The 72089-nt window shown below is 37.2% G+C and overlaps 1 protein-coding gene across 1 annotated transcript; it reads right to left on the bottom strand.

Annotated features, from left to right (window-relative positions):
- Positions 1 to 40125: 40125 nt before the first annotated feature.
- LOC127083979 (zinc finger CCCH domain-containing protein 29) lies at positions 40126 to 42041 on the bottom strand. Its single transcript, XM_051024343.1, has one exon. The coding sequence runs from the start codon at positions 41940 to 41942 to the stop codon at positions 40395 to 40397; it is 1548 nt and encodes a 515-aa protein (XP_050880300.1). The 5' UTR covers positions 41943 to 42041; the 3' UTR covers positions 40126 to 40394.
- Positions 42042 to 72089: the final 30048 nt, after the last annotated feature.

Raw genomic sequence — 72089 nt, 5'->3', positions numbered from 1 at the left:
TTCTTTTTCTTCACCTGGCTCCTAGCTCTCGGTGCCTTCTGTTGAGGTGGTGGTTGTTGCGGGGGTACGGGTGAGTTACCAACAAGAGTGGTTACAGCAACAGCATAAGGATGATAATGATCCTTACTGCGTTCTCTCTTTGCTGGCACACCACTTGACTCAACCTCCTTTTTGAGCGGACCACTGTCAGAGAGTTTCTTTGCTACCGAGCCAGAGGGATTTGTTACATCGGATGATGGAGCCTTTCCCTGAACTTTCTCCTTGATCATCCAGCTCTCAATCCTTTCTAATCTCTCAGACATGGCTTTCTGCCCCAAGGCAAGCCCTTGCACAATACTGAACAATCCCCTCATCATCTCTTTCAGTTCAAGGATGTCGGCGTTGGGAAGATCCATCAGCTTGGATTTGTTGAGTCTGACTGTATGTCTGAATGGAAGAGCTATGCGCACCGGTTGACACCTACAAAACAGCAAATGGGTTAGTATGACTCACGCATGCAATGTCTATCCGTACCAGGAATATTCCTTTGATTTTGGTTTCACAGAGACAGATAATTTTTCATCAATAACATTCTGACATCTGGATATCTCTCAACCAGAATCTTAATCAAAAAGTGGACCCTGAGTACGGATAGACACGAGTTAAATGCAGATGAATGCGATGCAAATGCATGAATGCAAGTCACTGCGCCACCAAGTCATCTGAAGACCCATTCTCTGAACTAGTCACAGTCATCGGGACTAAGTCACCATAAATCCGACTTGGGGAGTTCCGAAATAAACGGAACTGGAGATTACATCACTATCATCACAGGAACATCCACTGAACGGATGACAATCAGATCCTCTGAACAGGTACTTTCAAATTCAACCCGGGGATCCGAAATAAATGGAACCCATTGATAAACCACGGACAGAACTCCGGCGTCCCAGAAATAAATGTCCATATTGGCTGAACCAAAGTCACCATCACAGCACCACTGGCAGAAACCGTATCTGTAGAGATCAAACCCTCCCCTCACTGGTAGGTTCTAAGAACAGAAGTTTGTCAACTTCAGCCCTTTAGTCGAGAATAATACGTTTACCACTGAAGGTTTGGCATTATTACGGGATAAAAGACCTCTGCTGACTCCCCTCAACAGGATATCCTAAAGCAAGTTCCCAGTCTCGGGGTCCTCGGATTGAGCAGTGAGAATGCGCCCACCAGAGCTAACATAATCACGTCTCGGAGGAGAGGCCTCGACTGAGTTCTCGGGAAATGGTCACCAGAGTCGACGATTTCTAAAGGAATATCTGTCGTTATGGAACACCCATAGGACAAAATATATCCAACAGAAACCTCGTCTGGAATGTGGGTCTCATGAACGACTTATCATAGCAACATGCCACGCAAGCCTCATGACTATCCACTCTAACACCTATGTGTACACTCGAGCCTGGGTAGTGGGCTTATCTCTCATAAAATATCCCATCCCAACAAATAGACAACCCACAGAACCCACAGATACAACAAACACATGTACATGAATGCAATAAGGTAAAGCAGGTAAATGCTAAAAATAAATAACTGTACAAAAGAATAAACACCCAACAAACAAGAAACCTACAAAAGCTAGGAGGGACTCGCTTAGGGAAACCATAGTCCCCAGCAGAGTCGCCAGCTGTCGCAGCCTGAAAAATACAGTGTGCGAAAAAACAACCGGCGAGAAAGAAATGACAGAAGAGTCGCCACCGTGCATTATTTATCCCAAAGGAGGGAAAGGAAACGCTCGAAGTAAACCTGAAGAGAAAGGAGAGGAAAAGACAAGGTCTCGCAACCAAATCTTGGGTTCGGGAATCGATTATGCGAAGGGAAGGTATTAGCACCCCTACGCATCCGTAGTACTCTACGGGATCCACTCTTGTTTGTTTCTTGTCTAAAGGGTGTGTGTTTATCTAATGTACTATTTACTAAAAGGGTCAAAAGAAAAATGACTCGCACAGATATCGCATCCATTGCATACGTATCTCATCTGAATATGAGAATCAGAGTCTTCGTAGCTCGGGTACCTATGGGTGAAAGAGATGTGTGCTCGCTAAGACGTCGCGTCTTATGCCTACGTATCTCATCGGGAATGAGAATCAGAGCAAAACGTAGTTCAGCTAACTACGGGAACAAAGGTCTCGATTGCAACTAGGGCAAGAGAAAGGGAAGGTTTCGATCGCAACGAGGGCGAGAGAAAGGATCGCAACAAGGGCGAAAGCAAACAAGGATTAGTTGTTAGTTGTTAGTCAAACTCGGCAAGACATCGCATCTTGTGCCTACGTATCTCATCGGGAATGAGAATCAGAGTTGCCGTAGTTCGGCCACACGCACGCCAAACAAACAACACACAAGCAGGCAAACATGGAGCCTGAATGCCAATCACTGGACTTACATCAGCATCCGAACCAAAACACACACAAAAAGGCAAACGTGGAGCCCGAACGCCAATCGCTGGACTTACATCGGCATCCGAACCAAAACACACGCACACTGGAACCCGAATGCCACTCGATGGACTTACATCAGCTTCCAAGCACACAACAAGCAAACAAGTTAATAGGGAGTCGGGAACTCGAGCCTATAACTGTCAAGCACACACACAAAAAGAAAGAAAAGGGTGAAAAAAGAAAAAGGGTGCCCGGAGAGATCTCGCACGATCTCCTGCCTACGTACCTCATCTGGTATAAGGATCAGAGCAACGTAGTTCCCCTTTTCATAGGGATTGCCATCTGAACATGGACTTACAAAGGAGGACACCAGTTGTGTCAAAGGAGAGTGGGCAATGTGTTCACGTCCTAGCAGTAGGTGTCGCAGCTCGCTGAATCGAGTCTTAGGCGGTTACCTCTTTGCAATAGAACGGACTACATGCCGCAAGATCGGAGACGCTTGGAAAGGTCTAGAAGTGGGGAAGCTCTGCCCTAGAGTTGTCATGCAATGTGTACTTAAGTGTTAGGATTTACAAATGGGAATATCTACCTAATGTTAGCATGCAAAGAATATGGGAATCCTACCTATGTTATCATGCAAAAGGATATGGGAATCCTACCTATGTTATCATACAAAGGGTTCTATCTAATGGGTGCTACCTAATCAGAACAAGCATCGACGAATGGGGCAAGGAGAAGTGTTAGGGATAAAGGTAGATGGCGATGCATGAAGCAATCGACTTACAAGGTTGATGGCGATGCATAAAGCAATCGGCTTACAAGGTTGATGGCGATGCATAAAGCAATCGACTTACAAAAGGGTGGATGAATACGTGTTGGTTCTGTTAGGTTTTAAAAAAATGATTACTCGACGTTGGATCGAGGTTTTGGTCTTGTTTTGAAATGGTTATGGGGTATTCATTTTATTTCTTGTATTAACAGATGAATAGAGAATGAAAAAATATTATACATTTCATGGGAGAGGGATACATTTGTTATGAATGGGGGTTGACATGGTAATCAAACAATATAAATATATGCCTCATACACCATACAAGTAGGCAACAGCTAATCAACAATAAGATATTTAAGCAAGTATATAATCGAATCAAATAATCAAAGAATGAAATAATGAAGCATTAAACAATGTATGAGTGTAAGTGTAAGGGAACCGGCTCATTGTAAGAAAGCCCAAGAGTAAGCTATGTGAGGTTGATGGCGATGCTTAAAAAGCAATCGACTTACAAGGGTACGAAAGATGGGCTCGATATTAAATCGAGAAAAATATTATTTTTATAGTTTTTAAAGAATGGTCTTGAATTAAATTAAAATACAACAACTTTACATTATTAACAAAATGAACATATGAGTGTAATAAAGGCATAAACATAAAAAGAAATGAAAATGCTAAAAGAAAAATAATATAGCTAAAAGAAATAAAATGCCAAAAACAACCACACATGAGTATTGAACCCTCCCCACCTAATATTATGCAACTACCATCTCTCCACTAGGCCACTCAACACTATCTACTATTGAGGTACTACCATAAATATATGAACTGGGCTGACAAATTTATAACAAAATAAAAAAAACAAAATAAACATTTTTATGGTTTTTTATTATCTCTGTTAAAAACAAATTAAGCTAAATAAAAAATAAATAATAATAATAAAAGAAAATAAGAACATATACATTTTTCTGATTTTTGTGTTAAAAATGAAATAAATTAAATAATAAAAGAATTAATTAAAAAAAAGAAAAAAAGAAAATGGAAACAGCAGAAGCTCGTCTCCACCGCTATCGTCTCCCTCACTCTCTCTCACCTTACGAGCTCAAACCTTCATCTCTCAATCTCCATCATTCAAACATTCCTCACCTCACGCTTCTTTCAATTTCTCAACGAATCTCTCTCGCACTCGACCTTAAGCTCAGCGAATCAATCCCTCCCAACTCTCACAACATTTCATCAATAAGCACATGAGATGGATAAAAGGAAAGAAGGAGAAGTACTTACAAAGTGTCGTGGTGGTGGCGGTGAAGGGCGTATAGACGCCGGCCTCCAGGTAAACGGTTCTGGGGTTTTAGGTTTTTTTTCTTCCTCAGATTTTCGCCTCTAGGTCTCTGTTGCTTTCCTCTTCTTGGATTAGGGTTTTCTTTGGTCTCTTTTTCGCCTCTAGGTCCCTGTTGTTTACTGATTCATTCTCCTTTTATATTCTGTGAATTAGGGTTTCCAATGGGGTCTTTGCTGTTCAAAAGGAGTGTTTCTGCAAAGCACTTTGGATGCTCAGACACAGAATTACCCTATCCATGTTAGATTCAAGAAAAGGTATCCTTTCTTCTCTGCTTTGACCTCATATCAATTTGGGATGTTTTTTTGGACTTTGCCCTCTGACTGTTGGTTAATGGTTTTACACTTTAGGTTTTGCAAATTGACTGATTAATGTGTTCCCCCCTTATTTATTTTTTACCGCAGTAAAAGAATGGTGAGCATGGTTTGCTGCAACCTTGTTGAATTGGCCTTGCATTGCCCTGTTGGATCCCTTCGTTCAGTTCATCAGGTGGTAAGTGGCTAAGCATGGTTTTTCTTATGTGAGGCTCATGTTGGTTTTGGCCACTGCAGGATACAGGACCAATGCATTTGCTTCCAAATTCATGCCTCAAGGATAGCCATTACAATGGGATAGCAAGTCCTGTAAATCCAATGTGTTGGTAGCTTCATTTGGATTGTTGTAGCCTGAAATGGTGCTGCACAGGGCCAAGACTTTGATGGATTGCAAGGCATGGGTTTAGTTTATGGGTATGCAGTAGGATGTTGGCTTGTCTACAGGTATTGGTTGTGATTGAGTTTCAAGGTAATCACCTTGGTTCAGCTTGGCCTGCTACAAGGTATGTCTTGATCAGTTGTGTGGTGAAATCTCCATGACCTTGCACTTGTTTGTTTCATCTTGGGGCAGTACAACACAAAGAGTGGAATTACAAATCGTGATTAAATCCATGTTGATGTGCACCTCATGGTGTGGACCGATAGGATATGGGCTTGCACTTGGCCTGCATCATTTATTCACTGATTTGTTCTTGCTTCTGGTTGAGCTTGTGCAGGTTTGGCATTGCAGCAGGGTATAGCAGGGCAAATGGCTTTGAGTTAGAAATATGTTATGTGTACTGCAGGTTTCATTGATCCATTATTATGCTGCTTTGATTCTTCTTGAACAGGGTGCAGTATTAGGCTACTTGGACTTGGCATGATATTGTTTGAGTCTTCTTGCCTTGCTGTTAAACTATCTAATCTTCCTAACTTCACTTCCCAATCAGGTCCTCCTGTCAGTGCTACAGCATCTCTAGAAGCCATGATTATGATATTAGCACAAGAAACAACTCCAGGACAAGCTTTCTCAAGAGCCTCTTTAACCCTGTCAACAACCTCAAATGATCTCAGAGAATTTATATTAGAAAGGGTCAATTTCTCTCCAAGCATCGTTGGTGTATCATCAAGCAACATAGAAGCATCACACCCATTAGTTCATCTTCCTGGGGAACTATTTCTGCAGTTTGCATCTGCATTGAGAATTGAAATTAACCGAGGATTTTCTGCCTTAAGGTTCAATTGGAAAAAACAACATTGGCGAGAAGTAAGAACAGCATCAACCAACACAAGAATTCAATGTTGGATCTCCTTGTTGAATTCTGCTGGAAAGATTACTAAAAATGCTTCAGATGTTTCAGACGCACAATTAAGCACAACATCATCCTGTTTCATAGCAACCTCAACATTAATTTCAATTGACACAAACACCAGTGATATTGACTGTTCACCATTTTGAGGTAACTCATTCAATTTACTGTCAGAGCCTTCTGCAATTATCTGATTTGGCTTGGGATTTTCTCACTTGTATGTTATAATCATCTTCTGTTTTCTGCAGCAGTGAACTCAGTTCCTCTAACTGTCCATGGTTTTTTTTTGTCTGTTGTAGGTTCAGGTCGTATGGTTCATGGTTGTATGGCCTAGCTCAAACCATTGTTCCAACTTCAGTCATCATATCATGACCTTATGGAGTTCATGTTTTGATTTGGCTGCTGCAGTACCATGATGGCAAGATGTGTCAAGGTGAGTGCAAAACCATAATTCATGTGCATTGCTTTGTTAAATTAACCATGTATGTGCCATGTTTGATCATGTGATTAAGGTGTCTGGTTTTGATTTCTCTTGCCTTGGTTTGCAGTATTGCTGCAGGATGGTGTTTAGCAATGGTTTTGCAGATTTTGTGCAAAGTTGTTATGGTTTGGTTAGCATGACTCGGGTGGCAGTGTGCTTAGGAGTTGTTGATTGGTACAGGTCAAGCAGGACCACTGCAGACTCCTGGTTTTGTTGCCTTGCAAATCATAGTTTTACTTGCTTCATCATTTGGCCAGTTTTTTTTTTGGGCTGTGAGTTGGCTTTCCTACAGGATTTACACAAGTTGGACTCAGTTGTGCATGCTAACTCAGTTTATGGACTGCTGCAAGCAAGTTTCCTCCTGGCTTGGATAAGTACCAACTATGCTGCCAACTGGTTTTGCAGGCTTGGTTGTAGTTGCTGCAGATGGTATGCTCGATTTTGCATGGTTGGATCATGGTTCTGATGAAGTAGGTTAGGTTGTTTCATGATATATCAACAACATTTCATGGCTTGTTCATTGATGGAGTTTCTTGTTGGTTATGACTTGGTGATGTAGCAGGTCCGAGATTTTGGAAATTCCCTGGTTTGTTGTAAGTTGCTCCTTACACTTCCAGTGTTGTTGCTCACTGCATGTAGCAGGTCTGGTTTGTATTGTATGAACTGGAACATAATGCCTTGTACCTTACTGTCACCTATTGTTAACTGTGGCTCAAGTTTGGTGCAGGATGGCTTGAGTCAGCAAATAAATGTTCCCAGTGGAGAAGGGTGTTGGTGACTGCAAGTTCAACTCCAGTTGGATTGATCGAAATCAAAGGCTATGTGGTGATGATCAAGGTAACTTAACCATTATCTCAAGCTGTGCATCATTGTCCTGTTTCTGTTGGGAGTTCATGGCCATGTGCTATTTGGTTTTGCCTGCTGCTGATGCTTCATGGCTGCTGCAGGAATCTTAATGACAACATGTTATTCGTGTGAAACCAAAACCAAACTCGAGCATCATCTTTGGCCAATGTAAATGTGATGTCTAGTGCAACTGTGATATTTGGTTGTAATGACTGTCAGCCCATTTAAGTCGTGCAGAAGCAAGGTTTGGCCAAACCAAAGGGACAAGTCCAACCAAGATGCACATGAGGTTAACAAAGAGAAGTTTCTTGGCCAAGAAGATACAAAGTCAAATTCATCACACAAGACTCATGGATGGTGAACAAAGGCTAAAGTGGATTAGATTAGGTTTAAGAGAGTAAAAAGAAAGAAGATTGACTTTGGTCAAAGTTGACCAAAAAGTCAACTGTTGACTAAAGTCAACAAATGGTCAAAATTCTCCTTTCTTTGTATTTTTCTTGTAAAGGGACATTGAATTTATAATTATGGGGAAACTTTTGGGTTTAGGGAATTTGGGTTGACTTTGGTCAAAGTTAACCAAAAAGTCAACTGTTGACCAAAGTCAACAATTGGTCAAAGTGTCAATTTTTTGTATTTTTCTTGTATGGAATCATATGTACTGGTTTAAACAATGACATGAAATAAATTGAAATGGATTAACAAATGGTTGAAATTGGTTTCACAATTGGCTTGAATGTTTGACTTTTGCAAAGAAAAAAAAAACTTGACTGATAATGTATATGAACAAGACCATGAAATGAGACCATAAGGTTAGGGTTTTGGCATAGTATCCATGAACCAATAACAAGACTGGCAAGTGGCTAGAAACACAAGAAACTTGGTTGTTCAGATGACCCAGACCATAGATGTATCCACAATCACAACACCATGACTCTGGATCAAAACCACAATCCTCATACAAAACCAAAGTAAAGTTAGGCCAAGCATGCCAAACAAACATAAAAGATTTAGGACCAAAATCGGGGTATGACAGCTGCCCCTATTTAAGCGTCTTCAACTAGAGAATATGAAGCAGGGTATTCTTCATATGATCAAAGTGGGAGATGGTTAAATACTAAGAAGACCCGGATTTTGATCCTGAATCCGTATGAAATAATTAACAATGTCTGTCAGAATCGGCAAAGAAGCAATCTCGAAAGAAGAGTCCGTCTGGTACGGTGAAAATCGGCCTGAGTACCGAAACAGAAAGTTGACCTGGATACCAAAATAAATGGTAACACAGGAATACCCATGGCCTGAATGCCACACATTAGTCTGAACACTAAGCATTGGAATATGAGAGTATCAATGTTGGTCTGATCACCGGAAATCTGGCCTGAACGCCACTTCGGTCTGGATACCAGAAACTGGCCTGAATGCCACAAGTTGCATCGACCTGAATGTCGGAAACTTCTTCGATCTGAAAATCGGCGATTGGCCTGAACGCCACTTCGGTCTGGATACCGCCTCGGTCTGAACACCGGAAAATCGGCTTGAATGCCATAAGTACATCGACCTGATCGTCGGAAACTTCTTCGATCTGAAAATCGGAAATTGGCCTGAACGCCACTTCGGTCTGAATACCGCCTCGGTCTGAACACCGGAAAATTGGCCTGAATGCCATAAGTACATCGACCTGATCGTTGGAAACTTCTTCGATCTGAAAATCGGAAATTGGCCTGAACGCCACTTCGGTCTGAATACCGCCTAATTACTGGCCTGAATGCCACTTCGGTCTGGATACCGGGAGCTACTGGCCTGAATGCCACTTCGGTCTGGATACCGGGAACTACTGGCCTGAATGCCACTTCGGTCTGGATACCGGGAACTACTGGCCTGAATGCCACTTCGGTCTGGATACCGGGAACTACTGGCCTGAAGGCCACTTCGGTCTGGATACCGGGAACTGGCCTGAATGCCACTTCGATCTGGATACCGGAAAAAACTGGCCTGAATGCCACTTCGGTCTGAATACCGGAAACTGGCCTGAATGCCACAAGTACTTCGACCTGATCGTCGGAAACTTCTTCGATCTGAAAATCGGAAATTGGCCTGAATGCCACTTCGGTCTGAATACCGCCTCGGTCTGAACACCGGAAAATTGGCCTGAATGCCATAAGTACATCGACCTGATCGTCGGAAACTTCTTCGATCTGAAAATCGGAAATTGGCCTGAACGCCACTTCGGTCTGGATACCGGAAAAAACTTCATGTCTATCAGCATTGGCGAAGATAACAAAACAGTGATACGTGAGCCGGCACGCATGCCAAAGACCCAAGCTGGGGATAACAATCGAAAGATTGACCAAAGAGTGCATGAGATATATTATCTGTAGCCGTCAAAATGTAGATAATACACTCGCATGGAAGATTATCCATAACCGGGTTGTAGGTTGTTAAATGAATAATCGACCGAAAAGAAAGGCATTAGGGTACCAGGACCAGGCATGCAAAAGATGACCAATCAAAAGAGGATAAAGTTGCTAACTCGGAGCAAATACCCAAAAGAAAGGGGAAGACCCACTGGGGACAATACTGCTTGATCAGGGTAAGTATCCAAAGGGGACAAGACTATCAATACCACAAAGAGGGGATTACATCTACCGGTTTGTAGGCAGAAAACCACAGAAAAGTAACCAGTCATCGACCAGGATGAGCACAAAGGGTTAACTCTGCTAGGGGATGAAAGTGGGATTTTACAACTACCAGTTAGTAGGTAGAAAACCACAAAGATAGGACTTACAACTACCGGTTCGTTGGTAGAAGCCAAAAATTCCGCTGAGGATGAGATGAATGAGTGCCGGTTAGTGAGCAACCATTCATTTATGCCCCAGAGAAGTACAAGAGACAGCGAACAAGAAGCCAATTTAGGATCGATCCAAAAAGGCAAACTGAATCAAGACTCATCCTAATGAGGAAAGAACTCAATAGGGAAAACCCATCCCATTATGAAGGGAACGGAAGCAACCGTCATCCACGAGGATGTATCTCGGTGGGGAGCGCAGAAGGAATGGTGGACATTTTCTGCTTAAGGGGTCGACTCTATATGGAGAGATCAGACACGCCCACATATGCTAGGGGAATTGAACCAAGCTTGCAAAATGATGCCAACTTCGGGGAGTAACACTGCTGGGGATACCCACTCAACTAAGGAGTCACTCGTTGGGAAAACACCAACTTCTCAACCATGCTGATGAACCCAATTCTGAAGCCGATCCAATGGCGCGATGCTAAACTCTTTCCAACAACCCAATCTCGGCTGGTCACCACGGCCTAGGGCTAATGGACATGTTTGCAATGTTGATGCATGAGTTTTTTTTTTGTTTTTTTTTGTTTTACACAATGCCCCATGATCATGGAAATGCTATGCACTAATGATGCAATATGCTATGCTTATCTAAATGATGAATGCATAAACACACGTCTCCTCCAGAGACAACACCGGGGAACTCCAGGAACTGTGCTGAGGATCTTATAATCACGTCAACTTCCACCCTGCTGGGGAAAGACAAACCTTGCTGAGGATGCACTCCATCGAACCCGAACTGCTTGGAGATTACCCTGCTAGGGGAGGCAACCCATTCTTATCTCTACTGGGGATGATTTTCTCCGAACCCGATCCGCTTGGGGACCTCGCTGAGGGAAAACCATCAACACAAACCCTACTGGGAAGGCAGTAACCTTCAGGCTCGCTGAGGAGACACTGATCTCAAATCTGTTAGGGAGGTAACCCTCTCACACCGACTGGGGAAATACAGCTTATTGGACACGGAACACCTGTCGAGTCGCCGAACAACGGCATCCATCGTCCACCCACAGTGTCGGCTTTCCTCTTTTGAGAACACCCAGACTCGCCTAGACTCCTCTGACTCATCCCACGAAGATCGAATTCCTGGGATTCATACAAACTTTCCAGTCCTTAGACTTTGAAGATGATTAATCCTCCAGGGTCGCCGTCACAACTCTGTCACGGGCTTTTCACCGTTTGTCTATCCATTGCCCCTGGTCGGGCTCTGCAGGGATCTCTTTTGTCAAAAGGTTTCATACCACTACATGCCATCGAATGAAGATATCAAACAGCACCCGCACAAGAGATTGTTAGATAAAAGCGTGCCCCAGGCGTGCCCCATATTTCAACACCTAGGTCACTCAAACTTCCGAATAAGATTTCCGGATTTCAATCTTATAAGCACGCATCGGAAGAGACCTCTATGTTTCAAAATGCAACTATTCTTATCAAAACGAATGGATGTTTTCGTGATCAAAACGGGAATGAAAACGAAAACAAAATTATTTGACTGAACACGCATTTATTGACTGAAACAAAAAGGTGGCTCAGAACTGAGCGACGCACAGGAGGCAAACCCTGGAAAGAGGTGATTGCGCACAAAAGGAAAAATCTATCCTAATGGCAATGTGAAACCGTGATCTCATCGGGTTCCAACTCAGTTACACCTCATATGTCCATAAGACTTTCCGCACTTTCGGCCTTCTGAACAAGATGCTTCCGATTCGATCTCTGTCGGAGATTATCCAAGTCATTCAAAGCCCAAACGATCATGCTAGACGCAGTTGTTCGTTTCATTCCCTCTTTTTCCTGGACCGCCCTTTCAGGTTTCAGTCCACCGGGATACCCTTTTTTGCCCAAGTCGCCTTTGTGAGGTTTTCGACTTGCCGGGTGTACGGTTCTTTTCTTTTATTATCCCTAACTTTTGCCCGAACCTTTCTTATTTTTTCTTGGTTCGCCGGGATGCCCCTTTTTTGCCTGGACTCTTTTATTCTTTTTGTCCAGCGGGCCTCTTTTTCACGAAGTATCTTTTAACTGCGTCCGCATTCACAGGGGATGGAAAATCCTCATCATCCGTGGTCGTCAGCAACAAGGCTCTGTCAGAGAAAACCCTTTTTGATCACGAACGGACATTCATAATTGTTTATCCACTTGCCCCACGATCGTCTTGAGGAGGAAGGATCCTTTTCAACACCACATCTCTTCCATGCTACCCACGAGGTCGCACTTCTCGGTCAACAACACGCTTCATTTACTGGGTACAACTGCCCCATGACAAGTAACTGTCAGCCTCTTTTCTCAACCAGGCTCAACGCGTTATACCGAGTTCTCATCCACTCGCCTTTTTCTAACTTCTCATCCATCCGGACTCTTTACAATGAAATCTAGCCTCCAGCGGGCAAGATCACTTCCATCCCATACCGCATGAGGAAGGCGTTGCCCCAGTAGATGCACGTACCAAAGTACGACACTCAGGATACCAACTTCGTATTCAGCCACTATCATTGGTGCGTTCACATGTTATCGGGGAAGCACTAGCTTACTCTCTTTAAACTCTCCCCATCAGACATCAAAACCCGTTCGGATTCGGGGTCAGGCCCCTCCTCCGGGATCGGTCATTCTCAATCTTTCGATTCGAGTACCTCGAGATGTCCTCATCAGGGACTTCAGACTTCCTTGGTTGACAATCATCAGTGGGCTGTTGGGCGAGATAACCATACAATACCCTCCTCTTGGTTGCTTTCTAGGAGGTATACTGAATATCGTATTCAGTCGACATCACTTGCCCTCTCGCAACCCGTCCGTTCGATGCTAGCTCCTCAAGCACATACTTGATCAGATCCATTTTGGACATCCACAAGGTGGTATGAACCAACATACACTGTCTCAATCGACGAGCAGCCTATGCCAAAGTACATCAAGTTTTCTCGAGCAGTGAGTGTATTGTTTCACAGTCGATAAACTTTTTGCTTAGGTAAATTGCGTGCTCTTTTCGACAAGACTAGTCATACTGACTCAATACGCACCTCATAGACCCCTTAAGGGCTGTCAGGTACCAGATTAGCATGTCGTTTCTTCCCCGGAAGGTATCAGAATCAAAGTTTCCTGCTACTCCTTTTTTTTTTCTTTCCATGCCCCTTGGCAGTCCTCATTCCACCTGACCATTTGATTTCTCTCTTTTTTTGTTTATTTTTGGTTCAGGCGTTTCTAGTACTTTTTTTTTTTTTTTTGCAGGATCAACCTTGATTCCTCTTTCGTTCGCAACATGCCTCAGCAGCTTGCTGGACAGCACTCCATAAGTGTGCTAATTCGAACTCAACAGTATGAGTTATCTCTACCTGTCAAACAACTTGATCCATCGGATGCCCCTCTTCTGCTTGGGACTTTGCCATCATGTCATCAACATGGCATTTGCTTTCACGATGAATCATATCATGAAACAAAGTCACCGTAGCCCTTTGATCCGTGGCACCGACCTTCTTCTTCACCTTATAACAAGAAGGTACTCTTTGGTGTGATGGACATTGTTTACTCCATATCATCTGGCGACAATTCCACTTGATTTTGGCCAGAAAGCCATCCATGAAGGTAAACACCGAGAATTGAGCTGTACTATCAAACAATGCATCAATGTGAAGTACCGGGAATTCATCTCTAGAACTAGCTCTATTCACGTCTTGACAGTCCACACACATTCTCATCTTATCATCCTTTCTCGGCGCCAGCCGTTTCTCTGGAGGACAGTCTTCTCTCCATGGTAGCTCGTGCCCCACAACATGGGTATCCCACCCTGGTGTATCTTGATGCAACCAGGTGAAGATATCAACCCGCTCTTTCAACAGGGCTACCATTCTGTTCTCGACTCGCCTCTAAAGCGGCCTCAACTTTCATTTCCCTTCTGACCTCGGCGGTACTTGGGATGACAATCTTGACTCGCTCCTCGTGTGGTTGAATCACCTTCTCCTCTTGTTTCAACAACCTGGCTAATTCCAGCAGATCACAATCTTCTTCGCCTTCTTCTTCGGCATGATAGATCGGATTGTCGAAGTCATACAAAGGTGTAACCAAATTGTTATCGATGAGATCAGGAGGGTAATCACTTTTGAGGTTGGAACGAGACAAGTTCAAAAGAAAAACGAAAAACATTGCCATTTTTATTTTTTTTTAAACTGTAAAAAAAAATGAAAAACAGGGAACACCGCTTTTAATCACAAAAACATCCATTTATTACTGATGCAAAACGTTGCAAAATGAAACACATGAGATGGCCCTTACAATGGACCAGTACGTTTCGGGCAAAACGTATGGCTTTCATGCAAACAAAATTAAAACAGAAATACTACACTTCCGGATGAGCGACAGTGATGCTTTTGGAGACCTTCCAGTTGCCTAGTACGCACGACTTTATCCACAACTCGAGCTTGCGGTCACGGTCAATCTCTTCACTCACTGAGCAAGCATGATCAGGATCCAACATTCCTGCACTGACAAAGGGGTACGGTGGGCAATATCCTCTGTTTGGTCTAGACGACTCTTGATCTGGCTGATAACCGACCCCAAACATGTCTGCTTTTACCACTATGTCAATGATCCTTCCCCAGCCTTGGGCCTCTTTGTTCTTCACCACTTCCAGAGCTTGTTTATAAGAAGAAATGGGCAGCTTCTTCTCTTTCTCAGCAACAAAGGCATTCTCCACCGGGACGGTCTCAACGGCCAGACTGGGCGCTTTACATCTTACATCGTCCATTTCTACTTCTTTCATCTTCTGGGTCGTGTCTCCCATCAATACACACCCCTCTGTGGCAACGGCTGCACAGCAATTATCAACCACAGGGAAGACTCCATCCTGCACCAGAGGTTTTGGAACCAACGCCAGGAGAACCTTTAGCTGATCTTCCTCAGTCATCTCCATTCGTTTCTTGACCTTTTTCACCATCTTCACTTTTACAGGACCCTGCCTGGGTACCGGGTTGACATCCCCATTCATTATCTGGGCCAAGCTGATGGTCTTGGAGTCCACCATGTCCTGGACGACATGCTTGAAAGCTCTACAACCCTCAACACTGTGCCCGGGTGCCTCAGAATGGAATTCACAACTGGCATTCTCATCATAGTGTGCAGGCCTCTTCTGTTGTGCTATGGGAATCAAAATCCTTGGCCGGACTAACCCCAAATCTCTCAATCTCCTGAACAAATGAGTATAAGTCACAGGTGGTTCCTCAAACTGACGATCCTCCTTCTTTTTCTTCACCTGGCTCCTAGCTCTCGGTGCCTTCTGTTGAGGTGGTGGTTGTTGCGGGGGTACGGGTGAGTTACCAACAAGAGTGGTTACAACAACAGCATAAGGATGATAACGATCCTTACTGCGTTCTCTCTTTGCTGGCACACCACTTGACTCAACCTCCTTTTTGAGCGGACCACTGTCAGAGAGTTTCTTTGCTACCGAGCCAGAGGGATTTGTTACATCGGATGATGGAGCCTTTCCCTGAACTTTCTCCTTGATCATCCAGCTCTCAATCCTTTCCAATCTCTCAGACATGGCTTTCTGCCCCAAGGCAAGCCCTTGCACAATACTGAACAATCCCCTCATCATCTCTTTCAGTTCAAGGATGTCGGCGTTGGGAAGATCCATCAGCTTGGATTTGTTGAGTCTGACTGTATGTCTGAATGGAAGAGCTATGCGCACCGGTTGACACCTACAAAACAGCAAATGGGTTAGTATGACTCACGCATGCAATGTCTATCCGTACCAGGAATATTCCTTTGATTTTGGTTTCACAGAGACAAATAATTTTTCATCAATAACATTCTGACATCTGGATATCTCTCAACCAGAATCTTAATCAAAAAGTGGACCCTGAGTACGGATAGACACGAGTTAAATGCAGATGAATGCGATGCAAATGCATGAATGCAAGTCACTGCGCCACCAAGTCATCTGAAGACCCATTCTCTGAACTAGTCACAGTCATCGGGACTAAGTCACCATAAATCCGACTTGGGGAGTTCCGAAATAAACGGAACTGGAGATTACATCACTATCATCACAGGAACATCCACTGAACGGATGACAATCAGATCCTCTGAACAGGTACTTTCAAATTCAACCCGGGGATCCGAAATAAATGGAACCCATTGATAAACCACGGACAGAACTCCGGCGTCCCAGAAATAAATGTCCATATTGGCTGAACCAAAGTCACCATCACAGCACCACTGGCAGAAACCGTATCTGTAGAGATCAAACCCTCCCCTCACTGGTAGGTTCTAAGAACAGAAGTTTGTCAACTTCAGCCCTTTAGTCGAGAATAATACGTTTACCACTGAAGGTTTGGCATTATTACGGGATAAAAGACCTCTGCTGACTCCCCTCAACAGGATATCCTAAAGCAAGTTCCCAGTCTCGGGGTCCTCGGATTGAGCAGCGAGAATGCGCCCACCAGAGCTAACATAATCACGTCTCGGAGGAGAGGCCTCGACTGAGTTCTCGGGAAATGGTCACCAGAGTCAACGATTTCTAAAGGAATATCTGTCGTCATGGAACACCCATAGGACAAAATATATCCAACAGAAACCTCGTCTGGAATGTGGGTCTCATGAACGACTTATCATAGCAACATGCCACGCAAGCCTCATGACTATCCACTCTAACACCTATGTGTACACTCGAGCCTGGGTAGTAGGCTTATCTCTCATAAAATATCCCATCCCAACAAATAGACAACCCACAGAACCCACAGATACAACAAACACATGTACATGAATGCAATAAGGTAAAGCAGGTAAATGCTGAAAATAAATAACTGTACAAAAGAATAAACACCCAACAAACAAGAAACCTACAAAAGCTAGGAGGGACTCGCTTAGGGAAACCATAGTCCCCAGCAGAGTCGCCAGCTGTCGCAGCCTGAAAAATACAGTGTGCGAAAAAACAACCGGCGAGAAAGAAATGACAGAAGAGTCGCCACCACGCGTTATTTATCCCAAAGGAGGGAAAGGAAACGCTCGAAGTAAACTTGAAGAGAAAGGAGAGGAAAAGACAAGGTCTCGCAACCAAATCTTGGGTTCGGGAGTCGATTATGCGAAGGGAAGGTATTAGCACCCCTACGCATCCGTAGTACTCTACGGGATCCACTCTTGTTTGTTTCTTGTCTAAAGGGTGTGTGTTTATCTAATGTACTATTTACTAAAAGGGTCAAAAGAAAAATGACTCGCACAGATATCGCATTCATTGCATACGTATCTCATCTGAATATGAGAATCAGAGTCTTCGTAGCTCGGGTACCTATGGGTGAAAGAGATGTGTGCTCGCTAAGACGTCGCGTCTTATGCCTACGTATCTCATCGGGAATGAGAATCAGAGCAAAACGTAGTTCAGCTAACTACGGGAACAAAGGTCTCGATTGCAACTAGGGCAAGAGAAAGGGAAGGTTTCGATCGCAACGAGGGCGAGAGAAAGGATCGCAACAAGGGCGAAAGAAAACAAGGATTAGTTGTTAGTTGTTAGTCAAACTCGGCAAGACATCGCATCTTGTGCCTACGTATCTCATCGGGAATGAGAATCAGAGTTGCCGTAGTTCAGCCACACGCACGCCAAACAAACAACACACAAGCAGGCAAACATGGAGCCTGAATGCCAATCACTGGACTTACATCAGCATCCGAACCAAAACACACACAAAAAGGCAAACGTGGAGCCCGAACGCCAATCGCTGGACTTACATCGGCATCCGAACCAAAACACACGCACACTGGAACCCGAATGCCACTCGATGGACTTACATCAGCTTCCAAGCACACAACAAGCAAACAAGTTAATAGGGAGTCAGGAACTCGAGCCTATAACTGTCAAGCACACACACAAAAAGAAAGAAAAGGGTGAAAAAAGAAAAAGGGTGCCCGGAGAGATCTCGCACGATCTCCTGCCTACGTACCTCATCTGGTATGAGGATCAGAGCAACGTAGTTCCCCTTTTCATAGGGATTGCCATCTGAACATGGACTTACAAAGGAGGACACCAGTTGTGTCAAAGGAGAGTGGGCAATGTGTTCACGTCCTAGCAGTAGGTGTCGCAGCTCGCTGAATCGAGTCTTAGGCGGTTACCTCTTTGCAATAGAACGGACTACATGCCGCAAGATCGGAGACGCTTGGAAAGGTCTAGAAGTGGAGAAGCTCTGCCCTAGAGTTGTCATGCAATGTGTACTTAAGTGTTAGGATTTACAAATGGGAATATCTACCTAATGTTAGCATGCAAAGAATATGGGAATCCTACCTATGTTATCATGCAAAAGGATATGGGAATCCTACCTATGTTATCATACAAAGGGTTCTATCTAATGGGTGCTACCTAATCGGAATAAGCATCGACGAATGGGGCAAGGAGAAGTGTTAGGGATAAAGGTAGATGGCGATGCATGAAGCAATCGACTTACAAGGTTGATGGCGATGCATAAAGCAATCGGCTTACAAGGTTGATGGCGATGCATAAAGCAATCGACTTACAAAAGGGTGGATGAATACGTGTTGGTTCTGTTAGGTTTTAAAAAAATGATTACTCGACATTGGATCGAGGTTTTGGTCTTGTTTTGAAATGGTTATCGGGTATTCATTTTATTTCTTGTATTAACAGATGAATAGAGAATGAAAAAATATTATACATTTCATGGGAGAGGGATACATTTGTTATGAATGGGGGTTGACATGGTAATCAAACAATATAAATATATGCCTCATACACCATACAAGTAGGCAACAGCTAATCAACAATAAGATATTTAAGCAAGTATATAATCGAATCAAATAATCAAAGAATGAAATAATGAAGCATTAAACAATGTATGAGTGTAAGTGTAAGGGAACCGGCTCATTGTAAGAAAGCCCAAGAGTAAGCTATGTGAGGTTGATGGCGATGCTTAAAAAGCAATCGACTTACAAGGGTACGAAAGATGGGCTCGATATTAAATCGAGAAAAATATTATTTTTATAGTTTTTAAAGAATGGTCTTGAATTAAATTAAAATACAACAACTTTACATTATTAACAAAATGAACATATGAGTGTAATAAAGGCATAAACATAAAAAGAAATGAAAATGCTAAAAGAAAAATAATATAGCTAAAAGAAATAAAATGCCAAAAACAGCCACACATGAGTATTGAACCCTCCCCACCTAATATTATGCAACTACCATCTCTCCACTAGGCCACTCAACACTATCTACTATTGAGGTACTACCATAAATATATGAACTGGGCTGACAAATTTATAACAAAATAAAAAAAACAAAATAAACATTTTTATGGTTTTTTATTATCTCTGTTAAAAACAAATTAAGCTAAATAAAAAATAAATAATAATAATAAAAGAAAATAAGAACATATACATTTTTCTGATTTTTGTGTTAAAAATGAAATAAATTAAATAATAAAAGAATTAATTAAAAAAAGAAAAAAAGAAAATGGAAACAGCAGAAGCTCGTCTCCACCGCTATCGTCTCCCTCACTCTCTCTCACCTTACGAGCTCAAACCTTCATCTCTCAATCTCCATCATTCAAACATTCCTCACCTCACGCTTCTTTCAATTTCTCAACGAATCTCTCTCGCACTCGACCTTAAGCTCATCGAATCAATCCCTCCCAACTCTCACAACATTTCATCAATAAGCACATGAGATGGATAAAAGGAAAGAAGGAGAAGTACTTACAAAGTGTCGTGGTGGTGGCGGTGAAGGGCGTATAGACGCCGGCCTCCAGGTAAACGGTTCTGGGGTTTTAGGTTTTTTTTCTTCCTCAGATTTTCGCCTCTAGGTCTCTGTTGCTTTCCTCTTCTTGGATTAGGGTTTTCTTTGGTCTCTTTTTCGCCTCTAGGTCCCTGTTGTTTACTGATTCATTCTCCTTTTATATTCTGTGAATTAGGGTTTCCAATGGGGTCTTTGTTGTTCAAAAGGAGTGTTTCTGCAAAGCACTTTGGATGCTCAGACACAGAATTACCCTATCCATGTTAGATTCAAGAAAAGGTATCCTTTCTTCTCTGCTTTGACCTCATATCAATTTGGGATGTTTTTTTGGACTTTGCCCTCTGACTGTTGGTTAATGGTTTTGCACTTTAGGTTTTGCAAATTGACTGATTAATGTGTTCCCCCCTTATTTATTTTTTACCGCAGTAAAAGAATGGTGAGCATGGTTTGCTGCAACCTTGTTGAATTGGCCTTGCATTGCCCTGTTGGATCCCTTCGTTCAGTTCATCAGGTGGTAAGTGGCTAAGCATGGTTTTTCTTATGTGAGGCTCATGTTGGTTTTGGCCACTGCAGGATACAGGACCAATGCATTTGCTTCCAAATTCATGCCTCAAGGATAGCCATTACAATGGGATAGCAAGTCCTGTAAATCCAATGTGTTGGTAGCTTCATTTGGATTGTTGTAGCCTGAAATGGTGCTGCACAGGGCCAAGACTTTGATGGATTGCAAGGCATGGGTTTAGTTTATGGGTATGCAGTAGGATGTTGGCTTGTCTACAGGTATTGGTTGTGATTGAGTTTCAAGGTAATCACCTTGGTTCAGCTTGGCCTGCTACAAGGTATGTCTTGATCAGTTGTGTGGTGAAATCTCCATGACCTTGCACTTGTTTGTTTCATCTTGGGGCAGTACAACACAAAGAGTGGAATTACAAATCGTGATTAAATCCATGTTGATGTGCACCTCATGGTGTGGACCGATAGGATATGTGCTTGCACTTGGCCTGCATCATTTATTCACTGATTTGTTCTTGCTTCTGGTTGAGCTTGTGCAGGTTTGGCATTGCAGCAGGGTATAGCAGGGCAAATGGCTTTGAGTTAGAAATATGTTATGTGTACTGCAGGTTTCATTGATCCATTATTATGCAGCTTTGATTCTTCTTGAACAGGGTGCAGTATTAGGCTACTTGGACTTGGCATGATATTGTTTGAGTCTTCTTGCCTTGCTGTTAAACTGTCTAATCTTCCTAACTTCACTTCCCAATCAGGTCCTCCTGTCAGTGCTACAGCATCTCTAGAAGCCATGATTATGATATTAGCACAAGAAACAACTCCAGGACAAGCTTTCTCAAGAGCCTCTTTAACCCTGTCAACAACCTCAAATGATCTCAGAGAATTTATATTAGAAAGGGTCAATTTCTCTCCAAGCATCGTTGGTGTATCATCAAGCAACATAGAAGCATCACACCCATTAGTTCATCTTCCTGGGGAACTATTTCTGCAGTTTGCATCTGCATTGAGAATTGAAATTAACCGAGGATTTTCTGCCTTAAGGTTCAATTGGAAAAAACAACATTGGCGAGAAGTAAGAACAGCATCAACCAACACAAGAATTCAATGTTGGATCTCCTTGTTGAATTCTGCTGGAAAGATTACTAAAAATGCTTCAGATGTTTCAGACGCACAATTAAGCACAACATCATCCTGTTTCATAGCAACCTCAACATTAATTTCAATTGACACAAACACCAGTGATATTGACTGTTCACCATTTTGAGGTAACTCATTCAATTTACTGTCAGAGCCTTCTGCAATTATCTGATTTGGCTTGGGATTTTCTCACTTGTCTGTTATAATCATCTTCTGTTTTCTGCAGCAGTGAACTCAGTTCCTCTAACTGTCCATGGTTTTTTTTTTGTCTGTTGTAGGTTCAGGTCGTATGGTTCATGGTTGTATGGCCTAGCTCAAACCATTGTTCCAACTTCAGTCATCATATCATGACCTTATGGAGTTCATGTTTTGATTTGGCTGCTGCAGTACCATGATGGCAAGATGTGTCAAGGTGAGTGCAAAACCATAATTCATGTGCATTGCTTTGTTAAATTAACCATGTATGTGCCATGTTTGATCATGTGATTAAGGTGTCTGGTTTTGATTTCTCTTGCCTTGGTTTGCAGTATTGCTGCAGGATGGTGTTTAGCAATGGTTTTGCAGATTTTGTGCAAAGTTGTTATGGTTTGGTTAGCATGACTCGGGTGGCAGTGTGCTTAGGAGTTGTTGATTGGTACAGGTCAAGCAGGACCACTGCAGACTCCTGGTTTTGTTGCCTTGCAAATCATAGTTTTACTTGCTTCATCATTTGGCCAGTTTTTTTTTGGGCTGTGAGTTGGCTTTCCTACAGGATTTACACAAGTTGGACTCAGTTGTGCATGCTAACTCAGTTTATGGACTGCTGCAAGCAAGTTTCCTCCTGGCTTGGATAAGTACCAACTATGCTGCCAACTGGTTTTGCAGGCTTGGTTGTAGTTGCTGCAGATGGTATGCTCGATTTTGCATGGTTGGATCATGGTTCTGATGAAGTAGGTTAGGTTGTTTCATGATATATCAACAACATTTCATGGCTTGTTCATTGATGGAGTTTCTTGTTGGTTATGACTTGGTGATGTAGCAGGTCCGAGATTTTGGAAATTCCCTGGTTTGTTGTAAGTTGCTCCTTACACTTCCAGTGTTGTTGCTCACTGCATGTAGCAGGTCTGGTTTGTATTGTATGAACTGGAACATAATGCCTTGTACCTTACTGTCACCTATTGTTAACTGTGGCTCAAGTTTGGTGCAGGATGGCTTGAGTCAGCAAATAAATGTTCCCAGTGGAGAAGGGTGTTGGTGACTGCAAGTTCAACTCCAGTTGGATTGATCGAAATCAAAGGCTATGTGGTGATGATCAAGGTAACTTAACCATTATCTCAAGCTGTGCATCATTGTCCTGTTTCTGTTGGGAGTTCATGGCCATGTGCTATTTGGTTTTGCCTGCTGCTGATGCTTCATGGCTGCTGCAGGAATCTTAATGACAACATGTTATTCGTGTGAAACCAAAACCAAACTCGAGCATCATCTTTGGCCAATGTAAATGTGATGTCTAGTGCAACTGTGATATTTGGTTGTAATGACTGTCAGCCCATTTAAGTCGTGCAGAAGCAAGGTTTGGCCAAACCAAAGGGACAAGTCCAACCAAGATGCACATGAGGTTAACAAAGAGAAGTTTCTTGGCCAAGAAGATACAAAGTCAAATTCATCACACAAGACTCATGGATGGTGAACAAAGGCTAAAGTGGATTAGATTAGGTTTAAGAGAGTAAAAAGAAAGAAGATTGACTTTGGTCAAAGTTGACCAAAAAGTCAACTGTTGACTAAAGTCAACAAATGGTCAAAATTCTCCTTTCTTTGTATTTTTCTTGTAAAGGGACATTGAATTTATAATTATGGGGAAACTTTTGGGTTTAGGGAATTTGGGTTGACTTTGATCAAAGTTAACCAAAAAGTCAACTGTTGACCAAAGTCAACAATTGGTCAAAGTGTCAATTTTTTGTATTTTTCTTGTATGGAATCATATGTACTGGTTTAAACAATGACATGAAATAAATTGAAATGGATTAACAAATGGTTGAAATTGGTTTCACAATTGGCTTGAATGTTTGACTTTTGCAAAGAAAAAAAAAACTTGACTGATAATGTATATGAACAAGACCATGAAATGAGACCATAAGGTTAGGGTTTTGGCATAGTATCCACGAACCAATAACAAGACTGGCAAGTGGCTAGAAACACAAGAAACTTGGTTGTTCAGATGACCCAGACCATAGATGTATCCACAATCACAACACCATGACTCTGGATCAAAACCACAATCCTCATACAAAACCAAAGTAAAGTTAGGCCAAGCATGCCAAACAAACATAAAAGATTTAGGACCAAAATCGGGGTATGACACATAGTCCATTGCATAACATTGCATTGTCCTTTGCCCAAGTGCAAGTCATTCAGACAGATTAGGTCAACTGATCAGGAGAATCAGTCAATCAATCAAGCAAGTGCAATTCCCATTGAGACAAGGCCCTAGGGTTGGTTTATCAAGTTCATATGATTATGTGATCATTTTGAAGTGATTTGGCCAAAGATTGGATGCTCAGAAGTCATCAGTCAGGCTGAATTTCATCTGAAACCCTAGAAGGTCAACTGTGGTCAACTGTGCCTGATTTTATGGATTTAAAGGTGGGAGATGGTTTGAAAGGCTTCATTCATGTCCACACAAGTCTCATTTGACATATCAAAGATCAAGGTTGAAGAAAATAAAGTCAGATCAAAATTTTCCTAAAATAGCAGGTGACCTGTGATTGGAAACTACCAAAAATGGAAAGTTCTTCCCCTCAAATTTACATCATCATACAAGCTTCAAATGGAACTTTGTCCAACATGAAAGTTGAAGATCTTGTTCTCACCTTTCCAAAAAGTCCAAGAACACTCATTTCTCATGTGTGGTTGGCAAGTTATGATCCAATCATTTTCAGAAAATGTTGAAATTCAAAAGGCCATAACTCATGAACCATTTGGCCAAATTGGGTGATTCTTTTTTGAGAAAACCACATTTGATGTGTACTATCCAAATCCATTACCACATTTCATTGAAAACCTTCACATAAAAAAGTCCATTTTTCAAGTGTTCATTTTGCATTTTGGTGTGAAAAATAGTGATTTTGAGAAATACATGGTATTTGCACTTCAAACCTTTTCCAACACATTCTAAATGTCAAATATGACTTGTTTGCATTGCATTTCTACTGTTACATTGGTTGCATCTTGAAAAGGGCATTTTGGCCAAAACTCATGAAAGTGCATTTTGCTAATTCACTTGGATTTGCCTAAGCATGATTAAGGAGTGTGATTAACAGGAACTAGTTAAGCCTAATCATAACAGAAAGTTCAGGGGGGAACAATCATTTTTTCAGATCAAACTCCAAAATTCACAAATTCTCTCAATTTTCTCACAATTTCACTCACACTTTTTTTACTCATTCATCAAGAATTCTTCATTCTTTCTGCTTTCTTTTGCATTGTTCATCATTTACAGGTGATTTTGAAGAACTGTTTGAGGCAATTGGTGGAAGAATCGTGCAGAATTGGCACTGTTGCAACATTGAGCTTCCATGGCAGTTTGAAGATTCTCCATCATCCAATCATTTCTGAGCTGAGCAATCACCTTCATTCATCTTCTACATCACTCTAGGCGATCTGTTTTGATAATTCCAGGCCAAACTCACACGGATTCAACAGCAACTTCATCAAGAGGTAAAAATCCAAATCCTCTAATTGCTAGAATTAACATGTGGCTTAGGTAGAGCGTGCGACATAGAGTAGAATGAAACTTGAATCGTGCTAATTCGTTGAGTAATCATGGAGAAATCTGGATCTAAAGTTTGGATAGCAAAACATTTCTTGATCGAATCTTTTTGTATACTGAATTCTGGATAAAATCGTGATGATATTTGTAATCCTTGTTGAAAGACGAATCCAACCATATATGGTTTGTGCATTTCCATGAGAATTTGTTCATGAGCTTGATGAACAGTGTGAAAACGCGAAGAACACTTCAATTTCCTCTCCCAAAACGCGCATTTGATCTTGCTTTGCCTGGCTTCATATTCAAATTGTGTTTCCCGCGGTCATCCACCAATAACACAAGGCCACATCCGTTAATGAAACGGGGCGTTTCGCCCCTGGCTTCGCTGATTTACAAAAATGCCACTGCGCGCCACTTAATTCATTTAAATCATTAAATCTTTATTTCATTTTTTCACCAATCTTCAAAAATTCATAATTAATTCATTTTTGATCCAAATTGAGTGAGGATTTTTGCATTCATCTCCAATTTCTCTCTAGTTTTTTTTAGGTATGATAGAAAAAGTTGTGCTTGATTGATTTTTAATTTTGTCTAGAGACTTTGATCATGTATGCTTTGTGTGTATGTTTTGCCATTTCATGCATAAAATAATGATGCTTGCTCTAAAATGCCTGAAATTTTGTATGCATATTCTTGAATCTTTCCTGGTGATTTTGGTATATAGTTTGCTAATTTTGAGTTTCTGGATAGAGAGATATGATGTGATCTTCATGAGTGTGACAATGTGTGTCACACTAGGTTATGTCTACTTCTTGAATTTTGTTTCCATGCTTATTGAATGTCATTTGCTCTGGATTTTTGCATGTGATTACATCTGTATGTCTAGTTTGAGAATCATTTTTTGTAGGATTTGTTGATGCATTTCCTATTTGATTGATAATTTTCTTTGCTGTTTAGTCATTTTTGGGATGTTCTTGAGTGATCGACTTACATGCCTTGTAAAATTCTCATTCCTTATCATATGAAGATGAAATTTGGTGGAGTGGTTATTAACATGTTTAACTTCACTTTGGATTTGGTCCCATCCATTTATCATTTGTTTCCACTGTTTTACATTTGCTTGAAGTTGATGCACCTTTTGTGACCTAGTTTGGGTTTGTTTTTGCATACCATGACTTCATGAATTTAATTTCCCTACTTCCTCTTGTCCAAATGGCATGAAATTTGATGTGATGCTCATTGGATGTGTTCTTTTTAGACTTGAATTTTTGTGGAATTTATTGAGCTGTTTTGGTATTGGTTTGATTGTGATCATTCTGGTTGCTCTAATGTGTTTCAATCTTGCCTAGTTTGACATGTTTTGTATATGAAATGGATTTGGTGCATAGTTTTGATGTGAGGCCAATTGGATTCTATTCTTACTTGATTTATCTTGGTTTTGATCATTTTTCACTTGCTGTTTTAATTTTTTACCTCCTTTTGACCCTAGGTTTGCCCTAGTGGTCTTGTTTCTCATGTTTGAATGTGATTTTCAGGTTGAAGAAGCATTTGCTTTAAGGAGATTAATTCAAGTTGATTGAGTTTGGTTTATGTACTTGTTATGGACTAACTTGGTTTATTTTGTAGGATGCCTTGGCTCACTTAAGTTGATTGTGCTTTGCACATTGCATTGTTTGATTGTACATTGTTGATTCTTATCTTGTTGGTTTTGACTTTGTGATTGGGATGCTGATTATATTTGATTGATTTCAGGTACCCTTAGTTGCTCAGTTCTTTTAAGAACTTTCATTGCTTTGCTTGCTAAGCATTAGCATTGAGGTAGAATCTCTTGTCTCCATGTAGTCTGGAAGACCTGGCCTGTTACTTGGCCAGGCACCTGTCTGAAGTCCTCCTTAAGAGGCAATGTTTGTGCTTGTTTATTTTTGTCCCCAAGCAGGTAAAGACCTTTTGATAAGGCAATTGGCAGAACCCAAGGGATGTGCAATCCATCCCCTGCTATTCTTGTTGAGTCGTCCCTCTGCTCACACCACTGTGTTGACGCATTGAGGACAGTAACCCAAGATCTTGTACAGTTGTACAGTTGAGTCCGTGTCTTGAGTGTAGAAGGGTTCCCACATTCTGAACCCACGCTCCTTTGTCTGAAGCTCTCCCTGGCCAGGGATAAGAGCTGTGAAGTCTTATCTTCACCCACCTTTCCTCAGCTTCACCTTGGCTCTCAATGTCAAGGTTAAGAGCAAAACTCACCCTGTACAGTTGGCTTGCTCTTGCAGCCCCACCCTTGTTTGAGCCTCACTTGTGTGCATATAGTGTGTGCTGTTTGTGATTGTTTGCTATTGCTTGTGCTTTAGGATAGGCTTGCTTCTTGTGCAAGTTAGCTAGAAACCTTAACTTAGGGATGATTTTGCATGATAACATCTAGGCTCGAGTCGTAGTCTCCCTAGTTGTGTCTCCCTCTGTTATCTGGTTAGGCTAGTCTTGTGTCCCTCCGTAGGGGAACTACGTCGCCCTGATCCTCATACCAGATGAGGTACGTAGGCAGGAGATGAGTTGATCTCTCCGGGCGCCCTTTTTGTTTTGTTTGTGTGAGTTGTTTCTCCTTTTCTGGTTGGAGTCCGATGTAAGTCCAGCGATTGGCATTCGGTTTCCCGTTTCTTTGTTGGAGTCTGACATAAGTCCAGCGATTGGCAGTTGGTTTCCAGTGTGTGTGTGTGTTTGGTTCGGAGTCTGATGTAAGTCCAGCGATTGGTATTCGGTTTCCATGTTTGCCTGTTTTTGTGTGGAGTTTGACGTAAGTCCAGCGATTGGCAGTCAATTTCCTGTGTCGTTTTGTCTTGCGTGCGTTAGCCGAGCTACAAGTGCTCTGATTCTTCTTCGTCCAAGAAGATACGTATGCATAGGATGCGACATCCTAGCGAGCATGTTTTTTCCCCGGTCCGAACTACTTTGACTCTGATGTCTATGCCTGATAGACTAAGTAGGCCCAGGATGCGATATCCTGCCGAGTCAGTCTTGTTTGTTTTCTTGTGTCTCTTTCAGCCAGTGTGTGTGTGTTTGAGCAGTGTTTAGCAACCATTTTCCTTCCCAGTGTGCGTGGATCCCGTCGAGTACGACGGATGCGTAGGGGTGCTAATACCTTCCCTTCGCATAACCGACTCCCGATCCCATTCTCTTTGGTCGGGAGACCATGCTTTTTTCCAGGTTTACTCTGAGCGTTTCCTTTCCCTCTCTTGGGATAAATAACGCACGGTGGCGGCTCTTTTGTTCTTGTTTTCCCGCCGGTTTTTCGCGTAATGCGACAATTATTATGTACATTAATGGTCAAAGACCACACAAACAAATAAAGTATACACAAACAAAATATATCACACAATATGGTCCAAGTGGACAAAGTGAAAATTGCATTAACATAAACAACTAGAATGATATGAACAATGACAAATGAAATAGAGTGCTAAAAGTAAATTGCATTAAAGTAAAAGCTTGAAATTAAAAGTTAGTAGTTAATTGGTTAGGAGTTAGTATTGTTTTGCTTTTGCTTTTTCTTTTCAAGACATTCTTTGGAGAACACTCAACCCACTTATCACAAGCATAGATCCTTAAACCAAAACATCTTCCAAAGGAAGGAAAGAAGGCCAAGTTTCCACACAATACCATGAAAGAGGGGAGACTTACAATCTCACTAACTAGAATGCTTATACCTTTTGTGTCACAAATTTAGCGCTATGTTAAGCAATCGTAATTGGACTTATGTAGAAGTCACAACTATTTGAGGCTGGGCAATAGAATTTTGGTGTTAATGCATGTTAGAGATATAGTATAATGGACTATGCTCATGAAACATACCACACACAAAAAAAGAATAGGCAAAAGGTGTGGTCTAATCTCATCCATACTCATGTCAATTTTTCAATCAACTAGCATTAGGACTTTGAGATGTCATAGGCCAAATGAAATGAATGAATTAAGAAGAGGAATGAGATGAAGTGGGAAGGGGATGAATGAGATCACAAATTGGTCAAAGGAGGACTTTTATTAAATTAATATCATTCATTCATTTTGGGAGATGGAATGTCCATTCCACCAATCCCCTAAATCCAATGATATTAACTTTACAAAGTCAAATCAACCTTGACCAAGGCCCAACAACAAATAAGCAAACTCAATTAAGTCAATACAAATGGTCAACAAAATTTAATTGGCATTTATTCAATTAAAAATAATAGAATAATACATTTAAATCAAATATGTTTTGTCCAATTCCTAAAATCTCATCAAAACACCAAAAAAAATGGCCATGAGATTTATCATAGGTCAAACAAGGTCAAAGGACCTTGGAGAAAAAATTTCATAATTTTTGGACACTTAAAAATATTTTTAAGCAATTAAAAACAAATGCAAAATCAATTAATTCATGAAAAATATTAATAATGATCCAAAAAATAATTTTAATTCAGAATATGAAAGAGAAAAATATTTGAATTTTTTTGGTGAAAGTCCCATATTTTTTGGATCAATATTGAATTTAATATGAATTATTGAAGAAAAGGCAATTAAAACAAAAATTCAGAAATTCTAAATTACGTGGACCATCAGATCTCCCTCATTAATTGAGGTGGCAGATCTGATGATCCAAAACACGCATTCCACATAGACGTGAGTCAACTGCGTGGCAAATGTGGTAATCAACACCAACACTCAGCATTAAAACGTGAGAGGAGGATCATGTGGTTCAGAGGTTGGTCAAGTCATCGCCGGAGTCAGAGCTCCGGTCATCTTCTCCGGTAGACCTCACCGGACTAGTCAACATGAACCATCACCAAAAAGAAAAACAAGGACATGATCTTGAAGAAAAAATGGCACTGAGCTCGAATCTGACCTCCATTCATTCCAATTCCAAATATATTGAGAGATATGTGGAATTGAAATTTGAGGTACATGAACTGAGTTGCTTCGATTTGATCTCAAAGCAATTCAATCTTCTTGCCTATATTGGTAGGACTTCAGACAACCAAAGAATCAATAGAATTGAGCAAGAATTTGAGAGAATCGAAGAGTTTAAAATTTATGAAAATCACCTTCAATGTAGGTCTGGATTCGATGGATCTTGATCTTGCTTATGCTTGGACTCACTTTACTTGCTTGCAGGAGAAGGATTGAGTGGTTTAGAAGCAATGAATTTCTAGAGAATTGAATTCCAAAACAGTAGAGATTCAAGCTCAAATTCAAAAGAATTTATCAGGTTTATCCTTTGAGAATTGAGGGTTTGCAATGGGGGATCAAAGCTGGCGCAATGGTGTGTGAATTTCTGAGCAATTGAAGCTCTATTTATAGCTGAATCATGTGATATTTGCACACACACTTTCACTTTCCAATTTTGGCAAATATGATGTAATGTTGCATGGGCGCGCATAGGCCCATGAAATGATGGCTTGAAGTCCATAATTAAAGATCAGATGTGTTGAAGTAGGCTTGGATTGCAAGGCACATGTACATTGATGCTTGAAGTTTGATCCATGCCAAATGATATCAACCTGTTTAAGCCATACGCAGCCTATGCATTTCTCATCCAAAATGAATGAATTTGAGCTCTTTGGAAAGGTGAGATCAAGAGGAACAACTTTAATGTTTAACACTTTTTCATTTGGAGCTTGGAACTTGGATAAATTTGAGGTGGAAGTTTGGAAATTTTTGACATATCAAATTTTTTCTAAGTGTCAAGCCATATGTCTCAATATTCCCCCTTGCTTAACGTTTTGTATGAGCTTCAAATGAGAAAAGTGTCTTCATAAAAGTTGTATATATCTCAAATACCTTCAAAATGGTCACCAATTTAATGTCATTTGGATTTGAAATGATAGAGTTATGCATTTTTGAAGTTTGGAAAAATCACTTGATCAATGGTATATGTCAAAAGTGACCTATAATGTAGCCTCATATCACATGCTCAAAAAAGTTGAATCAGCTCCCACTCCAAACATCAAAGTTTAATTAGACACATTGAATTTGATTTTTCAACTTGGAAATCTTTCATCTCATAAAAATTGAGCAAGTTATGGCCTTGGGAAGTTGACTTTCAAATTAGGGTTTAGACAAAATGACCTATAATGTTTCAACATAGAAAATGATTTTCAAAGAAAAACTAGCTCTAGGTCTCAACATGAAAGTTGTTTATAATGTAATTTATAGTAAGTTTTATCTTGGAATAATTTTCATATGGTGAAAATTGTAGGAGATAGGGTCTAGGGAGACCCAGTTTTGATCAGATGAATTCATCTGGCCAACCACCATCAACCAACTTGCTAATTTCCAATTCTCTTGACTTTATTGGCTCATGGTAGATCATATATGCATAACATGATGGTATTTGAAGTATCCCTTGATAAATTTGATCAATTGGTGAGATAGCTTGTTGGAGAAGTTACTCAAGATACCCAGTCAAAATAGGGTTTCCAAGGCAAATCACCCTCAAACTCTTGAAGAAAACTTGATCAATATAACATGTAGAGATCATTGGGACTCATATATGATGATCATAACCATTCTTGAATCAATTCTTGGTTGTGCTCTTTGTTCATGAGGGTCTCAAACCCTAGATGTAAACTTGATGAATCAATAAGATCATGCCCTTCCTACAAAAGACTTAGGCAAATGCAAGGACATATTTTGGTATTTTAGTTAGTAAAATGATAAAATACAAGTATGGTATAATCACAAAGTGCTTGGTGACCTCTCCCAAAACAAACCCAGTGAAAGAGGGGTAAGGAGAATGCCAAGACATGATCCCAATGCTAATGCTTATGATGGAATTGCATGAGGGATCTTAGGGTCAAAATTGGGGTCTTACACCTAGTTGTAATAGATGTTATGGAAAGAAAATATAATTTTTTTTATTTTATATTGATGAAGGAACAAGAATACACTCATTCACTATGACACATAAAGCAACACTTCAATTTCTTTCTCACACACCAAGAGCTCGTCGGAGACTCTCTATTTTTTCTCCCAAACTTTGTTTCACACTTCTACAAAATTTATTGATTAAAGTGAAGTACAATATCCCTATTTATACTACATCAAAGGTGGTTTTACATTGCACCACCTTCATTCAAGATTGTTCTACACAACTAATGGTGTATTCATGATAAGCTAAAGCGATGGTGATGTGCATACATGTACAACTTAAAACCACTTGATAATTATCAATTTTGCTAAGTCTTTGACTATTTCAAACCTTATCCATGAAGATTTCAATTCACTAAATTACCATAAGCTTTTAGGAGTTTCTAGCTAGCCAAGTTTAATATCTAACAAAGTCATCTAAATAATTTTAATATATATATATATATATATATATATATATATATATATATATATATATATATATATATATATATATATATATATATATATATATATATATATATATATATATAATTTGATGAAATACAGATCAATGAAAAATTGTGGATGTAAAATTATTTTACCTTTATAGTGTATATTCTATTTTATTATAATTTTTTTTAAAGTTTTCATATATATCATCAACCTTTTTTCTGTCAAATTATATACAATTAATTTTTAAATAAATTCATTTGATGTATTTATTATTAACTCTAACTAATTGGAATATCTGAAATTGTATTTAACTATTGATATCTCACCCTTGCACTTGTTGTTCATTATAAAACTACCATATGAGTTGTCTTAACGGGAATGTCACATGACAATTTTTAATGAAAAAGAATGCATGTTAAAATACCACAATAACCATTTTTTTCACAATATACTAAACTATTCATGTTTCAAACAAAAAAATATACAACAAATGAGGCGCTACAGCCATTAGCGCATGCATTAAACAAACGCATAGACTCACTGGTGTATGTACCATCAATGTGCTAATAGGCCCGTCACATGGGTTGTAGGCCAAAAAGGAGACATCAATAGATCTGACGGCTACGTGTATTTTCATTTTTTATAAATAGGTCCTTCATTCCCCCCCGCCATTTTCCATACATCTTATTTCAATTTTAAGTTTTTCTTTAATTTTTCTAACATGATTATTAAAAGATATGGGTATGTTTGTTATTCGATTCTCAAGACTTCGTTGAATATCCGACTTTGGAACACCCATACTTTCAAGCATCTTGAGAGGAGTTTGATCCATTGGTTAGACTGAGATATTAAAGACGGTGAAAAAAATTAGAAAAATTGATAGGCTTGTTTCGGTTTCAACATTGAGAATAAGGATAATGAAGTGATTCAGGTCAAAAAAACATGTAACCGGTCTCCTTGCTGACCAAGTAAAAAAATGGCTAGTTTTCTTTGGGCCGACCCGCTCCACTTCCCCCACGTTCTCTCCATTCGAGCCAGATACTCAGCTATAAATAACGACCCTTCCATCACTTGTTCCTCACACCAGATTTTACATTCTGAAATCTCTCTCTTCTCTCCCATATTCATTTCTTCTCAAAATTTTCTTTTCTGTTTTCAAGTGGCTTGCTTACGCCATCTGCGTATGGTTAATCCAGATATTATGAGTGGTTCTAACACCATCATCGAGTGGTTCAACACCATTAGAAGGTGTATTTGTTGAACGATCACATATCGTGCAATTAATGATCGTATAATTGAACGTGACTGTTTTATCCTGGAGGCGACGTGGTTGTTCGACTACTTTGCATAATTTTGGGCAATGTTGTGAAACATCTTAAAGAGAGAAACCTTGTTCACGACTCGAGCCAGTAACTTCTTCTGTGGCTTATTTTTAAAAACCGTGAAACAAAATTTTTAAGACATTTCGAAAACTGTCTTGGCTACCGAAGAAATTTTTGGTAATACTGCGACCGCTGTATCTAGCAAACCATCCAAGTTTGAGAGTTTTCACTTCAAACGTTGGCAAGCTAAACTGAAAATTTTCCCAACCTTAAAGAAGGTTGCCAATGCCAAAATTGTTTTCACTTCATATGGAAATGCCAAAATTGTTGAATCTGATGCGAGTGATTTAAACTCAATAAAGAAATCTCTTTATGGCAAGAGAATGACCATCTTTGCAAACATCATATTCTGAACGGTCTTGCTGGTGGTCTGTATGATTATTATAGTAACTGCAAGAATGCAAAACAAGTATGAGAAGCTCTGCAAAAGAAGTATGGCATCGAGGAAGCCGGAACAAAGAAGTATGTTGTAAGTCGCTACTTAAATTATTAGACGGTATATGAAAGGTCTGTGGAAGCATAAGTGCACGAACTTCAAAAAATTTCTCACGAAATAATTACTGAAGGTATGCCCATAGATGAAAAATTTCTGTTGTTATTATTAACAAACTTCCCCCTGGTTAGAAAGATTTCAAAGACTTGCTTCGACATAAAACAAAAGAGTTTTCAATCGAGAGTCTGATCACTCTCCTCCGAATTGAAGAGGAAGCTCGGAGACAAGATTAGAAGGATGAAGTCTTAGTTGTTTCTAACAAACAAATTCGGCGAGGTTCTGAAGCCTACAGGAAAACCATTAAAGAATCAAAACCTCAATGGTGTGAACCGAATTAAGAATTGGAATCCCTCTAGGGGCCCATCTACTCAAATTGCTAGGAAGCAACCACCACCTCAGAGAAATGACGCTCCAGTTTTCACTTGATTTAATTATGGAAAACCGAGTCATATGGCTACGAGATGTAAGAGCATGCCTAAACCTGTTACTGACTTTAACGCACATGTTAACCTGATTGATGAGCAATTCCTTGCTATGATCACCGAAATTAACATGGATAGTGGAAGTGATGGTTGGTGGATAGACACTAGCACCTCTCGTCATGTCTGTTATGATCGTGCTATGTTCAAAACATACACGAATATTGAAGATAAGAAAGTGTTATTGGGAGATTCTCACACCACTAATGTTGCTGGATTTGGAGACGTTAGGCTGAATTTCACTCAGGGAAGACTTTAATCTTGAAGGACACCATGCATGTTTCTGAAATTAGGAAGAATCTTGTTTCTAGTTTTGTTTTAAATAAAATAGAGTTTAGTCAGTCTATTGGGGAAATTTTTTACACCACCACTAAGAATGGTATTTTTTTTGGAAAGGGTACGCTACTGATTCTAACACACAAATAATCAATTAATAATTAATTAATTTACAACGCACACGATAACTAAATAATCCTAAACCCTAAATAATAATATTAAATAATTTTTCTTTATTTCGAGTACCAAAAAATATTTGATCCAAGCCTAAGATCAGACCAATCAAAGTCGACCAGGCGACGGTAGGCGTGCCTATCTAATGTTTTAGGGTAATGTATTCTCACCCAATCACAAAATTATAAAACGAAATTACAAATTTTGGTACCCCTTGAGGCCTAACCAAATTTGCTCATTTGGAATATATAAATACTACTAAAGTATGATCTCCCTCCTATGTGGGACTTTAATTAACCTTTTCAAATTCACCAACAAACACATTAGCTTAAGTATACATGTGCTCATTTATTGTGAACTTTCAAGTTTTCAATCATCCAAAGAGTTTCAATAATAGTTGAAGCAAAAAAAGTACTACCTTCGTCCCAAAATATAAGAGAGAGAAATGAAGGAGCATGAAGCAGAAGAAAAAGGGGGTTTGAATTGGGTTTCCAGTATGACAACTTTTCGTTTCCCAAAACAAACACAAGAGTAGCAACAACAATAATAAGAACAATGATAAAAGACACACGAATTTTATCCTGGTTTACCGTTAACTAGACTACTTCCAGTCCACCCGCCTGAGTGGTTTTCCTAAGCCAAGAACTTAATCCAATAATCAATCTGACTACAAAGACTTGAAAACCTGTCACTAATTTCTTAAGAGTGTGACCTACCCGGTCTCTTAGGAAACCCCAACAGTCATTGACTTCTTAAGACCTTGACATACCCTGTCGCTTAAGAAGATTTCACCCTCTTTTACTACATGTAAAAGCCCTCTCAAAAACCTAACCAACATGGTCGCTTGAGGAATATAACCAACTGGGATATAACAGTTTTGTGTTTACAGAGTTTGCTTCTTGATAAGCTAATAACACATAAGATTAAGATCAAATGATTTACACTTAAAAGATATACAATGAAAGTTCAAGTGTTTCTCTCTTTGTTGTGTTGTTGTGTTGTGGTGTTGTAGCTTCAGCGTCTACTAAGAATCACACATATCCACATGCATGCCTGCGTTCACACGCTCTCCTTTTTACGATCTTCTCTCTCTCTCTCTCTATCTATCTATCTATCTCTCTCTCTCTCTCTCACTCTCTCTCTCTCTCTCTCTATCTCTCTTGATCTTCTCTATGTGCACACCTTATATATTCTTCTCCATGTGAACAAGAAATGCATAAGCATTTAATAGTTTGTTCAAATCAAATGTTTTGACTGTTAGAGAATATTTCCTTTACTTATCAACTTCTAGTCAGAGGCTTCAAATATAATTTGATGAAGCTTGAGTAGAGTTCTCAGAAGTTGTCTTCAAAATATGATGATACTTTTAATTCCTTGGAATATTGGGTTCTTAGACTAACACACACGTTTGTAGTCAGAGCTTTTATAAGAGCTTGTCTGGATGGTCAAAAAGGTTGACTTGACAATCTTGAAGTTTGACTTGATTTAAACACATCTTTGTAGTATTCCTTTGTTCAGAATGTGTTTTCTTTTCTTCAATATGCTTCAGATTTCTTTAGACTTTTCCTGTGTTCAAATTGACTTCCTCAACGACATAACTTTCTTTAGAGTCTAGCTTTTATAGTTGATGTTGTTCAGACCTTGCTTCGAACGTTTCTTTGATTTGAAGTTCGCTTTCCATTAAACTTTTTGTCTTATGTGTTGACAATCATAGTTGACTTCTTTAGAGTCTTCAACTATCAGAGTTAACTCCAAACATAACATTTGAAGTTCCTTGATCATAATCTACTTTAATCAGCATTTTCTCTTTCCATTTAGATTCTGTTCTGACCTTTAATTATGCACACTTTACAAAATAATTAGTGCATAAAATTGTTCTTCTACACTTTGTTTTCATCAAAACATAAGGTATATAAATGTAGAACCAAACTTTTTCTTACAATCTTCCGTCTTTTGATGATGACAAACAAATATATTTTAATGAACAATTTTTACTTTGATAATCATGTTTATAAAATATCAGAGTTAGGTTTGTAAGCTCCCCCGAAATTTTATACTTTCAAAATTATTTCTTCAAATGAAATCTAGAGAGTGAGGTTTGCAAGCTCCCCCTGAGTTTAAGATTCAAAACAATTTTGGTTCCAATGAAAGTTCTAATCAGATATTTATAAAACTTCAGTGATAGGTTTGTAAGCTTCCCTTGAGTTCTATACTTTCAAAATCATTTCTTCATCTTAAATCTGCAGAGTGAGGTTTGCAAGTTCCCCTTGAGTTTAAGATTCAAAATAATTTTGGTTTCAATGAAAATTCATTTAAGATAAATATGCTAAAAGGTTCAGAGTAAGATTTGCAAGCTTTCTCTGATTACTTTAGACTATCAAAATTCTTTATCTAAAATTATGGAGTGATATTTGCAAGCTCCCTCTGAGTACAAGATTTAGAATTTTGATTATGTGAAACTCTTTTGATAAAATACTTTTTCATCAGTGTTGTTAGATTAAATTCTTCAGAGTCATTATTCTTGACCTCTTCAGAGTGTTAATGTTAGCACACTCTTTAGATCAATTCTCTTCTCACTTTGCTAATGTATGAGATATTATTAACTGAACAAAAATGATCAAAATCATTTCTCTTCTCCCCCTTTGTCATCATAAAAAAGAATCATAGAATGGTCAAAGAATCATAGAATGATACCAATTTAAGGTTCAAGAAAATTAAATGATGATAAAGAGAATAAAATATTCATTGATAGGAAAAAGTATACAAATTATTTAGAGGGAAGACCAAACAACACGGAGAAACATCAAAGAACAAAATATACATGAACTATTATCCAAAGGATTTTTCCTAAGGTTCACGCTTCCTTTTCTTCTAAGTCCCCAAGCCTTCAAAACCTATCAACTTCTTTCCCTATGAGGTATCAAGCACTTCAGTTAGACCTACGATATGTACTTCCTTAACTATCCCTTTTTGAACAAACAATTCAGAGAGAACTCTCCTAAAAGAGATGAAGGACTCAACCTCACGAGAGTAAGATGTAGATTAACTTTTACCCTTGAAATGATGGTAAGATGTAGATTAACTTTTACCCTTGAAATGATTAAATATATGAGGTGTTTGTCATCCATAGACAAGAATGGCGAGTTCTGATCCCTTGGTAAAAAGTTTGTGATAATCAATTGATACCACAAACTTGTCGCATGAGTTAGATTAGAAACTTTGGAAGGGTTTCCATTACTTTTGACGATGAAGAGAATGTCTTTGTGAAATGTGAGGCTGGTTTCGCAACACTCAATATCGACACCATCTTCTTCACACTTAATGATATCAACAATAACTGAAGGAGTGATAGTAATAGAAGTGTTTAAGACTACATATCAGATTTCTTCAACATGATCATCATTAAAATGAATCACAACATTCACTCAAAAGCTTTTGACAAGATTGGGAAAGATTGGACCAATGAGTATTTCAAAATAGTTTCCCCATTGTTATAGGGTAACAAGTTTTTGAATGTTGGACCCTTTGCCTTTTACCTCTTAAAAGTCGACAACTTGTTCCAAAATAATAACAAGTTGGGTTTCATCGCATGTGAAGATTTTGAAGGAAGCCGTTTGAAACAATAGATGCAAAGAGAAAATGAGAGTGAGAAGAAGAGAAGGAGTGAGATGATAAGAAAACGGACTTGGTTTAAATAGAGGTGCAGGAGAGGAAGAATGAGAGTTTTTAAAAGACTCAATGATCAGAGAGAAACGAGTGGGAACATAACTGACACCAAAAAAACAAAGACTTGAATCAACACGAAATGTCTGAGTAAAGATGATCATTTCTATTCTAATTAATAATGATGTAGGGAGCGCCAAAGCATGATTTTGTTTTACCCAATAAAAATAAAAATTACCAAGAGGTACTTCAAGCGTTTTTAACAACTTAGAAGATAGTGGGACAACTTGTCACACATCTTAACTATACAAGAGTACTTGAGAGTAACCACAAATTTTTAGAAATTAAAAGGCAGATAAATCCCAACAGGGTTCTGACTTAGAATCTACTAACCAAGACAAACTTAATTAAATTATTATGTTTTTATTTTTCTTAATAAATGTGATATTCTCTTCTATTTTGGGACGGAGAGAGTACAAAATTGTTGCAGCAGACCCATTGATATGAAGAAGACTAGCAACAACAAGTTTGATGAACGTATTGTTGATGAATTTTAGCTTGTTCTTATAGATCAAAACAATCTTCATGAAACAAAACCAAGAGATGTAATTCTTGCTGTCAATAAGAGGGGTAACAAGAATGAGGGTAGGATTTTCATTGGGATGAATATAAAAGGGTTCGAAGGATTTGTAGAAAAATCTGCAAAAGTTGTTTCATCCATTGATGAATGAACAAATAAAGAAAAAGGAGAAAGCAATACCATATCAATGTAACAGTAAATGAAAGACTTGAATGAGGAATAAGGAGAATTTATTAATAACCATCATAGGGTTCTATTAATAGATGATAAGTTTTACAAGTAAAATCATAGGACACTATTTATAGTGAGACTTAACAATTATCTTAAAACCAAGGAGAATAAAAATAGAAAATTTATTACCATGTTGAAAGTGACAGCTAATAACAGAATAATCTAACTAATTAATCTAAGGTATCATTATGTAATTCTTTCCTTGGGCAAGAAGAAAATATACATGCTGTACAATTCTCTGGACTAGCCTGAAATTTTTTCTTAGCTACACCTCGCTTCCTATATATAACTGTACTCTTATGTAATTTGAATGCCAACAACATTTCAATTAACAATTAAATAAATAGATAATAATGAGCCCATATTGATGACATTTATGCTACAATCTGCTCTGCCCATGGATATGACATTTGTTTAAAGAGATTATAGTGCTGCTTCTCAGCACCATACACCTCAGAACTCTCAGAAGAAACCAAAGAATGAACCCAAGAGACATCCGGTTCAACATATTCTGGCTGTGACACACCTACCATAGTATTTCTAAACCCAAAAGAAGCTGACTTTTTGAACTTGTTCAGATCATCCCCATCATGAGAAATCCCTTCAGAAAATCCATAGTTCATCCTTCTGTTGGATTCAGAAGCACTGATATGGTGCCTTGCCACACCGCGATCCATAAAACTTTGGCTTCGTGTCGCAAAGGCCGAAGATCTGGAATTCATCACTGCTGCAGCCATAGCAGCAGATGAGTCATATCCATAAGCTGATGATTTTCTTAGAGGAGAGGAAACAAAGTTGTTGATGGGATAACTTGCTTGATTATGGTTCCTGTTTTGGTTCAACTGAAGCCTACTCATAGATTGCAACTGAGTAGGAGTTGATGGTTGCATTGAAACACCATGTAACAGGTCTGTTTCTTGATACAAATCCTTTGCACTCAAAGCACTTTTCAGCTGCCTATTAGGAAGCTGCAAGGAAGGTGGAGTAAGATTGATTTTATTCTGCCACAAGTTTCCACTGTTGGGAGATGAAGCAGCTACCAATGGAGACTTTCCCGGTGTTGAAACATTTGAAACTGGTAAAGACTCTAGTGAAGGCATAGCTGACCCAGTAGAAGCATACAAAGGCCTCAACTCTTCATGTTTGTGTGCAAAGAAACACACTTTTCTTGAACATCTTGTCTCGTCTTTACAAAGTCTTGTTCTGTATTGTAAAGGATGGAGCAAGGACTCAAAAACACCATGTGAATACTCACATGCATCTTTGTTCCGGCATGTCCCTTCTTTGCGAAACTCGGGGCACGGAACACAGCTATAAAGATACTTCCTTGGATCTCTCCTCCTAGCATTCTCACCTGGATGAACAAATGGACATTCAGTCCAATCATGAGAGTAACCCCTTGAGCAAGTCTTCACCTTGAAACTGTACATTCTAAACTCATCCGTTCCAAAAACACCATTGTTTATATCAGGCAATGATATATCAATAGGATACTCTTTCTTCTCACTGCCTAATACTTCTTTTGAGTTAGCCACTGAAAATTTCTGCTTAATTGTTTCATCAAGGGAATTAACATCTGCTCCAGCATCAATTAAGAGCTTAACAATTTCAAGGGTTGATTCAGAGGCACCAGCAACAGCACAGTGTAAGGCAGTGACATTTTCACAACCAGCTGGCGTGTTGACGTCAACCATGTTTGTTTGAATGATATATTTGACAACCCTAGTGCTTCCAAACAAAGAAGCAACCATAAGGGGTGTTCTCTTTTCGTAACACATATTCTTTGATCCAATTTTTCTAGAATACCAAAACCCTGCCTCGTTTACATCACAACCCTTTTGTTCTACTTCAGTTCTAAAAGCTTCAATATCATCTGTTGCTGATAATTCAAGTAAAATTGAGGTTTGGAACTTGGTTTCCATGGTTGGATCTTTGTGTGTGATTTGTTTAGAGATGAAATAAGTAGAAAAGAATGAAGAAGGTTTTGATTGTGAAGGTGAATGAGAGTATCAGGATGCATAGTTGTTTTATAGTGTGAGGTTTTGCGGTGGATTAGAGAAAAAGAAGTAGAGAGGAAAGTTAGACTTTTCTTCGTAGCTGTTTCTGAAATCCTACTCAATCTTTGTTGACTCATGTACGCGGTCAAAGTCAATAATTCCTAGCTAAAGCAGGACCCACCAAACCAAGTGTTTCTTATAATCATTTCTCGCTCATGTTGATGTTCGTAGGTTGGTGTCTTATTTTCTCCCTTCAATTTTTCATTAATCACATTAATTTTTTTTTAACCCAAAGAGAGAAGAATAATAAATAGTAAAAGTTTTAAAACAAGCAAATCTATATTAAATTATATTCTAATAATTCTTCAATCAATTTTCCTTTTAAAATTTCTCACCATTCTCCATTTTATTTTTATTTAATTATTTTAATTTAATTACTATTTAATCTTCCTCCAATTTCTTTTTATTCTTTACATAAGTTACCTTAGCTCATATGAAAATCTCCAATAATAATAATAATAATAATAATAATAATAATAATAATTATTATTATTATTATTATTATTAATTTAATTAATTTATTATTATTATTATTATTATTATTATTATTTATAGAAACATGTGAATAACTAACTAATTACGTCCATTATTCTCCTTACATTAACATCATTTCCCATATAAAATTATTCACCGATGAATTAAAATGTGTGGTTTTAATATTAAGTATTTTTGTCATACTAAGTAATCTCGCTGTTCATATAAAATTATTCATTATTTCATTCAATTTTACTCATTTCTTAACACATTTTTCAATTCAATGATTCTTATAAAGCATTTAGATTTTTTTAAATAATTATATTTTTCAAATATATTTTTAAAATAACCACTATTTCAAGTTATTTACCAATATAATCATTTTTCAATTATCCCTCTAAAGCATACCCCAGTTGAAATGACGCATACATATTGCCATTGAATCAAGATGACAACTCGAATGACGCATGCATGCAAATCAAACTAATGCAATTGACGCATGTTTTATGACATTAAGAGCATGCGTCATTGCATGTGGCGCACACTTTGAATATTATTTATTTTTTTATGTTCTACTTATATAAAATTGAAATAAAAAGGTAAATGAAAAATAATTAATAATATTATAATATAAAGCTAAAATACACAACAATGACCAGCCCAATTGAAAACGCTCCCCTATTCGACATCTCGTGGAATCAATAAACTATGTCTTCAAAGGCATCCAAAACCTACCAATAACCGCTTTAGTGCAAGCAATCTATTTTAGAATAGGGACGCTGTTTGAGATCAAATGGAGTTCAGTGTTACAATCTGGGTAGTTATTCAGCTTCAATGAAATTCATTAAAGAGGAAGCTGCCAAAGCTAACACACATGTGGTTATAGTGTTTGACTGTACTAAAGATTGATACAATGTTGTTGAGTTAATGGACCACAATGAAGGCATGCCGAAGGGATACTATCGATTTGAACTAGATAGAGGTTGGTGTGACTGCGGAAAGTTCCAAGTCTTTCGTATGCCCTGCTCCCATGTCATAGTGACATGTTCAAAGGTTCAACGAGATCCTTATTCTCCACCATTTACAAAGTCATAAACTTATGGAATATTTATAAAATTAGCTTTTTGATGGTAGCAAAAGAGGATTGTTAACCTGCATATCAAGGGGACATACTTTGGCACAATGAAATAATGCGAAGAAAGAGAAAGGGCCGCCTAAATAGCACTCGTCTCAGATTCTTCGCCATGTTTCACAAATCCAATTGGTTGTGCAACATAAACTTCTTCTTCTAAGGGGCCATTAAAGAATACACATTTCACATCCATCTGACACATCTGCCAATTGTTTATGTTTGCTAAACCAACAACCAACCTGATTGTTTCGATCCTAGCAACAGGTGCAAAAACTTCATCGAAGTCGATTCCTTCTTTTTGAAGAAATCTTTTCACCACAAGCCTCGCCTTGTGTCGAGTCACTTCTCCTCCGGGATTCAACTTCACCTTGTATACCCACTTCACATTGATTGCCTTATTGTATTGGGGTCATTTGACAAGTGACCAAGTGTTGTTGACTTCGATTGACTTTAGCTCTTCGTCCATTGCTTTCATCCACTTCGAATCTTTCAATGCCTCGGCTGCATTGACAGGTTCAATATCTGCGTAGAAAACATAATGTACCATCTCACCTTCTTCATTGACTACATCATCTGATGTAATCACACATTCTTGCAACCTTGCAGGCATGTGTCTTGTTCTTTGAGGTCTGCTTGGGTCTGTTTCACCTCTGACTTCTTCCTGTCGAACTTCTCTTCCGACTTCACTAGCTGGTTCGTCACAAAAGATTCTCACTGAATCTTTCTGACATTCTCAGTCCAATTCCACTCCTTAAGCCCATCAATGATCACATCCCTGTTGATCACCACTTGCTTATTCACTGGGTCGAACAACTTGTATCCTCTAGTCGAATGATATCCTATTAGGATCATCTGACTCGACTTGTCATCAAGTTTTCTTCTCAACTGATTTGGCACATGTCTATATGCTATAGATCTAAACACCCTCGGATGACTCAAGCTAGGCTTGACACCAGACCAATATTCTTATGGCGTGATTCCTTCTAGCTTCTTCATTGGACATCTGTTCAGGATATATGTCGCAGTCGGCATAACTTATCCCCATAATTCTTTGGGTAGATGCTTGCCTTTCAACATACTTCTAACCATATTCATGATGGTTCTATTCTTCCTTTATGCGACTCCATTTTTCTGTGGAGTGTAGGATGACACCACCACATGCATAATCCTTTCTTTCACACATAATGCATCGAAGTATTTCGGCACATATTCCCCACCACCATCAGTTCTCAAAATCTTGATCTTTCGACCGCTCTGTCTTTCGACCATAAATTTAAACTTGGCAAATACCTCGATCACTTCACTTTTCTTCTGGATCAGGTAAGACCACAATTTTCAACTGAAATCATCTACGAATGTAACAAAGTATTTGTTACCTCCAATCGAATCCACTTGGAGAGGACCACATACATCAGAGTATATGACTTCAAGAATTGCCTTCGACCTGCTTCCTGCATCCTTACTAAAGTTGTTCTTATGTTGCTTCGCCTGCACGCATTCTTCACACACTTCATTTGGAATGTCGATTTCTAGTAATCCTGAAACTATATTTCTTCTCTTCAAATCTCTGATGTCTTTGAAATTGAGATGGCCAAGTCTATAATTCCATATTCATTCATCTCTGATGGCTGTTGTTGCAAGGCACTTATGCTCCATCACATTTAGTTAAATCTTGAAGGTTCTATTCTAAGACATTGGAGCCTTCAAGATCAACATTCCATTTGAATCGAGAACTTTCATCGTTCTATCTTCGACCGACATCATGTAGTTCTTTTCGACTAACTTTTCTATGCTGAGCAAATTACTCTTCATGCCTGGAATATACAAGACATTTGAAATTATTGACCTCTTGCCATCTTTCCTCATAATCAGGACATCACCAACACCTTCAGCTGCTAGAGTGTTGTCATTTGCAAATTTCACCATGTTCTTCATGGAGGGCTTTATGTTGACAAACTAATCTTTCCTTCCAGACATGTATGATGAGCATCATGAGTCCAAGTACCACTGGTCCTTGAATCTCTCTTCATCTCTTGTTGTAACCATCAACAACGTCTCTTCTTCTTCTTCATATTTCGCCAGCTTTGCATAAGTTTCTTGATTCTTCTGCTTTTCTGGACAATCACTAGAATAATGACCATACTTCTGACAATTGTAACACTGAATGTGACTCTTGTCTGGCTTTTGACCACCGTTTTTTCCTCTACCTGCAACACCACCTCTTTGGTTGCCTTGGGTCCAATGTTTTCTCTGATTTGACCAGTTTCCTTCTTGCTGATTTCGACCAATCGAATTGTTGTAGCCTCCCCTGCCTTTGTTGCCATTCCAGCTTCCTTTGCATTTTCTTTCTTTTGTTGATTGAGCATGTAAAGCCATATAACTCTTTGACTTTCCTGTAGTTCTTTCAGTCATTCTTTGTTCATATGATTCAAGCGTCCCTTGAAGCTCTTCCTTTGTCAGTTTTGACAAATATTTCGACTCTTCTATGGCTACTACCACGTGGTCGAACTTTGGAGCCAACAACCTCAAGATCTTTCTAACAACAGATCTTGATGTTAACACTTCTCCACATACCTTCATTTGATTCACTAGTTTCGTAACCTTAGTGAAGAAATCAGTTATGCTTTCATTATCTTCCATCTGAAGCAATTCATATGTTCTTTTGTGAGTTTGTAACCTCACGTCTTTCACCTTCTCCGCGCCTCCAAACGATTTCTCCATAATTTCCCATACTTCTTTCGTTGACTCTGCATCACTAACCTTTTCAAAGTTATCTGCATCAACACATTGATGGATTATAAAGAGAGCTTTATAATCTTTCTTCTTCGATTCTTTATGTGCAACCTTTTCTTGATCTGTTGCATCTTCTGCAAGCATTGATACTCTTTCCTTCACAAGATCCCAAAGATCTTGATAACAGAACACAATTTTTATCTGCTTGCACCAATTCTCATGATTGTTCTTGAGAATCGGAAGATTTACTGGAAAATGCCCGTTTGGATGATTTGTAGCCATGGTGATTTTCTTCCCACGAATCGATTAAACTGGAGCTCTTGATACCAAATGTTGGAAATCCAGCAAAACCTATGGAGAATTTCAACCAATCTTGATGAATAAGATTATTATTATCCACACAATAACAATGAAAAGAAAAGAACAATGGAGAAAGAAAGAGTGTAAAGAACGATGAAGGAGAAGAGTAATAAAATTCTGCAGAGTTTCTCTCTGCCCACAAACTATGGAAAACTTCTTATTCACTTTGCAACTGCAAAATACTGTGAATTACAATGTTATGAATACTATATTCACTTCATTACAAAAATAAGGGTTACTCCCTCTATTTATAGATTTAGTGTAACTTGAACCTCAAGCCAAAACCCAAAACTATAAAAGCCTCAAATAGCTAACACTACTAACATAGACATAAGTCGAAATCCTGTGTGAAACAACATGTTTCGATACTTCGACACACTAACACAACTCAACATACTAGGTGGTTCGACATTTTCTTGTTATGTCGAGCAACCTGCTTTGACACAAGGAATTACAATTCAACAAACACAACATTCATTTCATAAACATCATAAGACTAAAATACAATAACTTGAAAACAACAATTATTTACAATAATTTAAACAACGATTAAACAATAATTAAACAACAACACAAACAACTACAATAATAAAATAACATCACAAACAAATACAACAAATAAACAACATAACTATGCGATTATTATCATCAAAACAATTTTGTAAGTAGTATACGTCATCATGTGAACGTCTCTGTCAGTTTTAACATTCACCCGGAAACGAATTTCTCCATTTTGGTTGAACGTGGTATCAAGCCATTGCATTCTTCTGATCTTTTCACCCTCTACAATTCCTCCATCTAACCAACGGTTCAAGTTCCTGTTAAGATGTTCAAACATATCTACATTCCAAAGTCGGATCTTCATCGGAGGCTGCACAGTTAAAAAATTAAATCGACATTTCTCTTGTGAATATAAGGACACATATATGAAAACATTTTAAAAAAAAATGGAAGGAGATTGAGAAAAAACGGAAGAAAATAGTAAGAAGATGTGTGAAAAATTATGGGAGGGTGATGTTGTATTTATAAAAGGAGTTTGCATGAGCAGTAACCACATGCATGACGCCTCCACTGAGTGAATTATGCATTTCATGTGTCGCATTTGACATGCATGCACTGCTCCTAGTGGCGACATGGACATGCATGCGTCAATGCAAATGACGCCTATGTTCAACAGTTTTATTGCATGTGCCAATGTAAATAACGTCTTGATTAACTTTTTTTAGGAAAAATAGTTATATTGATAAATATTTTGAAATAGTGATTATTTTGATATTATTTTTAAAAAACATGGTTATTTTAAAAAGAAATTCAAACATTTACTTCGATATTCAACTTTAATTGAATTTTGAAACAACATGATACACTACTTTAATAATTTTTTAATTTATATTTAAATTATAATTATTAATTATAAATCTTACAAAACTATGCACTATGCATCGTATGGATAAATGTCTAATCAATCATAATACTTAATACTTCCATTTATTAAATAACTAATAACTAATGTATCTAAATTAAATATAAACCAAATATATTATATATTTAATGAATAAAAAAATTATATTAAAGATTAGAAAACAATATTTGTATATATGATGAGTTAAACATAATTCATTAGACATTCTTTTTCAATAACAATTACTTACAATTTTGATTTTTTGGGTATAAACTTAGACCAAGGGTTTAAATGCTTATTAGGGTAAGAGAAAACTTCAAGACACATTATCATCCAACAAAATCCTCACATCGAAAGTGAGATCTAAGTTGAAAGATTGAATGAACCAATTTGATGATGAATTGATTTTTAAGTATTACTTTTTATTTAATTAACCATCCTGTTAATTATAATTAACAAAAATATTAAAAGAAATAAAATAAAATAAAATATATTATTATAACTAATTAATATTATTTTTTCGAAATAATTAATAGTATTATTATAGTTAAAGTTTGATCTAATTCACAAGTAATACAAATTTTAAATTTTTTAATATGGTTAATTTCAAAAAAAAGGGTTGATTTGAGACTTGTAAAATTTTAGTTTTTGATTTTGAAAATATATTTTAAAATAAAACTCAAAATTTAAGTTAGTTTTAAATATTTAAAAGAGATAGTTAAAAAAGTGTAAGTTGTTGCTATAAAGTTTAATTTCTATTTTTTCTTTTAAAATTCAAAATTTACCAAAAAATCATCCAAAGGAGAAAATAAATAATGAATCCAAATAGTCAAACTTAAATGACATCATTCATAATCTTGCCTATTTTATTTAGAAACTAGTAAGTGTTATTTTCAAATAAATTAGTACTGTTTTTTAGTAGACGTGAATTGTTGAGAGTGTAGTCCAAATTGGATGATAGATAAGTCAAAATATGTTCCTGAATAGGTCTTCCACTTTTCTTTTCTTTTTTTTAAGCATAAAATACATTTTCTTGTGAGAAAACTTCAACTTTGAAGCGCACTCGGTGGAAGACCCAATTTCCAGTCGGTTACGAGACAAAACATTTTAGAAGTTTTTACAAAAATAATCTATTTTTTCAGGGAAGTCCCAAAATACCCCTGGTTTCAAACAAATTCTCAAACTACCTCACTTTTAGAAGAAGACGCCAATTCAATTGGCGACTCCTCTTAAAAATTGAATGCAGGCGCCAATTGGATTAGCTAGGACAGGTGCCCTAGCAAATTGGATTGACGCCCCTATGTATACCTTGAGAGGAGGCGTCAATTGGATTGACGCCTCAGTGTAAAATACAATTTTTGTGTTATAAATAGATGCGTTGTGTGAGTCATTGTTCCACATCTCAATTAATCATTTGGCAATCATGTTTGGTGTTCGTCGCCGATACGGAAAAGTGATTTATGCGAGAGACAAACCTCAGATGCTGATGCTGTTCTGGAACATCACTACGTTCGATCAACTAAAGAGGGAGTTGGTTCGTTAGTTAGATGGGAAAATACCAGAAGGAAAAAAAATTAGAAGTATTGAGAGACTCGACAATATTTTTGGTTGGATGCGAATGAAGACTGATAAGGATGTTAGGGAAATGATGTTCGGTCGAGATGACATCAATTTGATTGTTGTAATCAGTTAGAAATATTTTTGTTTTCAGATAGCTTATTTTTTACTGATGTTTGTTGTGAACCTCGTTGTAATAAAAACTTAATGATATATAATGGTTGAAGGTTACAGAAATACAATGTTACAAAAAACTTAAGACCCAAATGATGATCCTCGATTGGGACAGTTGTTCTTGTTGTGTCCTGGTTGACGACAGATACTACATAATCTTATCATTTTATCTGTGGAATCCATTTCTGTCCTGATATGTGTGCTGTTTGGCCTTCCTTTTTTCTTTCTACGCATCTCGTCGTTGTGTCAAACTATATCACCTTCATATGGAGGTCATTATTCCTCCATTGATAGTACCGAGAAGCTTTGATTATATACATTCATGACGGTGACGGTCTTGTACACATCAGATAAATGGTTGTAAGCATCTTGACGAGTATAAGCGCATGCTACAATGACATGGGAGCAAGGAATGCGGAAGGCCTGGATTTTTCCACAATCGCACCAACTTCTGTTTAGTCTAACAGCATAGGCTAAATTTGGTCTCCCCTCGTTGTGATCCATTGTTTCCTGGACGCTGAAATTTTGCCTATGACGGTCAAAGATTGTTACAGCGTGTGTGCTAGCTTTGATGCTCTCCTCTTTCATGATCTTCATGCAACACTCACTGAATACTTGCCCGGACATTAACACTGCACTCCATCTTTCACCTCTGGTTGCGAACATAGAAGCCAACCTATAATAGGTCGATCTTACCAAGGCGGTTATCGGCAGATTTTGAGTTCCTTTGAATACCCCGTTCATGCATTCCACAAGGTTTGTTGTCATGTGGCCCCATCGACAACCTCTGTCAAATGCCCTTGTCCACTTCTCCACTGGTATATTATTTAGCCATCTCCCCACGTCTTCATTAGATAGTCTAATTTCATCACGATAATATTGAAATGACGGTTGAGTTAGAGCATACCCAACATTCACCACCTTCTTGCGAAGATTCTTATCTTTTATATCACGCATGAAGTTTTATGCAATGTGTCTTATGCAATAGACATGGGTAGAAGGAGGATCATGCCATCCGTTGTCATGGTTGTTGTAGGCACTCTCAATGACAACATGTCTATCAGAAATCAAACAGAGATTGGCTTATGGAGCCACATGCATTCTGAGATGTCGAAGAAAGAAACCCCATCCACCAGCCGTTTCACCTTCAACCAGAGCAAAGGCAATGGGAAAGACATTGTTGTTGCCGTCTTATGCAACCGCCATGAGCAAAGTACCCTTGTATTTTCTGTATAACCAAGTGCCATCAATTTGAATAATAGGTTTGCAGAATGCAAAACCTTTGATGCACGGGTCAAATGCCCAAAAGAGGCGGTGAAAGATTCTATTACCTGTAGCACAGGTTCCGTCTGGCATCATTGCTGGCAATGTCTCCATAATTGCAACAGTTCCTGGGACATATGTTTTTAGTGCCCATAAAAACAGTGGCAATTCCTTGTATGAATCCTCCCAGTTGTCGAATACTTGTTCAACAACCTTTGTTCTCGCAATCTAGGCTTTCTTGTAAGATGGAGTATAATTATATGTTGTTCTGATATGGGATATAATTATACTCACCTTCACTGACGGGTCTTTATTAACCAACGGCAGAATCTCTTGACATATCAATGTTGCGCTTAGTTTACGGTGATCTTGTTCAATGTTAGTTGTAATGCAACTGTGAGGTGGGTCCATTGAAGCGATCTCCCAAGAGTCGTTTTTCTTCTTGTAAGACGCAGCCAAACGAAACTTATAAAGCATGTTACGACATTCGATAACATACCTTCTAGAATCAGTGCGTTTCACTGTAAAGTCAGCAGAGTTGTTCATGTGGAATTTTTTGATTGCCAGAACACATTATTCTTTGGTACGAAACATGTCTCCCACCTTTAATTCGCGTTCTGATCTCGGATACGGATTATAGAAAACACTGTTGGATGTTTCATCGTCGTGAAGATCCATATTTGTCATATGTTGAGGCGGATTGTAGACATGACTAGGAGGTATTAGTGGTGGTTGATCATCATCTTCATCGTCGTTGTTCAGCATGTGATCAACCTGTGTCTCGGTCTCCTCTTCTTCTTCATCAACGACGTCCACTTCTGCTTTTGCTTTTGGGTTGACGTCATCTAACCATTGTGGATCAAATTCACCAGATTCATCCTGACTGGTTATTTGAGACCGCTGAGATGGTATACATCGTTGAAGAATAATGTACAACTCAATACAGTTGCAACCTGAATGTTCATGACTAACAAACATGTATTCAACATCTTCATCGTCTCGTACCTTAAGGGGAAAAAACTTGCATTGACTATTCTAAAAAAATATTGGATTTTGATACGTGATCTTTGACACAATACCCGATCCTATACATGATTGTATTCTTTTTTTCAAATGAAAGAAGGTTGCATTTCTCTTGATCGTGAGTCTAATGGTATCAGTGTTTCGAAAACAAAAACCATATAACTCAGACTCGTATGTTTCACCGTTGCAGTGAACGTTGACACTGTATTTTGGTGAAGATGACATTATGCAGATGAAAACTATTTTCTTGATGCAGATGAATGTGAGTGAAGTGTCTTGGATGTTGATAGTAAGAACACTTAAATAGGGAAATGATGTGTCTCATATGTTAGCTATTCGGAGTGACGTGTCGCACATGCAAGTTAGTTCGAAATGACGTGTCGCACATGCAAGCTACTACGAAATGATGTGTCAACCATGCAAGCTACTAAGAAGTGACATGTTCAGCATGCAAGAGAGAGGACAACCACATGTCAGACATGCAGACACACACTCAAAATGAATTGGTGCCCCCATTCATTCCTTGCACGTGGGCGCCAATCCATTTGGTGACACCTTGTCAAAGCATGCATGCGGACCTCGAAACCAAGAAATCATACCTAGGTCTTGCATGCATGTCCCTATGGAGGCGCCAATTTGAATGGAGACCCCTCTTAAAGGTTGTACATGGTCGCCAATTCAAGTGGAGACACCATGTAAGCACAACTTTTCATGCTCCCATCCATTTGCCTATAAATACAACCACTCCATCAAAACTTCTTCCACACCATCAGTCTCACTACTTCTTCTACAATTTCATCTGCAATAACTTCTTGTAGGGTCATCTGCACCAACCCCCCAATAAAATGTCTATCCTCACAATGGGCGAATCACATAGAGGAACAGTTGCAAACATCGCAACATATGTAAGTTTTTTCTTTTGTTAACTTTTTTTCTTTCATCTTCACCGACCCCCTTTTATTTTAACATACCAACTTAGTCAAGTTTTTTGTTCTTTCTTTTATAGGATGTATCAAGGTTTCGGACTCGGGTCCACGAATATGTCTATATGGACCCGATAATTCAACCTTATGTTGAACTCGCCGGTTTTGGTCATAGAAGTAAGATTTTGTCTTGGTCCGTAGATTAACAAATTCATTATAGCTTTATGCGAAAGATGGCGACCAGAGACACACACAATTTAGTTCCCAACCGGTGAGTGTACCGTGACGTTAGAAGACGTCTACATGCTTTTGGGACTGCCCATTGAAGGTAAGGATGTTAATGGTAAAACCATCTATGCAAATTCAATTTGCATGGATCTCTTGGAGATTGATTTGTTAGATGATAACACGGGAGGTCAAGGTAACTACTTTCATGCCTTAAGTCGTACTATAATAGTTTATACTTAGATGAGCATTCTACCGAAGATGCTCGAATAATAAAAACTAGGTGTTACATTATGTTGTTAATTGACTCATTTTTATTTCCCGGAGGTAGTGGTTCTAGCATGCATATTATATATTTACCTCTACTTAGACATGTAGATAGAATAGGAAGTTACAGTTGGGGATCTACTTGTATAACCTATCTCTATAGCTCCTTGTGCAAAAACTCACACAAAGACATATCTACATTTTCTGGATGTGCTATTTTGCTACAAGCATGAGGTTGGTCAAGACTACCGTCTCTAGCACCCGTCAATAACAACCCTTTCACATTTCCGTATGCACAAAAGTAAGTTGTTTAAATTTCTATATCTTTACTTACTTCTTTAAAGATTATTACCTCTAACTAATATTTTTTGACTTTTTGGTGTAGATGGTCTGCACGTGGTATGAGTTACAACAGATGTCCAAGACATTGTATTACTCAGTATCGCAACCTGTTGGATCACCTTCGACCGACAGACGTAAGGATAATAACTTAATTATTTTGTTATATTTTGTTAACTTCTTTTACCTAGATTATAATCCTATCTTCTTTCATATTTCAGTTCATTTGGCGTCTATACCTTAATTTGGATCATGACCATGAGGTCAATGCTGAAGACACGGCCGTATGGACTACATGCACACTGATAATACGATTCACAACTGTGGAGATACACAACAATGGTCGTGTGAAGCTGCAGTTCGGTATGCCCCAAAACATCCCAGATCCCCCAGCTAGCCTAGGAGAATGACATCTGCGCAAAGTTAACGACCAATGGAACTTTAATCCATAGCAAAGCTTCGCAAGATCGGAGTGTCGCAAATGGAAGCACCGCCATGACCATGTGTTAACTGACGCAGTCATGCTAACTGAAGAAAAACCAAGCCGTACTTATATGGCTTGGTACAGATCGGTTGGTTTTCAGTTCATCGTCGAGGATATGTACTTGTACTACCCACGCCAGATGACTTACACACCTGACACCTCAACATCAAACCCCCAACAACAGTGTCAGACTGGATACACACAATCCCCTACCCGTCAAACATTCCGCTCAACCAACACACAAACATACAACCAAAACATGTCATACACCCAACCCCAATACCAAGAGCATACCCCATACCATGACCAACAAATTGACGATTAACCTGATACCCAACATTTCTTCGCACCCACCCCATCACCCTACCAAAGTCGCCTTATCCAGAACACCCAACGATCATTCAACACCAACCGCCCATCCTCCTACCATAGTTAAGAAGCCCAAACCTCACAAAACCTAAACATCCAACAACCATATCTCTACCAAACACCCCAACAACCTTTCCTCGACGCATCATTCACACCCATGTCTCCCTTCAACCGTCCTGGTCGCCTATCAATGAGTCACCCACAACCCAACTTCTCTGGCATGGGTCATGAGCTTAGCTACGTCGGTACACCATCGATGTATACTGAAGACTATGCCGATTTGTCTGACTACCTCAACAGACCATCTCCTGTAGTTGGTAGTGATGCTCCTGGCCTCTCAGATGCTCAAACACCAGTGGTGAATCACCAACGTGGGTTAGGGTAGCTAGGGGATGTGGGACCGGAGGTTAGTTAGGTGATCCCGGTCATCACCATTAGGCTTTTTGTGTAAACGGAAAATTTTATTAATATCAATTGGTCCTATTTCAAATTTATCTATCACGTATACCATTTAGCAAAAACAATTGCATTTTACACTAAGTTGCCAATCCAATTGGCGCCTCCTCTCAAGTATAACACATGGGCGCCAATTGGATTGACTAGGGCACATGCCCTTGCCAATCCAATTGGCGCCTCCATTCAAGTATTTAAGAGGAGTCACAAATTGAATTGACGCCTCCTCCTAAAAGTGGGGTAGTTTGGGATTTTTTTTAACCAAGGGTATTTTGGGAATTTCCATGAAAAAGTGGGTTATTTCTGTAAAAAAAATCAACATTTTATGCAAGCAACTCGTAACAGGTTTTCTTTCTCTCAAAGAAAAATTCATGATAAGAATGCTGAAGGAATATGAAATGCTCAATAACATAGATATACTTGATCATTTGATTTCGGAGGAAGAAGAACCGATACTTCTATAATATCTTTACACTTCTATAATTTTGTTTTTTCACCATCTTATTTTATATATTAAATTATTTATCATTTAATTTTCACTCTTTCATTTAGTTTTTTTTTTTTTTTTATGTTTTGCAAATATAAAGTTCTATGTAATAATATATGATAAAAATTAAACATGTGTAGATACCATATATGCATTCTCAATTATACAAAAGTTTGATAAATTTGAAGAGTTGATAAGGTGAATTAATGAGGTTGGACTTAGACATAAAATGATTGTTATCATTGACCATTAAAATACCGAAACATGAAAGAGAGGGGAAACAACAAATTAATATTTGATTCTGATAAATGAGTAAAATACAAGAAGGAGATAGTGCAACACAAAGTACTCTTAAAAAATGTGGTTGTAGGTTCAAAATCAAACCAACATTGTTTATATATTGTTTGAGATGGAAGATTGATGTAAAATATGTACTTCACAACCATAATTTTTCGAATAGATTTGAATGTCACGCGTTTGTTGGTTGTCTAAGTGAAAATGAACGAAAACATGTTGATTCGACAAAGAGTTGTGTTCCATCCAGATACATACTTTTGTCCTTCCAAGAGCGAGATCCTAAAATAATAGAGGATGAAAATTATATTGAATGGAGTAGAAGAAAAGATGTCTCAGATGTTGTTAGAGATATTTTTTTACTCCACCCAGATTCAGTCAAGTTGTTGAATGTTTTTCCTATTATGCTGATTATAGACAACATATATAAGAAAGATAAATATAAAACCTTTGTTTGAAATTGTTGGTATGACGTCAAACATGTTGATTTTTTTATTGCATTTGCCTATATGAAATTTGAGTAGACAAAGAATTTTTTATTGGGTATTGGATAAGTTGAAACAATTGTTTAAGAGTGAAGAGTTATATCAACAAGTGACGTTGACTGATAGAGATCTTGCTTTAATGAAATCAATTGAAATTGTGTTTTCAAGAATGGTTAACTTGCTTTGTCGATTTCATATTAACAAAAATGTTCAAGAAAAATGTAAGCAATATGTTGTGCATGATATCCACCAAGAGACGATAGAGGCATTATGGATTGATCATGTTTGGGCCACTGATAAGGTGGTGTATCATCAATGGTTGCGACAACTTTAGTAAACCTATGTTGATTGTTCATTGATTATATGAAAGACACATGTTTGGCTTCTTATAGGCATAAACTTGTTGGAGCATGGATCAATAGAATGTTGCATTTGGGGAATGTCATAACTAATAGGTATGATTTTTAGCATTTAGAGTTTGTATTGCTTTGATGTTTTTTTTTTCATTCTAGGGATGAGTCTGCTCATCTGATATATTTTTTTTCATTTTAGGTTTGAACCAGCTCATTGGAAATTAAAGCATATGTTGGAGAACAGTATAACCGACTTGCGCAAATGTAGGGACAATATGAATACCAACTTGAAGTTATAGTTAGACAACATTAGAGCTTCTTTTTAGAAGAGTTTAAATGAAGTTGAGCATACACTAGTTCTTTTTATGGGAATATGTGTGGAATAGTATTGTAGTTCCTTTTGTTTTGGTGCATTAGATAAAACAACATATGTACAAGATGTATTGTATACAACCCAAGGAACAAGATTTTCCAGCTTGTGTTCCAACATCTGAGTGTATGATGTTTGTTGCTAAGAAGAGTTGTTCACCTAAAGTGTTTGACATAACCAGTTAAGCAAGAGTTGTTTATCTAAAACTCTTGACATAACCAATTAAGCAAGAGATATTTAGCTAAAGTACTTGACAAAACAAGATGTTGTTGGGTTTTTAGAGCAAAAATCTGGTTAAGATTCAATCAGATTTATTATTATAATTGTGCAATGCGTTTGTGTGATTTGTTTGACAGTTGTTGAAGATCAAATCAATTTAAATGGAGATTTAAATTTAAATTTGAATTAATAATAAATTATATCTTTTGTTGGAGATCTTTATGGAGCAAATCAAAACCAATAAAATTTTCTATTATTCCGGACAAAATTAAATCAGAAATTCAAAGGTGAAAAGGCCCAAAATTGCATTGTTATTTTACGAGACTCAAACCTCACTTTTGAGGTGTTCAAATTTTATAGATACCTAGTGTTAGGGTTTATCCTTTAAGTCTTTGTTTGTGTTATCTTTGTGCACCACGCCTCATTTCATATCTTAAGGCGTATAATTTGGTTTGTTCATTGAGTTCTAAAGCTTTGTTCCTAGACACTAAGTCTATGAGCTTGAGAACAAATTGTTTCTTGTATTCTAAGCTAATGCCATAATAAGGATTGGTGTTGAATATTTGTGTACACCATTCTAGCTTTCAGTAACTTGACATAATTGTTGGTTTATCTTAGTTGAGTTGTAAATTCATCAATCAATAGACTAATTTTTGAGGTTGATCACTAGGGGTTAATGGTTGAAGAAAGTGAGTGGGTTATCATATTTAGGGGGAGTTCTTAATAGAATTTCACTGGGATTAGGAAGACACATAAAACTTCATAAGGTTTGGGATTTTTATAAGACTAATTTTTCTAATTCAAAGTAGTGAATTTCCTTTTTTGGATTGAGCGTCCTCCATACATAGGTGTGGTTTCATTGAACCGGGTTACCAATATCTTGTGTTTTTATAGCTTTCTTCATTATTTATTATTATTGTCAATCTATTCTTAAACTGACTTTATACATTGGACAAGTTGTCTCAATATCTGGCGCGACATTTGTCCCCTCAGGAATAAAATTTCAATTGGTATCAGAGCATACACCTTGTTCTTTTTAGGTGAGTTCCAGGGTTCTTATTCTGTTTAAGATGGAGAACTTCAAAGAAGAAGGAGTTGTTTATCATAAAAAGTTTTGTTATAGTGATAATAATCCTCCAAAGATTGTTGAACAGTTATGAAGATTGTGATGCCCAAGCAGAATGTAATTCATAAGATAATCTCAAGTTTGCTAGGATCTTTAGTAAAGTCATAAGATAACTTGATAGGAGATATGGGAAGAAAGTACCTACCAATGCCAAGAATATTTAGCATAAAGAAAAAGATGGTGAAATACAAAATCTTAACTATTCTTACAGATGCGAAATGATCCAATGTCTTAATTACAAAGAGTTTGGACATATTCAAGCTGAATGCACAAGTTTTTCAAGGAGACAAAGAAGAATCTCCAATGTTACAAATGATGAAGAAGGTGAATCTAATCAAGAAAACAACAATGTATCCATCAAAGACATAAAATAGGTTTTGTAGATTGATCAGACATCAAATTCAAAGAAATAGTGCATTACTCCTATTCAGACCATAAATTGCAGAATGGTGTGTCAACATTTGGTCAAACATGATTACCATTTCATTAATTGTGTCTTATCCATTCCCATGTACTACTATAAGGTTTATTGTAGACAACCACACCATCAACAATTGTATCCTCAGTTGAAAGAGAAGTTTCAAAGGCAACATAAACAAGTTTGGCTTGGAAAGTCTAATATCCCTATTTCATGTTTCTCCCACAAGGAGTTCTCTTGTGAAGATTGGTATCTTGAAAGTAATTGCATTAGATAGATAATAGGATAAAGAAACTTTGTTGCACCTTGTAATAGCCATAAGAAAAAGAAATTTGTATAGATGAAGATGGTAGTTGCAACACCATAAAGCCCTGACTCTTAATTAAAGAATAAAATGAACATTTTAGGATGTTACTCAAACATAACATGCATACTTTCCAATTAATTTCAAAACTTGCAGCGAAATTCAAAACAATTAACATAACTTCCATTTATTTCTTCAACTGAAGTACTAAATGAAATTAACAAAATTCAAACATCAATTCAACAATTTAAAGACCATTTCTATGATGTTACAGGTCATAGAAATAGTTCCAACTAAACAATGATAAAACAATAAAGAAAACAAAGAGAGCTTCGTAGCCGTCTTCCAACTCATAGTAACGCTCACTCCTCCTGAGTGTTTGTACAACATTGTACACAACAACATAAAACAAACACCAAAGAGGTGAAAATACGCTCAAATATATTAATTGTGTAAAATAATGCAAGGGTAGCTTAAATTACATAATCAACAATACACATTCAATTTACACAATAACACAACAATTCAATTCACATAACTTTTATGTATGCAATATGACTCACAACTCGACTCTATGTATGTGGTACCAATTTGGACACCAGAGGTTTGTTACTGATCATGTCCGCTCAATAATGGTTCCTCATTCGAACCGGGTCCCCACTTCTAAACCTCGGACGATCATTGGTCCCCACTTCTGAACTTGTGATTCGCCTCTTTCAACACACTGATGCAAAATGATGCACTAAAATACAAAGTAATGCAACAACAACAACACTTATGGTTCTACTTCTAACCATAAGCAACATACAATACACCATTCACAGTAGTCCGCATTTCTGAACTACCCACCTTAACACAAACAATTATAATTACATTCACAACACATAATTATAGTCACAACATCACAACTCATACACATAATCATAATTCACCACTTATCATCATGCAAATTAATTAAATTATTATTTCATCATCATAATAATTTACCTTAATTAATTAATTCATCAAGTACATTAAAACAACGACAAAACATCAGCCGCATATGAAGACGACTCCCTAAATTGAACCGTACACAATACATCTCAATAACTCACCCTTTCATGGCCACTCACCATGAAACTCAACATTAATTATTAAAAAATCATGAAAATAATATACAACTCATCACTCAACATCCTACAGTTCCAAACAGTGTTAATCAGTACCTAACAATACTAAACATTTTCCAAAACAAAACACTGTCAAAAAATTGATTCGAAAAAACAAACTTTGCACTGTCATGAATAAACCATTATATTCACGACCTCGTAAGAAATTTAACCTATTTGGCCATTATCATTAGGTAGTCATGTGTTAGCTTTCCAACACTTCAAATAACGCCTCAAACGGAGTCACAAAACTCAAGTTATGATATTTTTAATTTTTCAATTTCTCAGCCATACAATGGTAACCGGTTACACTCGGCGCGTAACCGATTACAGACACGAAAAACAACCCAGAGTTCTATTTTACACCATTGGAGGCCTTTTAGACCTCTGATTTTGATTCCATAAAACCCTCGATCCTAGAATTTCACGGCCCGTAATATTATAACATCTAAACACAATAATCGACACATCTAAATACAATAATCTTTTGAGAAAAGACTTTTGGAATGATGCCCTAAGGCGCAAAAAGAGTTTGATGAGTTGATGTTGTTTTTAGGGTTTTGAAAAGAGATTATTTTTTATTAAAATTTCACTAAATACTATAGGTAGAGGTGAATATTTCAGATAACCAAGCCAAATGTCTTATGTCCAAAATATTCAGAGTAAGGGTAGGAAAGCTCTATTCTTACTCATTCTCCACCACTTAAAGCTCGTGACGCACAATTCTAATCGTATTTTTATTATATTTTGAATTTGAATGAGAAAATACTACTTGACGTTGGATCAAGGGTTTATTATTTATTAATTTTAAAATGGTGAGATACATGGATATTTACAAAGGAACAATGCGAGAAATAAAATGTCTCGTTGTAAGGTAGCCTAAGAGAAAGCCTTTTGTGTGCAAAGTGACCTTGCTAACAAGTGGATAACGGGCTTAAGAATATGTCTCCCTATGGTAGTGCCGTGATTATCATTCTTATAATAAAAGATCACAAGTCATTGATGAAATTCTAAGTCAGAGCAATAGGTCAAGAATCATGATCCAAGGTCCAAGTGCAAAGGTCTTAATGAGTCTTCTAAGTCCAACAGTAGGTCACAAATGAATACATCTTTTTGGTCTTTTAATTTTATCATGTTTTTGTTCTTTTTGATTATGCAATTCAAGAAATAAATGACAATATGATAAGGATACATGGAATAGATACAATGATGATGGTCATGAGAATAAAGTGCTTAAAAGTAAATAACAAGAAAATAAATTGACAAAAAATAAATGATAATAAGATTAGATCAACAAGTCAATGGTTAGTGACAACAGTTAGTGGTTTAGAGGTTAAGTTACAAAAGACGATCACCTAGGGATCCTCTATCCACAAGTCAAAAGACTCAAAATATGGCACATTAAGGGATAACCTATCATTGATTCAAAGTGTCAAAAATGGTCCAATGATAATTTATAATAATGTCTGAATCAAAGAAGATTGAATCGTCCGAAACGTCCATCTATCAATGATTTGAAGTGTGGAAGGTTGCATCACCAAACTAATCACAAATTAAGATGAAAGAGATAAAAGTTTAAACATCAAATTCCAAAGGTTAGTGGTTAATGATCAAAGGAAAATTTAATAGAGTCGGGACACTTTAGCGCCATGTTAAGCAATCATAAGTGCACTTATGTAGAAGTCACACCTATCTCAAGTCTGTCAATAACAGTGTATGTGCCAAGCAGGTTAGAGGAACTGACACAAAATTAGCCTCTTGAAATAATGCAACACAGATAAAAATGCAAAGGCAAGCTCAAGCAACAAAAGGTCTCATCTATCATCAAGAGATTCAACAATATGATCAACAAAGGGAAACCTATCAATGCCTCAAAGCGTCAAGAATGATCCATTGATCATTCATCAACATGTTTGAACTGTTGAAGATTTAATCGACCTTAGGATCAATGATCCATGATATCAAGATTGTCTTCAACCATATAATAAAAAACGAAGGGATAAAATGGTTAAAAATAATAATAATATAATTATATTAAGTAATAAATTAATTGAAGAAGATAAAATCAAAAGTTGATTAAAAAGTGGTTAAAAATAAAAAATAGTAAAAGAAATAAACAAAATCAAAAAATGAAACAAAAAATGGGGTGCAGACATCAAGGTGGGGTGATGAAAAGAAGAAAAAAGTTAGGCCCAAGTGTTAAGGGCCCAAACCAAAACAAATCATTCAGAAAACTCTCTTCCCTTTCTTGAAGCAAACTCAAAACAAAACAAAATTTAAACTTTCCCACTCCGTCGCGCCAGAGATCATCAGTACCGGCGACAAAGCTCAAATCATGAAATAAACAAACCAAACCCCTTCATTTCTAACTCGTGAACATGAAAATCACACTCAAAATACCTAATTTCTACGCGTATGGTTTAATAAAAGAAAAAAATACATAAACCCTAAAACCCAAAAGGAAAATTAAACGACATAGGGAGGGAGTCAAAGCCTTAAACCAAAGGGCTTTAACTCCCTGAAGTATGCTCTACACGGTGGTATCCAATATGCGGCCAATCAAAGAGTTTAAGTTTCTACCTCACCGGAGAAGACAACCGGAGTAGGGATGGCAACAACAGTTCTGTTTTTTTACTTCTCTGAGCTTGATGTTCTTCTTCTGGGTTCAAAATGTGAGTGTGAGTGAGAAATTGGGGATTTAGGTTAGCTTTGAAACTTGGGGTTTGGAGACTTTTGTGGTTCTGAGATGTTTAGGGTTTGTGCTTGATGCTTTCTATTGTGTGTGATATTGCTTTGGTAGAGTTTTCAAACACTGATATTGTTCCAACTCGATATTGCTGAACCCTCTTGCTTGTTCTGAATGTTGTGCTTTTATAGTGGGAACTATTAGGGTTTGTAGTGCATCAGATCAATGAGAGTAAGAGAGGGGTAGTGGACTTGGTTTCTGCATAACCATGTTTTCTCCAATGTGTGTCTCTGCTTTGAAAAGCAATTATCCTTGTACCTTTTGCTTGGTGAATGTTTTTTACTCTTTTGGACTGTTGTGAACTTCCCTTTTTACTGCATTGCCAAGTGTGCCTTTTTTTTTACTATAGTAAGTGAATTTGTGGTTTTTTAAAGGAGATTGAACTGGACTAAAAATGTTGCATATGTTGTTGGATGCTTTTAGTATGAACTACATGGTATTGCAAGGTATTGTTTGAACTTGGATGCAGGGTTGTAAGGCTTGCTCATGATGTTGATGTTTGATGAATTATGGCAGGTTATATAGAGGTTTGTAGTGCATTTGAAGTGTTGCTGTTGCGGGGTGATACCTGTTGTGGATGGAAGGGCACTACTGTTGAGTAATGGAAGTTTGGATGAATTTGAAGTGTTGCTTCCATAGGTTGAGCTTGTTGAAGTGTGATGCTTGTGTGCATGATGTTGTGTTGTAGCTGCTGCAGGAAGTTTGAAGTGTTTACATTTGTTCATGATGCATGTTGTTGTTATGCAGGTTGATGCAACTTTGTTGTGTTTAGAGACATGGTTGTTTAGGTTGTCGTTGTTTTGTTGGATTGATGCATTGTAACAGGTTATGATGCAGGGCAAGATTTGTTGCAATTGTTGTTCATGATGTTTGTTAGAAGCATGGAATTGAATGAAATTGAGGAGATGAATGAAATTGAGTGGATGGATGGAGCACGAGGCTCATAACTTTGATTTAAAAACAACAATGATCCTAGGTAGTTTTAGGCTAAGGTTTTATGATGTAATACTTGTATGTAAAACATGTATGCTTATGCTTATGCTTGTAATGCAAGAAAATGTTTTACTTCAAGTTGAATCAAAAATTCAAGTCATGCTCTTTCTTTGTTTTAATATGAAATGACACATTTGCATGAAATGGATGAAGTGAATGAAGTTTAGGTATTTTTTTTTTAAAATGGGCGTTGATTTTGGTCAAAGTTGACAAAAAGTCAACAATTGACCAAAGTCAACCTTTTGCCAAAGTTGATTTTTTTTGTATTTTCTTTTATGAATGATATGATTATAAATGAAATAAAACTTAAATGAATGCACATGGACCAATGGGTTATGAATCAAAGAAACATTAAATGACCAATGAAATTCATCATAAGTTATGGATCACAAGCAAACTTGTGTAGACCAAGATCAAACAACTAAGCAAGGGACCTTAGGCCAATGATTGATGGGAATTGCATGATGAAAAGACCAAGTGCAATCTCCATGAAGTAGGTTTTCAATTATCAAGTCAAAACATAACAATACAAGGGCATAACTAGAGTTTGGTGCACATCAATAAGCAACAAGAAATCCCCAAGGCAAGAACTCCTAAGCTAGGGTTTCAAGCGTCAAGCAAAGATCAGATGAGACACCAATGATGATCACCCATAACTAGGGTCTCTTGAGTCAAAAGGTCAATCAAGGACCGAATCCAGACAAACTAGGGTATAGGTGTGCATGAGGTATGATTATGCAAATCCACAAGGCTAAAGCATTCCCAAGGTTAGAGATTAGGGTTTCATTCAAAGCCAAGGTCAAAACACAAAGCACAAATTCAAATGATGACTTGGACAAGTCACAAAGGATCCAAGAATTAGGGTTATGTCCCGTGGATAACCAGATGAATAAACAATGCTTCCAATAAATGCCCACAATTACATTAGGGTTTAAGGGTGAATGGGGTGACTTGTGCAATCTTACAAGGTCAATGAGTGCTTAAAGATGAGATTTAGGTTTTAGGGTTGATTAGGCATATCCCAACATGATCAAGAAACCCTAGTGATCCTCATATATGAATATCATGCCTTGAGTCCATGTAGCATGCTCTCTTGTTGTGAATGCAAATGCAAATGAGGTGATGAGGTGGGGAATGTATGTCTGTGAATTAGGGTCATAAAAGTTGTATATAAGGTATTGGAGTATGACAATTGTCCCTATTTAATCTTCTTGAGCCTGAATGTATGGATAATAACGAATTTCACACATTCGAGGTAGGAGAGGATTAAATACAAAAAATATCCAAAACTTTGCCCTAATGGGAATGAAGGTGATATGAGGTGATGAGCATTTGTGAGAAAGTGTTTATGGGATGGCAAATGGCTTTTGATATGAAGCCATTTGTTGAGGAGTGAATATGGTATTTTGATGTATGAAATAGAGCAGGTATGAAAGAGAGGCAATGATATGCAATAATATGCAATATATCATTAATATTACTTGTTCCATTTTATGCACTTTTATTTAAAAAGAGTAAAAAATATCCAAAAAAATATCATTAATATTACTTGTTCCATTTTATGCACTTTTATTTAAAAAGAGTAAAAAATATCCAAAAAAATATCATTAATATTACTTGTTCCATTTTATGCACTTTTATTTAAAAAGAGTAAAAAATATCCAAAAAAATATCATTAATATTACTTGTTCCATTTTATGCACTTTTATTTAAAAAGAGTAAAAAATATCCAAAAAAATATCATTAATATTACTTGTTCGATTTTATGCATTTTTATTTAAAAAGAGAAAAAAAATATATAAAAAAAAATGTTTATTGTTATATATATTTTTGCTCCATTTTATTTCAAATAATTATAATAGCTCAGTTGATGAGAGTTTAAGTATGAAGAATGACAAAAATATGATCCTAGGTTTGAATTATGTTGGAACCTTTTATTAATTTTTATTTCTTCTCATTTTTCTTATTTTAGTTCATTTGCTCTTCTTCGTTTTATTTATTTATTTATTATTATAACTATTATTATTATATTTTGATATTATTAGTAACATTAGGTACTGTTGTTATTATAAAAAGAAAAAATCAAACAAATCTTTGTTAGTTAATTTTACTATTAATTTTATTAGGCATAGTGTTATCATTGTCTTAAATATTATTATTATTAGTATTAAAATAAAAAAGTAAGAAAAAAGAATTATGTTATCATTATTACTATTATTAAATTGAATAATTATTTTTGGCATTATTATTATTAATTTAAATTATAGTCATTTATTATTATTATTATTATTATTATTATGCTATTTAACCGATAGATATCCCAAAAATAAAAAATAATAGTACAAGATCTTGCAATAAAGAAACACGTTTTTTCCTTCCTCAATCCTCCAAAAATATTTCAAAATCAATTCCAAATTAAAACCAGATCAAACCTTCATTTTTCTTCCCAAATAAAAATAGGAAAAATCAAAATCTTAATCTCACATATCATTTTTGTAATATATTTCTCTCTTTGTTTTTAACTTTATCATTTTTTTTTTTGTATTTCTCACTCTTTTTTATTTTCATTTCCCACATTTTTCATTATTAGTTTCATTATTAGGATTGTTTAATATTTTTCAGTATTATTAGTAAGTATTAGATTATTCTATTAGGGTATTTTTATTTATTATTATTATTATTATTATTATTATTATTATTATTATTCGTTTAATTATTTAGTTATTTTCATTATTAGTATTATTATCTTTAGTATATTCAATCAAATTCATTGAGTCAATAAATCACAAAAAAATCAAACAAGTTGTATTTTTATTTTATAACTTTCATTAAACTTTTTTTAATAATTATCTTATTTTATGCATAATTAGTCAAAATGATTAAAAATCACAAAAAAAAATATATGTATAAAAAAATAAAAAATAAAAAATAAAAAAAAATCGAAAATAGATTATTTTAATAAAATTCAAATTCATGATCGATTTTACTAAGAAAAATCTAAAAGGTCTTACTTTGATTATATAACTTTTACTTAAAAAATAAACACATTAATGTGAGTTTAATTACATCTTTAAGAAAAATAAATAGTAATAATCAAATTTTATGTGTCACTTTGTGGAATTGATTTTGTTTCACTTTTTGATTTGTTTAAACATTATAAATTAAAACTATCAGATTTTGAAAAAGGAGACATGTACATTAAAACTACATGTACTAGAAAAAACCCAAGAAAAAAGTTCCACTTTGATTCTTCTCCCCCTTCACTTACACAAAAAAGACCATCCCTCATACACTAGCAAATTCAAATATCCAAACGTATCCCATCTCCACACCTTCTCAACAAAATCTATAACAAAATCTGTAAATTCACAACCAAATATTCACTAACTGTCACAAGTTCAAGAACCACCACCGATTGATTCATAATAACTCATTACACAACAAAAACAAATCAATGAAACCGCCACTCGCTGTGAAACCTCTACAGCACAGTCGTCGAATCTCTATGCGATTCAGCACAGTAACCGCACGAGCCATCCAACCGGCACCGCTACAAGCTGGTGCGTATTACCCTTCACCAGAAAAATTGCGTCGGTCACCTTCGTCATGCTCGCCATCCAATCAACATCACAACATCTCCGATCTCACTGCCACATGTCGATTTGGGAGCGACTATGAAAAATTGATTTTGGAAAAGGTTAAGACATGTTACTGGTTATGCAAATGGCCACCACTGCCATTATGTGTACGTTTTATGTTTTATTTGTTTTATTTTTTTATTCTTTCTTTCCTTTTTTTTTATATATTTTTTTACTAATTTATCTTACTTACTATTTTTTTATATAAAGTAGCATTGTTTTTTATTACTTAATTAAAAATAAGCTTTGTAATTATATTTGGGATCTAGAAGTATTGCTATTTGCATCGCATACTCTTTTATTTACAGAATCATGATCATAAATTAAATCTTTAGATATTTATTAAATAAAAAATTATTTTCTTTTCATTTAAATTTAAATAACAAAAATTATTTCTTTAGTTCCCTAAAAAACCAAAAATATTCTCTTTTCTCTATTAATTCAAAAATACACAAAAATAGAATCTTTCAATGTGTAGATAATTTATTTCTCATTTAAATTATTAAAATACCAAAAATAATAATATAGTTTAATAAAAATACCAAAAATTAATAATCATTAAAGTAACAAAATAAAAAATAATTATTATAAATTACAAAAAGTCACATTCCATTATAATTAATTAGTGTTAGGTCTCTCCTTCGTTTATTAAATTAATCTAGGTTAGTTAATTTTGATCACTAATATATTAAATTCAAAAATACTTTAAAAATATAAAAAAAAACTTCAATTCGTAAAAAATATAATATAACAAAATTTATAAAGATACACCCCTGTTGTTTTAGTTAATTAATTAATTATTAATTATAATTAATTTTGATTATTAGAGATTTAAAATTAGGACTAATTATATCAACGGATATATCTCGGGTTTTAAGGGATAAAATTTAAGGATAAAAACGGGATAAGACCATAAGGGATATATCTAATTGCATCTTATTTAATCTATGTTTCCTAACTAAATTAAATTATATGTTCAAATTAAATGGGACGAGGATATGGGATATAATATGGGATAAATTCTAAAGTTTTCAAGGGTTAAATCGGAGATAAAATCGGGATAAAGGGTTATGTCTAATACCTAATTCTGACTCCTAATTTATTTTCTTAAATAAATTAAATACTATTTTTTACAAGTTATAAAGGGATAAACACAAATTCAACATGCTTCAAATTGTAAGACCTCTACCCTAGTGTGTTGAGGCATTTTTTTCAAAAATTGAATATTTCTCCGCCCCCGATGCGTGAGAAACCTTCAAGGGATAAAAACCACCAACCAACCAACTTTTTTTAAGACGAACTACGGGGCTCTGATCCTTCAATAAATTTGATGGTACATAGGCATATAGTTGTAAGACTCTAGCGAGTATAATAATAAAAAACATTTCTTAGGGATTCCCTTATTAAAATAATAAAACATTTATATATATAAACATAAAAAATAATTAAAAAATTAATCTATATCAAGCAAACACCCCAGAAACACACATTAACCCTATAATTGGAGGAGGATCCCATTGAGTACAATGGAGGTAAGGGATGCATAACACCTTTCTCTTACTTAACTGACTCCCGAACCTAGTATCTCACACTTAGTCATTAGGTTTTATCAGTATTTACCTATTCCTTAAGAATGAATAAAGGATGATGGCGACTCTGTCATTTTTCCAGCCGCGACATATTGCATCTGAAAAAGGCAAACAACAAGGGTGTAGTTGTAACTTGAATTCTTCTATAAAAGGCAAAGAGATGTCTTGCAAAGGCAAGCACGACTTAGCTAGGGATCAAGGTCCTTCATACATAAAGCAACAAGAACACTATGGTGATTGAAATAATTTCCTGTTATAAAAGTTAGAGGAGTCTTGCAAAAGTCAAAGGAAGATATAATTTTTTCTTGTGCAAAAGGCAACAAGAAAAACTCAATGATAAAAGGTCAAGGAGAAATGGTGAGGGGAAATAACGACTTCGTTGGGGATAAGTTTCTCATACAAGAGGTAATAAGAACTTTTCTTAACAAACATTTGATTAACAACATCTTAACAAAACTGGCTTTTGTGCATGGCAACTGCTAGGGGTTGAGATATTATCTGTGGGAAAATGGGTAATTATGAAAGAAAGGTTAAATATGTATTGTGCATGCAATATGCTAATGCAGTATGACTGATCTTTCTTCTTTCTCTTTCTCTTTTTCTTTTGATTTTTTCTCGTTTTTTCTTCCCCCACTAACAAGTTTTGGCATGTAACCAGTGTTCGAGGTATTCCTGCGGGATTCCAAAAAGTAAACACCTTTTACAAAATTGGGACTGAAATCTTTTGTAAAAGACAAAGACATTTTTTCAAAAGGCGAGTAACTCGACTGAGACATGGTTAAACTTCCTGCTACAAAAGGTAAAGGATACTTACAAAAGGAAAGCAAAAGGGTATAAAATTTTCTCACGCACGAGTCATATGACAACCTCAGCAAAAGGTTAAGCCAACATATAAAGGTGACTATAACTTCTCAACGAAAAGTCAAGAAGAAAATGAGGGTGAAGGACGACCTCGCTAGGGATATGGTTCTTTCTTATACAAAAGGTAGCAACGAATCCTCAACGAGAGAAATGGGGACTTCCTAACAAAGGTTGAGAAGGAATATGGATTCTCACACAAAAGGTGATGAGAAATTCCTTAATAAAAGGTTAAGAAGTAGACTGGAATTGAACTTCTCATACAAAAGGTAATGATAGCTCATTAACAAAAGGTTAAAAAGAAAAAGGGAATTAAGTTCTCGTACAAAATCTAACGAGATTTTAGACACCAGGTTTGCTGGGGATTCTCATAAAAAAGGTAGTGAGAAACTTCTCAACAAAAGGTTAAGAAGGCGTATGAGGGCAGAAATGATTTCTTGTGCAAAAGGCAGTGAGAAAATCCTCAACAAAAGGTTAAGAAGAATGAAGGGTAAGGACAAGTATCTCAATCCAAAGGTAGAAACAAATTCTTAGCGAGAGAAAGTTTTCCCATGCAAAAGGCAGGGTACTTACACAAAGTAAGCAAGTTTGGGAATAGAAACCCTCGAGCAAAAGGCTGAGGGGGCTTATAAAAGGTAAGCAACTGGAGATGATAGTCTTTATGTAAAAGGAAAAAAGAGTAATTACAAAAGGTAAGTGAGAAGTAAGAGGTGTTTTCTTTGCAAAATAAAGAAGGTACTTTCGAAAGGTAAGCTAGGAGAACCTTCCCATGCCAAGGGTAAAGGGATATGCTTACAAAAGGTAAGCAGGTTGGCGAAACTTCCCGTGCAAAAGACATGGTACTTACACAAGGTAAGCATGATACTTAAAAAAGGTAAGCCAATTGATGAAAATTCCCGTGCAAAAGTCACGGTGTATACTTCAGGCAACTTGTCGGGAATACCATTCAAGAGTTTCATGATAATGTTCTCAGATGGGGAGAAGGAATTGTCTCAATAGAGGATTCTTTCGTGCTTTCGAGAAAGACTTTCATGCAGTCATGCATGTTTATTGTTATATAACATACTGTTCCACCTTGATGGAATATGCTACATGTTTCATGATGAAATTTTTATGTAATGAATGATTACTTATGCAAGATGCTGATGCATGGTCAGGATTTTAGAGTTGCCAAGTATGATTGGGCTTTTGGTTAGGTTTTTTGGGGTAAGGATCTGACTTCCCAACACCATGGTCTCCTTGGACATCATATGATGTCCTAGCAAGATCTGGATCCTATAGAGTGTCCAAGTTAGGTTTGAGCAAATGAGCATACTGCTACTCATCTTGAAGAACCTCCAAGTTAAGGTGAGTCCAGGAATTATCAGGATTTCCTCGTGTACTAAAACACATTGTTTGGAAACCGTGGTTATCCTTCAGACACTTTTGAGAAAAAGTAACTTCACGTTCTCTTTGAATACTTTATTGTTATTCCCCAAAGTTTTCAAAACATTGTTTATTAACAAATAGATTCATGTTTGCAAACAAGCAGAAAAAGTAAAAATATTGATTATATTTGACGACAACACTTTTTATTGATGAAGAACCCGTAAATGGGTAATTTATAACATGAAGAAATTCCTTACATAGGTAATTGCGAAAGACAAGTGGAAAATACAATGACAATGGCTTGAGTATCCATTGAGTTCCCATCCTGCTATAATACATATATCCTTGAAGATCATCTTTCTTCGCCTCAGAGTAAGGTGATTGGATCGATTCTTCCCCTTAAGGGTTTGCATGTTTGTAGTGAAGGATGTAGAAATC

This window comes from Lathyrus oleraceus, chromosome 5 (genome assembly GCF_024323335.1).
Source record: "Lathyrus oleraceus cultivar Zhongwan6 chromosome 5, CAAS_Psat_ZW6_1.0, whole genome shotgun sequence".
Taxonomy (NCBI): Eukaryota; Viridiplantae; Streptophyta; class Magnoliopsida; order Fabales; family Fabaceae; genus Lathyrus; species Lathyrus oleraceus.
This window is presented reverse-complemented; position numbering and strand designations above follow the sequence as displayed.

Coding starts and splice junctions, on each gene's coding strand:
- LOC127083979 (XM_051024343.1), bottom strand. CDS start 41,942: ATGGAAACCAAGTTCCAAACCTCAATTTTACTTGAATTATCAGCAACA.